At 45.6% G+C, this 70,270-nt stretch overlaps 3 protein-coding genes and 1 long non-coding RNA gene across 10 annotated transcripts in view; 2 read left to right on the top strand and 2 right to left on the bottom strand.

Moving 5' to 3' along the window:
* KLRG1 (killer cell lectin like receptor G1) overlaps positions 1–10,695 on the bottom strand; it is an 18,805-nt gene extending 8,110 nt beyond the window's left edge. Inside the window, exons 1-3 of the mRNA XM_023256758.2 lie at positions 10,417–10,695; positions 6,497–6,601; positions 3,905–4,065 (exon numbers count right to left, since the gene is read on the bottom strand). Of these exons, the coding sequence (XP_023112526.2) occupies positions 3,905–4,065; positions 6,497–6,601; positions 10,417–10,498 (348 nt within the window). The 5' untranslated portion in view covers positions 10,499–10,695. The remainder of the gene's footprint in view (positions 1–3,904; positions 4,066–6,496; positions 6,602–10,416) is intronic.
* Positions 10,696–28,721: 18,026 nt separating this feature from the next.
* Positions 28,722–39,370, top strand: M6PR (mannose-6-phosphate receptor, cation dependent). 4 transcript variants are annotated; one of them, XM_045061346.1, is made up of 8 exons: positions 28,722–28,934; positions 32,553–32,678; positions 33,258–33,437; positions 34,212–34,378; positions 36,211–36,320; positions 36,601–36,731; positions 37,275–37,401; positions 37,883–39,370. In XM_045061346.1, the coding sequence occupies exons 3-8, from the start codon at positions 33,259–33,261 to the stop codon at positions 38,003–38,005; spliced, it is 837 nt and encodes a 278-aa protein (XP_044917281.1). In that variant the 5' UTR covers positions 28,722–28,934; positions 32,553–32,678; position 33,258; the 3' UTR covers positions 38,006–39,370. The 4 variants fall into 4 exon arrangements, with proteins under 4 accessions (XP_044917281.1, XP_003988430.3, XP_006933557.2 ...); XM_003988381.6 differs by lacking the exon at positions 32,553–32,678 and having other exon boundaries at positions 28,724–28,934; positions 37,883–39,302; XM_006933495.5 differs by lacking the exon at positions 32,553–32,678 and having other exon boundaries at positions 28,725–28,880.
* Positions 39,371–39,559: 189 nt separating this feature from the next.
* PHC1 (polyhomeotic homolog 1) lies at positions 39,560–64,171 on the bottom strand. Of its 4 annotated transcripts, XM_045061343.1 has the most exons (16): positions 64,025–64,171; positions 60,664–60,821; positions 58,864–58,974; positions 57,997–58,074; positions 57,302–57,451; positions 56,546–56,701; positions 49,451–49,712; positions 49,217–49,369; positions 46,573–47,378; positions 45,397–45,544; positions 44,937–45,148; positions 44,244–44,358; positions 42,768–42,876; positions 42,385–42,535; positions 41,697–41,928; positions 39,560–40,577 (listed from the first exon to the last, which is right to left on the bottom strand). In XM_045061343.1, the coding sequence occupies exons 2-16, from the start codon at positions 60,775–60,777 to the stop codon at positions 40,423–40,425; spliced, it is 2,952 nt and encodes a 983-aa protein (XP_044917278.1). In that variant the 5' UTR covers positions 60,778–60,821; positions 64,025–64,171; the 3' UTR covers positions 39,560–40,422. The 4 variants fall into 4 exon arrangements, with proteins under 4 accessions (XP_044917278.1, XP_003988428.2, XP_044917277.1 ...); XM_003988379.5 differs by having other exon boundaries at positions 49,217–49,712; XM_045061342.1 differs by having other exon boundaries at positions 49,217–49,712; positions 56,546–56,677.
* LOC123386526 lies at positions 47,378–50,811 on the top strand. Its single transcript, XR_006600524.1, has 3 exons — positions 47,378–47,832; positions 48,505–49,203; positions 50,047–50,811. It is a non-coding gene; the product is annotated as an uncharacterized LOC123386526 (long non-coding RNA).
* Positions 64,172–70,270: the final 6,099 nt, after the last annotated feature.

Raw genomic sequence — 70,270 nt, 5'->3', positions numbered from 1 at the left:
TGTCTCCCTCTCTCTCTGCTCCTCCCCCACTCACACTCTGTCTCTCTCTCAAAAATAAATAAACATTAAAAAAAAATTTTTTTTTAACTTTCTGTTACCTGATTCTACTTTAAAATAGGAGGGAGAGTGCCCATGATATCATAGTGTTTGTACCGCAGTATCCAAAGAAGGAAATCTTGAGAGTATTTAGATGCAAACCCTAAACATAAGAAAAGCTAGTGTTAAAAGTTCGGGAGGAAGACAGACAATCTCAAAGTCACAAACCCTGAGAGGGCAGATGGTTAAAGCTGAATGAGAGGTTGTTAAAAGAATAGAGTCTGATGATATAATCCCAAGTGATGGTAATGAGGGAGAAAGGTATTACAGGGTGAGGGGCGTCAGGATAGATTCAAAGAAACCAAAGTATTCCCACCGGGTACTCTCTGGTCAAAATATATTTTAAAATAACACACCAACAACCATAAGAAACAAATGCTAACATCCTAAAAACGGAGCCTAATGAAAAAAATCAAGAATGTGGATGTATCTAAAGATCTAAAGAGCAATTCAAAGACCAAGAAAAAGAACAAAGAGGAAGTGTCATAATGTAAACGGAAAACCGAAATAACAGAGCGATGCCATCTCCATTTTGTTATTACTTTCTCAAAAACAAAATGTTTAAGTGCAAGATAGAAAAAAGAGATAATAAGTGAGCATCTCACTACTTTAAATATATTTAAGGGGCCCCTGGGTGGCTCAGTTGGTTAAGTGGCCGACTTCAGCTCAGGTCATGCATGATTCACGGTTCATGAGTTCAAGCCCTGCATTGGGCTCTCTGCTATCAGCCCAGGGCCTGCTTCAGATCCTCTGTCCGCCTCCCCCCCCACCTCTGCCCCTCCCCTGCTTATGCTGACTCTCTCTCTCTCTCTCTCAAAAATAAACATTAAAAATGTTTTAAATAAAAAAATAATAAAAATTTAAAAAATATATTTCAATCCTAAGAGTCATGTACTGTACGTTCCGGATTTCAAATTCAAATACTTTTCTGAATGTGAATAGAAAAGGCACAGAATGGGGCACCTGGGTGGCTCAGTCGGTTAAACATCTGACTTCAACTCAGATCACGATCGCACGGTTTGTGGGTTGGAGCCCCGCGTCCAGCTCTGTGCTGACAGCTCAGAGCCTGGAGCCTGTTTCAGATTCTGTGTCTCCCTCTCTCTCTCTGCCCCTCCCCTGCTCCTGCTCTCTCTCTCTCAAAACTAAATAAACATTTAAAAAAAAAAAAAGAAAAAGAAAAGGCACAGAAGACAATTAATAGGAAGAGTCATCTCATTCTTCACACACGGGATGGATCCGGAAGCCGTCCAATACAATAATCCCGTAAGTGACTTCAAAAGGTTGGCTGACGTGGAGTTTAAAATCCGACTCTGAAAAAAATGGTGTAGCTCTGCCAGATTTGTAGCCTTCTACTTGTTCACTAACTGTTATTCATCAAGTACACACTCATCAGTAAATGGAGATGTTGAACTTGACTATCTAGGATGGGCTATGAAGATTGAGAATAATATACACAAAATATCTGGCACTTGGCAAAGCCTCAGTATATGTTAGTTTCTTCTTCTTCTTCTTCTTCTTATTATTATTATTATTATTATTATTCACTTTGCTGTAACTGATCTAAGACAGAAGGGTAAGCCAGATTCTGGTTCTATAGAATCTGACAAAAGCTGGGGGCAAGATAAAGAGACCCGAGAATCAAGCAAGGTTCCACAGGAGTGTCAGAAGCGAAACTTCCCGGTGATTGCTACTAAATCTGCTAGGGGCCTTATACCCTCTCTAGCGCGGACCTGAAACAAGGGGCCTTAAGAGAAAATAAGCCAGTTTTGGAAAGGTAGCCCATCTAACTCTGCTCAGCTCACTCAACAGCAGAGGCAGGATTCAAGGAAAGTAAAGACAGACAAAAATCCCTCTCATACCCCCTCTATTCCTTCGGGGGAGCACGGAGAAATAGAAATATCCCGAAGCCCCAGATATTCCGTGCCTTCGCCCTTTTCCTCCTCAGCTCTCATTACGACAGTGCCTCGTTTATAATAGCTGCCATATGACACTTCTCGGTGGCAGGGTCTCGCGTTATAACTCGCTACTCTATTTACCAGTCTTTGCCCTGAGATGTTGCAAGCTCTCTGCTCACTTCTGCTATTGACTTTAGTCAGCTCGAGTCCTCCGCTGCAGCTATATCACGGTGAGAACAGCGGTTGCTGCAAAAGGCCCAGCAAGCGAGGCTATTGTTATCAGATGCCATAAAATCTCCTGTGTCTCACGAATAGACCCCGGTGCATTCTGCCACGTGGTTTGGCAAAGGCATGCAAGAAAGGGAAGTCACAGAGAGAGACTGATTTGGAGTTAGAGTCCACGCAGAATTTCAGAGGAATGACAGCATTCCTCACTTGACGGAAAACAAGGAATCTAGATGCTTCCGTCTTTTCTCAAAATAGGACAGTAGAAAAATGTAGGGACTATATGTTCTCTTCAACAGCGTCAGAATGATTACCTCCCTGAATTTCCCGAAAGAATGTTTTTGTTTTTGTTTTTGTTTTTTTTTTTTAATTTTTTTTTCAACGTTTATTTATTTTTGGGACAGAGAGAGACAGAGCACGAACGGGGGAGGGGCAGAGAGAGAGGGAGACACAGAATCGGAAACAGGCTCCAGGCTCCGAGCCATCAGCCCAGAGCCCGACGCGGGGCTCGAACTCACGGACCGCGAGATCGTGACCTGAGCTGAAGTCGGACGCTTAACCGACTGCGCCACCCAGGCGCCCCTGTTTTTGTTTTTTAACTTGAAGTATAGTTGACACCCGATGTGACATTAGCTTCAGATGTACAACATGGTGACCGGACAGCTCTACGTGGTACGCAATGCTACCAAAGTAGCTAGCGTGTGTCACCACACAACGTTATTTCCACAGGTATAGCTCAATTCTGAACAAACTGTTCTCTGGGACTTGATTCTACCCAAAAGGGAATACGTAAAACAATTATCACCACACAAAAATCAGGGGCGCTGGGGTGGCTCAGTCGGTTAAGCACCCGACTTCGGCCCAGGTCACGACCTCGTGGTACACGGCTTCGAGTCCTGCCTCAGGCTTTCAAGTTACCTCAGGATGTCAACTCCTTCTATTACCTGGAGCTGCTCTAGGATTAACAATGAGCTCTCCTCCCGGAGACTGCTGGGTGGACAGAAAGGATCTGAGAGTCCAGTAGGAAGTGGAGGTTAGCCCAGCTTAGCCCTGCAAGGAGGTTAAGATCCCCGCGCCTCCCCCCCCCCACCTTTCTTCTTTCTCAGCTTTCTGGAACTGCTTCCTCCCCATGCCCTCCCCATCACTCCCAACCGTCTCCTAGCCTGGAACTTACTGGATTCCAGTGAATGAAGGGAAATTCATGAAAAAGGCATGTAAGCCCCTGCCACTGTCTCTTTGTCCCCCATCATCTCTCTCCCCCACTCCCTTCGAAATTCCACCAGCTCCTGCATAGGACTCTGATGCCTCCTGGGTGCTGGACCCAACTGTTTCTGGATCTAACGCATTCTTTTCCTTCGACCTGTATTTCAGGCCTAATTCCTGTCTGTGATACTCACCATCCTTCCTCCTCCAACACACACACCTACGCACACACCTGAGTCTGCAAACATCTAGGCGTCCACACCTGAGGGTTGCTGGGTCAGGGAGAGAAAGGGTAAGGAATACGAAGGAAAAGGAGGGAGGCAGGGGGAGAGGAGGAGGAAGGAAGGAATAGAAAGAGGAGAGGGCAGGAGAGAGAAAGAGAAGAATGTTCCTTCTGTTCCTCAAAAGAGGAGACATGATACACTGGAGCAGCACTCATCAACAACAACAAAAAAACCCTACGTTTGCTAAGTGTTTTCATTTACCATTTCCTGGTTGCCTGTAAGCATAAGGAGATGGGAGTCTTCAGCTAAGCAGAAGTCCAGACTAGAATCCCAGTTGGTTTTCTCCACTGAGAAGTAGTAACAGTGGTCGCCGTACCTCACCCAGAAGTCTGGGCAACTAGGACAGCTGGCACGAGTGGAACCTGGAAAGGAAGAGGACCTGGTTCACATCTTTATAGACCACTTGGCCCCGGGGATGAAATGGGAGATAAATAGAATATGGCGGCCCCACTGTCTTCCCTGCCCCACCGTCTTTCCGACTAAGGTTTAGAGAAGCACACAACAGTGCATGGCCTCAAACTAAAAACCTCGCAATGCCCAACTCCATCACTACTCCTGTCCGTTCCACGACAGAGGCATGGGACTATGGCTAAAGAAGCAGGTAGGGAAACACATACAACCCGGCTGAGGACCGTGGACAGAGTACCTTACTTGCGCTAGAGGTCTTTATGCCCTCATGACACACACACCGTATAAAATAACGATGCATCCACATTATCTGTACCAGTGCCTGTCTACGTAGGTTCAGTACACACATGGTGTAGCTGCATGATATACATGGCTGAAATCAGGCAGAATCTTCCAGAATGCCCAACCTCAACCTGATACCCCAGGTTGAGTCAAAAGAAAAGGACAGAAGCTAGAAAAGGCAAGCTTACCTAGAGTGAAAGATAGAGGTTTTCTCTTTTAGCACCAACGCAAATATTTGGCACAAGTATCCAGTGATCTATCGTCACTGGATATCAGACAAAAGACTTCTACTTCAGCAAAATAATTTATCAAAAAAAATGTTTCCAATAGAGACGGATGTCAAGATGCGAAAGTGAAAAGTGAACTCAATTCTCTTCACAGGACTCTTAAAAATTATTTTGATTTTTTGGGGGCGCCTGGGTGGTGCAGTCGGTTAAGCGTCCGACTTCAGCCAGGTCACGATCTCACGGTCCGTGAGTTCGAGTCCCGCGTCAGGCTCTGGGCTGATGGCTCAGAGCCTGGATCCTGCTTCCGATTCTGTGTCTCTCTCTCTCTGCCCCTCCCCCGTTCATGCTCTGTCTCTCTCTGTCCCAAAAATAAATAAACGTTGAAAAAAAAATTTTTTTTAATTATTTTGATTTTTTTAATGTGTATTTATTCTTGAGAGAGAGCAGGGGAGGGACAGAGAGAGAGCGAGACACAGAAGCTGAAGCAGGCTCCGGGCTCTGTGTTCGAACCGTGAGATCACGACCTGAGCCGAAGTCAGATGCTTAACCAGACTGAGCGACCCAGGCGCCCCTCACAGGACTCTTTTTAAACACAGAACACTCTCACCCCTTTAAAATGGTTCGATTACAGGTCTGTGAAAATGAAAGGGAACTGAGCAAGCTTTCAAGGTAATTTCAGCCAAGATTCCATAATTCTATGGATTTTCTACTTCCACGTAAGGCATTTGTATAAACTCTGCAGAGGCCCAATTCCACAGTAGGCAAGTATGAGCCATTATGTCAAATGAGCACATGTGTGGATATATAATTGCATAATAGGTTACATATCTAGTGTAGATTTGGGGAGTTAAAAGTAGGGAAGGCAATACTTTTCAATGTCAACATTAGACAACTTTTCTGTGGCTTAGCATGGGACCCATATGGGGTTCTGGGGATCAAGCTATAAAGTTGACACCTTATAGATTTGTGCTTTTTCTGCACAACTGTGGCATTTCCCAGCCTGAATGAGAAAATTCCCAGCTTCCCTTGGAGTCTCTTTCTGTCAAAAGACTTGGGTCTGAGGTAGAGGTCCTAGGGATGAACCCTTAGAGTCCTAATGAATAAAGTCTGTATATAACAATCATCTGTCACTAACGACCATCTCGATAACATAACCTAAGTCAAAACTCTGCACTGTGAAACAGTAAACCCAGGGCTTTCTGGATCAGCACAGTTAATGACCTAGAAGAATTAAATCTAGAAAGTTTCATTTTAGAAAATGTGAAAGCACTCTAATTGGAAAAAAAAAAATCAGAATATATTTAATTAAATTTTGATGGATATATTATGTGAAAAGTCAAGCACAATTAATACAAAATTAATACCCAAATGCTATAATTATAACTTGATTATCATGATAAATATGGCAGTAGGTAGGAAAGTGTTTATGATATAATATAAAATTAAGAAAGCAATATACGAAATTACAAGCATATAATGATCAGAACTACACCCAGACCTACTTTAAAAAAAGAAAAAACGTGGGGAAGATTTTAGAGGACTTGACAGAAGTTCTATTAAAAGAATAAACATTTACATAAATGATTGTAGTCAAAGACTAGGGGACTGTACCCAGGAAATGTTGTTTATACAAGTGGTGATTTATTTTGTTGGCATCACTTTTCATTTTTCAAAATTTCCGTTATGTTATGTTGCTTTTATAACACAAAATAAGTCAAATAGGGGGACCTGGCTGGTTCAACTTGAAGAGCATGGAGACCCCTGACGTCAGGGTCGTTGAGTTCAAGCCCCGTGTCGAGTGTAGCGATAACTTAAATCAATAAACTTTTTAAGCAGTAGGTAAAATAAAAGATGTTCACTTAAAGTTAGTACTCACCTTGGCACAGAATCCACGGTACAAGCAGCAAACACATAAGAAGGGCGTTCAGAAGTCCCAAAGCTATCGCCACATGGCGTGAGAGAGGGGACCCGGGAGAAGACACTGCAAGCACAGAACCCAAAACAAAATCCTGAGTTACAATAAAGGTTGAAGGAAAAGAAAAGGCCAAGGAAGGATATCTGAAGTCTTGAACAAATCTGGCCTAGTTTCTTTGCTGGATATCAGGGACTTGCTCTAAAGTCTAGAGTAACAACCCACATCTTTATCAAACAACATACTATATTTGTTAAGTTAAGAATACTTTCTTCTTGGGGCGCCTGGGTGGCTCAGTCGGTTAAGCATCCAACTTCGGCCAAGGTCATGATCTTACAGTCTGAGTTCAAGCCCCGCATCAGGCTCTGTGCTGACAGCTCAGAGCCTGGAGCCTGCTTAGGATTCTGTCTCCCTCTCTCTCCATCCCTCCCCTGTTCGTGCTCTCTGTCTCTGTCTCTTTCTGTCTCTCTCTCTCTCAAAATGAATAAACATTAAAAAAAAAAAAAAGAATACTTTCTTCTTGGGCACCTGGGTGGCTCAGTTGGTTGAGCGTCCAACTCTTGATTTCAGCTCAGGTCACGATCTCACCGTTCTTGGGTTCAAGCCCCCAGTTGGGCTCTGTGCTGACAGCAAAGAGCCTACATAGGATTCTCTCTCTCTCCCTCTCTCTCTCTCTCTGCCCCTCCCCTCTCTTCTCTCTCAGAATAAATAACTAAACTTAAAAAAACAGAATATTTTTTTCTTTCGAAATTGTGGCTTATACAGTCTCATGCTTTAGCAGTGAAAATATTAATTGGTACAACCACTTTGAAGGGCAATTTGGCAATGTCTACAAAAATTGCAAAGGCATTTATCCTTTGGTCCAGCAAATTCTCTCTCGGAGGATATTTTCCCACAGATCCTCACCCATGTGCAAAATGTCGTATTTATAAGGCAGTTCATGGCAATAGTATTTGCAGAAGAAAACAACTAAATTCAATCTAAAGGGCTACCAAAAAAAAGACCGGTCAAACACATTTCCTTTTTTAAAATACATGTTGATATATCCATAAAACGAATATTCTAAAAAAGGAATAAAGACATGCTTTTTTTTACAGGTACAGAGTGATCTTCAAGATATATAGATAAGGGAAAGAAATATTTTACAGAACAACGTATGCTCGTATTTCTGAAAGTACACACAAGAATCGGATGATGTTGTTTGTCTCTAGGGAGGGGAATTAGGTCGCTGAGGATAGAAATAGGAGGGAGGCGTTTTTACCTTGTTTTCTTTTGCACCTTCTGAACTTGGAAGCATGTGGGGTATTACCCAGTCAAAATTTAAGTAGCTACAATTTAAATGAAAATAAAATAAAGTACATCTCAGAAGTGCTTTGTAAACTGTCGTTTCTGAGAGAACAATGGGTTGTGCTCGCTTCAGCAGCACGTATACTGAAAGAACAATGAGTTTAGGTTGATATGTTTAAGAATAGCGCACCACTCCATATTAACTAGGTGACATATAACCTATGTCTAAGAATGGTACTTTCCTCCCTTTGGAAAATGCACATTTTTCTTAACCCAAACTTTTATCTCAAAATCGCAGCGGTTTCCTAGTCTGACAGTGTATGGGTGAGTGTAAAGAACAAAAATGTCTCCAGTGAGGAATTTAAGTGCTACGTTTGATCCCTTTATTTGGTCGTCTTTCACTTGGAAATTTGGAAATTAACTCTACTTGGGGTCTCACTTTACCGCTTAAATTTTAGACAAATTATCCTGTAGACGTGTGTATATCCATGAAGCATTCCGAACTTCTTAAAAGTAAGAAATTCATGGTGAGAGATATCTTTAAAATGAGAGGGTTGGGGCGCCTGGGTGGCGCAGTCGGTTAAGCGTCCGACTTCAGCCAGGTCACGATCTCGCGGTCCGTGAGTTCGAGCCCCGCGTCGGGCTCTGGGCTGATGGCTCGGAGCCTGGAGCCTGTTTCCGATTCTGTGTCTCCCTCTCTCTCTGCCCCTCCCCCGTTCATGCTCTGTCTCTCTCTGTCCCAAAAATAAATTAAAAAATGTTGAAAAAAAAATTTTTAAATGAGAGGGTTCAGGGGTACCTGGGTGGCTCGGTCGGTTAAGCACCCGACTCTCGATTTTGGCTCAGGTCACGATCTCACAGTTTGTGAGTTTGAGCCCCGCATCAGGTTCTGCGCTGACAGTGTGGAGCCTGCTTAGGATTCTCTCTTTCTCCCTCTCTCTCTCCACCCCTTTTCTGCTCTCTCTCGCTCTCAAAATAAATAAATAAATACCAAAAAAAAAAAAAAAAGAAAGAAATTTAAATAAATAAAAATGAAACGAGAGAGTTCTGCACGATAAATATTTGGACGGACACACCCAAAAACACGAAAAAATACACTTGCACTCTAGTAAAATACTTAATAAAATAAATGTTGATTTTAGATGTTATGCAAAATGAAAAATGGTATCAAAACACGGTTGTATTTGTGTAACCACAACCCAGTTCAAGAAATTAAGCGGAATTTAAAATGTGTTTTAATTTACTTTAAAAACAGACCTATTAAAAGCCTCTTAGTAGAGGACATAGAGTAGGCTCAGTATAGACAGGCAAAAATAGATCAAAATAGTCATCGTAACTGTCGCCATGATGTGAAATTATTAGTGATGATTTTTATTTTCTTGTATCTGCTTTCATTTTTCCCCTATTTTCTATAATAAACATGTAATAATTTTGTACAGAGATTTTTAACGTCATTTGAAAGCTCCTAATCTATTATCCTATGCCCAAGGAGAGCACCCTGGAAAGCTAGGGTGGTAAGGAACACAGTGGCAGTAAATAAGAATGTGCAATATGTACTGTATATGAATAAAAAACCACTTGCCTAGAAATCAAGATAATTATATTCAGGTTTCAGCTTACCACTGTGTGACCTTGCACTCACACATTAGTAGATAGATTCCTTTGCCTTAACATTTCTATTCCTTAGAAATCGGTACACATATAATCCAGAAGACAGAATTATATATATAAATGTAAAGGTTCGATGCCATATAATTTATAGTATGAGAAATAAACCTAAATGTCCAAGTATACTAGAATCGTTTAGCAAATTACAGCAATGCTTTCAAAGAACCACACTAAAAATTGTAATAATAAGAGAGAAAGTTTACTAAGCTCTATTAAAAAACCTACTTTGTGGGAATTTATTGCCTAAGATATAAAGTCAAATACTAATTTTGGCTCTTACACTATTATCTGCCTGTCTCAGAAAGTGTTTGCGCAGGGCTCCACGTAAAAATGTCTTTTTCATCCTCAAATCCCCAAAGAGTCACTGAATATTTATCGGTAGTATTCCTGATACCTTTTTCCTACCTCTGTCACCACTCGGGTGCAATACTGGGGAGGATGGGTATCTAGACATGTGAGTCAGTTTCTTTCCTAACAAACTCTTACTACTATCCATTAGCAACATTATCGGTGTCTTTCTCCTGATTTCGTAGTCAGGAAACAAAACAGAGATGCTTAGAATTTAAACAGCTGGTCCAAGGTTACTCCAAACATTACTAAAGAGATAAACTTCTCCCAAAGAAGTCCTTGCTTTAGTTCAGGAGCAATAAAGAGTAACAGAATTGCCTTAGCTTGGGTTTCACAGATGTTTCACAAAAGTGAACAGTTGGGGAAAAAAAAAAAATGTACCTGAGACCTAGCTAAGATCAGATCCTTGACCATAGAGCAGATTTTCATATCTCAAGTCTGCACTTCCAACTGAACCAAAAGTACCCTTCAAATTGCCCTCGATTTTTCTGCATCCTCAACTCTAAACCTACTCTGCATCCCATTCATTCCTTAGTCTAAGGTCACTTCCATGGTTTTGCACACTAACTTGATTAACTCACCTTTTTCCTGTGGTCTGTAGTCATTCTGGGCTGGAGGCTCAGTAGACAACTGTAACACAGAATAAATATCATTGTCAATCATCTTTATCTAATGTCATTCACGTTCAGCTGAGAAAGTAAAATTATACACTTGATCTTGGTCAAAAGGCTGAGAAGCGATCGAGAGAGTACAATTATAGAGGTACGAAGAGGTACATGTCAATAAGGAAACAGCCCAATGTCTTAACTGCTAGCAGGAAATTTGGAGGTTTTCAAGTTGTTGTTGTTTTTTTTTTTTCAAGAAAAAAAAATGGTCCAGCATGACATAAGCAGAAGTAATTTTTCAGGAAATGATTCAAAATCTGGAGCTGCCTACGAAATTAATATTCTAAACTCGGTTGTTCTTTTTTTTTTTTTTTTTTTTTTTTTTTTTTTTTTTTTGCCTTACCCTACGCTCTAAACACTCATTAAATACATATTAGATTGATTCCCATCTCACATAATTCTACAACAAGGAAAAGTTGCTCTGAAGTCCAGCAATTTCAGCGATGGAAACAAATGAAAACAAGAGTGGTTCTTAGGTGCAGATGTTGTATTTGCTTTATTTCCTTTTGAGAAAATGGATGCATGCCAAATGGGACCAATTTCATTGTTTCTTGGACTCTTTGGTTAGTGACATATGACAAGAGAAATGGACTGCTGGGTGTATGTGCCTGGCATCATGGGGAAAGTGAACTACTTCCCAGATACACGTTTTGTGAAAATGCTGTACCCACCCCCCACGTGCCCCCAAACATCTTCCCACTTGTGCTTCGGTCTTTAGGCGTCACAGGGCCAGAAAGTCCATTAAATTTTCTCTCCTTGTTCTCGTGTTTTTATATTCAAAAACAACTACAAAGGGGGAATGAATTACATAAATGTATACTAAAGTGTGAATAACGTATTTCTAATGGGTGAAACGTTGATAAAAAGTCAAAGTAGGGAAAACAGAAATGGAATTGAAACTCTACGTAAGAGTATGCCAAAACATAACGTATACAGAGAGAAGAGAGGAAAGAGAGCAAAGAGAAGAGAGAGAGAAGAGAAGAGAAGAAGGAGAGGATATTAATAAAAACTAGTATAGCTGTGGGGCACCTGGCTAGCTCGGCTGGTAGAGCATGCGACTCATGATCTCGGGGTCATGAGTTTGAGCCCCACGTTGAGCGCAGAGATTACTTAAAAAAAGAAAAACGGGGGCCTGGGTGGCTCAGTCGGTTAAGCGTCCGACTTCAGCTCAGGTCACGATCTCGCGGTCCGGGAGTTCGAGCCCCGCGTCGGGCTCTGGGCTGACCGCTCAGAGCCTGGAGCCTGTTTTGGATTCTGTGTCTCCCTCTCTCTCTGACCCTCTCCCATTCATGCTCTGTCTCTCTCTGTCTCAAAAATAAATAAACGTTAAAAAAAAAATGAAAAAAAAAACTTTAAAAATCTAAAAAAAAAAAAAAACCTAACATAGCTCTGCTTCCCACAAGGGTAAGACTGGACTTGCTCTTCAGCCAAAAAACTATATATAACAAACTACACGAGGCAACTGTTTTCAGGCACAGGAGTACCGGCAGCACCGCGATCCCGGAGAGAACGGAATATACAAAGGCGAGCACTGGGGCCACCGGCATTCTACCCAGGGCCACCTTCTGGCACGAAGCAGGACAACGAATTCTAAACAGAGCAGCAGTTTAAGTGGAGGAGGCAGAGAGGCACAGTTTTGAGCTGTGTGTGTGGCTGGGGCGTGCAGGGCAGGGTAACTGGCAAGAGAGGGCTACAGAGAGAGGTGCCCCAAAAACCACATGGGAATTCACCATGGTCAAGGTGGGCCGCACAAACAGAGGAGGAGACCCTGCAAGCCGCTGCTGAGGGGCGGTGTGGTGCTGACCAGAATCAAAAAGATCTAGCAGTAATTTAGCTGCCTGTGAGAACAAATTTGGACGCCCTGACGTAGGGGGTCTATACATAAAATGGGATATAATTCAATCATAAAAAGGAAGCAGACCCTATCACACTCTACAGCATGGATGGACCTCGAAGACATTATGATGCGTGAAATATGCCCATCACACACACACACACACACACACACACACAAAGACAAATACTCTATGATTTTACTTATATGAGGTCTCTACAGTAGTCAATTCATCGAAACAGAAAATAGAATGGTGATGGCTGGAGCGACTGGGGGAGGGAGAAGTGGGGGACCGTTTAATGGTTCTAGAGTTTCAGTGCTGCAAGATGAAAAACGTCTGGAGATCTGTCGTACAACAGTGTGAACAGGCTTGTGTTAGTCTGCCTAGGCTCTCATAACAAAAGACCCCAGACGGCATAGCTTAAACGACAGAAATTTATTTGCTCACAGTTCCGGACACAGGAAGTCCAAGATTATGGTGCTTGCAGAGTTGGTGAGAACTCCCCCGGGGGGGGGGGGGGGGGGGCAGCAGTGTCCTTCTTACCCTGGTCTCACATGGCCTTTCCTCAGTGCACGTGTGCAAGAGAGCTAGCAGGGAAGCTTTCTGGTGGCTCTTCTCATAAGGATGCCAATTCTCTCGGATCAGGGCCCCACCATGATGACCACATTTCACTTTAATTACTTCCTTAAAGACCCCATCACGAAAGAAAGAATAAAGCCACGCTGGAGATTAAGGTTTCAGCATAGGACTCTGGGGGGTGGAAGGGGACACAAATACTAAGTCCCTCACATTGAACATTTTGACATTCCTGAACCGCACCCTTAAAAATGGTTAAGATGCTTGGGGCGCCTGGGTGGCTCAGTCGGTTAAGCGCCCGACTTCGGCTCAGGTCATGATCTCACAGTCCGTGGGTTCGAGCCCCGCGTCGGGCTCTGTGCTGACAGCTCAGAGCCTGGAGCCTGTTTCAGATTCTGTGTCTCCCTCTTTCTCTGACCCTCCCTGTTCATGCTCTCTCTCTCTGTGTCTCACAAATAAATAAATGTTAAAAAAAAAATTTTTTTTTTTAAATGGTTAAGACGGTTGAAGACGAAGAAGAAAGAGGAGGAGAAGGTGGCCGTGGCAGCAACATAAGAACAGGGCTTCTTGAGGGAAATGACTCACTCTAGGGTCAGGGCACAGAAAATCCAAGATAAGCCTGGGGCATCTTTCAGAGCTAGAAAAGGAGGAGGTACTCAAAAACTAAAACCAAAAAAAAAAAAAAAAAAAAAAAAGGCAAGATGAGGTCATGTCAGAAGGACACGGGAACCAACCTGACAATGCTCCCGATGGCCAAAAATGAAACAATTAGGGCAAGAAAACGAATAAACCGTATGGGATTATAACTCAGAGAAAGAAAACACAGCTATGAATTCATACTCACGGATTTTTAATCTGCGTGTATCTTTAATTAAAATAGTATATTCTTAAAGCATATATATGTGGAACTTTTGATACAAACATTGTGAAATGATTGCCGCAAACGAATTTACACATCCAACACTTCCAATAGTTACCATTTGTGTGGGAGGGCGGGGGGTGGTGAGAACACTTGAAATCTACTCTCTCAGCAAATTGCAAGTACACATTTTTTTATTTCATTTCATTTTATTACTCTTTGTGAGTAGGCTCCACACTGTACATGGGGCTTGAACTCACGGCCCCCAGATCAAGAGTCACATGCTCTGCTGACTGAGCCAGCCAGGCATCCCCCGAGGATATGTTTTTATTTTTATTCATTTATTTTTTTAATACTTTTTTTCATGTTTATTTTTTTATTTTGAGAGAGAGACACACAGCAAGAGCAGGGGAGGGGCAAACAGGGAGGGAGAGAGAATTCCAAGCAGGCTCCCTACTGCCAGCACAGAGCCCAATGCGGGGCTAGAACCCACGAACTGTGAGATCATGTCCTGAGCCGAAATTAGGAGCCAGACGCTTACCTGACTGAGCCACCCAGGCACCCCTACGTTATTTTCTTAATAGCTTATATTTTTTTAATTTTTTAAATTTTTTAATGTTTATTTATTTTTGAGAGACAGAGAAACAGAGGGGGAGGGGCAGAGAGAGAGGGAGACACAGAATCTGATCCAGGCTCCAGGTTCCGAGCAGTTAGCAGAGAGCCTGACTCGGGGCTCGAACTCACAGACCATAAGATCGTGACCTGAGCCGAAGTTGGACACTTAACCGACTGAGCCACCCAGGTGTCCCTGTTTTTTTAATTTTTTTAATGTTCATTTACTTATTTTGAGAAGGAGAGGGAGAGAAGGAGGGGCAGAGAAAGAAGGAAAAAGAATCCAAAGCAGGCTCCACACCGTCAGCTCGAAGCCTGATGAAGGGCTCCATCTCACGGTTCGTGAGATCGTGGCCTGAGCGGAAATTAAGAGTCAGAGGCTTAACCAACTGAACCGCCCAGGTGTCCCTTTAATAGCTTTATTGATGTATAAATAACATACATGCATGCACCAGTGAAAACATCACCACCATCTAGGAAATAAACATATTCATCACCCCCAAAAGTTTACTTGTGCACTCTGTACTACTCCTCTGCCCCTCCCATTCACCTTTCTCTAGGCGTCCACTGATCTGCCTTTTTTATAAAAACAAAAGTTTTTTTATTTATTTTGAGAAAGAGAGAGAGAGAGAAAGAGATTCCCAAGCAGGCTCTACACCATCAGCACAAAGCCCAATACAGGGCTCGAACTCACAAATTGTAAGATCATGACCTGAACTGAAATCCGGAGTCGGGTGTTTAACTGACTGCACCACCCAGGCACCTCCTAATCTGCCTTTTACCACTGTAGATTAGTTTGCATCTTTCCCAAGTTGTGAATGAAAGGAGACTCTTCCCTGTTGTAGTATATATCAATAATTCATTGCTTTTTATTGCTGAATATATTCCACTATACAGACAGACCAGTTTGTTTATCCATTCTTTTAATACATTAGTGTTAACCATAGTCACCGAGCTATATGTGCAATAGGTCTCCAGAACTTAATCATCTTATGACTGAAAATTCATACCCTTTGATCAATAATGTCTCCCCTTCGCCTGGGTGGCGCAGTCGGTTAAGCGTCCGACTTCAGCCAGGTCACGATCTCGCGGTCCGGGAGTTCGAGCCCCGCGTCAGGCTCTGGGCTGATGGCTCGGAGCCTGGAGCCTGTTTCCGATTCTGTGTCTCCCTCTCTCTCTGCCCCTCCCCCGTTCATGCTCTGTCTCTCTGTCCCAAAAATAAATAAACGTTGAAAAAAATAATAATAATGTCTCCCCTTTTCCCGCATTCACTAGCCTCTGCTAATGACCATTCTACTCTGTTACGATGAACTCGACATTTTTTTTTTTAGATTCCACAATAATGATATCATGAGAAATTTCTTTCTGGTCTGGCTTATTTCACATAGATAATGTCCTCTAGTTTCATCTGTGTTGTTGCAAATGGCAGGATTTCTTTTTTTAAGGCTGAATAATTTTGTATATCATACACACACACACACACACACACACACACACACACGTTTGTAAAACTTTGGTTTGTGAGGATAATTTGTTCCAGAAATATGCTTGTAATCCAAAGCACTTGTATATCAAAGAGAATTTCCCCATAAGAAATCATGGAAACTCAGATGATTCCATTCCACAACCCAAAAAATATTCATATAAAAATGATTACAATCCCGTAATAGAATACAAAATAATAAAGAACATACAAAATATAAAGAAAAATAAACAAATTAACCTGAACTTACCTTTGAAAACCTTCATGGCTGGTGAGAAGGAGACAAGAGAGTGGAGGGTTATTGTGTAGGACAACTTTAACTACCACTAATGGAATCACTGCTATCTATTGGCTCAATGGAATCTTTCTTTTTGTGCCTCTTTAACACGGAATCTATCCAATGACACTTGCTTTTGCCTCCTTTTGAGGATTTCGGGGAAATGTGATGCTGCATTGTCCTTAAACAGACACATCGCTCGCACTGCTCCAGCTTTATTTGGGTGGTGCTTTTCCACAAAATTTTGCACTGTTTCCCACATTTGACACATCTCCCTAATGTCATTTGAAGTGAGGGATTCCTTCCGCCTTTTCCTCCTCCTCCTCTGCTGACAAGATGCAGACATAGACTTCTTTACAAAATCTTCCAATTTTGGCCACTCACGTACCTCGTTCATACTTCCCGATAATTCCCTTAACTTCCACCGTAATCATCTCCTTTTTCTTACCGCCTTTATTTCCAACCTTTTTCTGCATGGGGGCCACTGTATATGCTTGCATGGGTGTTGACTACAGGGCAGTATTAATAAACTCTTGCCATATACTGTATTTAATGTAACTGACAATAAGGCAGCAGAGGAAAGGGTCTATATGCGCAGGCAGCCTGACCTAGAAAAAGCAAAGCATTCCTAAACTTACTCTTGGTATGGAAAAGTAAAGGACTGTCCATAGGTGCTTTGAAGTGACAAAAAATACACTAGTGTTCAGGTATGGGCACCTTCCACGTGCTGAAAAATCACTGAAAAACACCTCGGCCTGAAACTGAGCATCTGAGCACGGGACACCGTCACCCATGATCCCACAGCAAGAGAGAGAGAGAAGAACCATTGGCTCAGTTGTAATCATATGACATTGCTCGTTCATCAAGTTAAAATTTATTAGAAATGTTTGCTCATCTTGCAGAACACTTGCAGAATAAGTGACTCACAATCCAAGGTTATACTGTATATCATATTTTCTCTACCCACAGATACTAAGGTGGTTCCGTATTATGATTGCTATGACAGTGCACTGTGACGGTGCAGATACCTCTTTAAAACAGTGATTTGGGGCGCCTGGGTGGCGCAGTCGGTTAAGCGTCCGACTTCAGCCAGGTCACGATCTCGCGGTCTGGGAGTTCGAGCCCCGCGTCGGGCTCTGGGCTGATGGCTCAGAGCCTGGAGCCTGTTTCCGATTCTGTGTCTCCCTCTCTCTCTGCCCCTCCCCCGTTCATGCTATGTCTCTCTCTGTCCCAAAAATAAATAAACGTTGAAAAAAAAAATTTTTTTTTAATAAATAAATAAATAAATAAATAAAACAGTGATTTTACTTCCTTTGGATATATACTCGGAAGTGGGATTGCTGGATCATTTGGCAGTTCCATTTTTAATGTTTTGAGGGGTCTCCATACTGTTTTTGGTAGTGGCTGTACCAATTTATATCCTCATTCATTTTGTTGATTGTTTCCTCTGCTGGGCAAAAACGACCTAATCTGATCTAGCCTCCCTTGTTTATTTTTGCTTTTGTTGCCTGTGCTTTTAGTGCACATTGCAAAAAAACATTGTCGAGGCCAACGTCAAGGACCTTTTCCCTGACGTTTTCTACCAGGAGTTTTAGTTTCAGGTCTCCCTTTCAATTTTTGTTTTAATATTTATTTTTGAGAGAGAGACAGAACCAGAGAGCGAGTGGGGTAGGGGCAGAGAGAGAGGGAGACACAGAATCCGAAGCAGGCTCCAGGCTCCGAGCTGTCAGCACGGAGCCCGACGCGGGGCTCGAATTCACGAACCGTGCGATCATGACCTGAGCTGAAGTCTGAAGCTTCACTGACTGAGCCACTCAGGCACCCCTTTCAGGTCTTACTTTTTAAGTCTTCGATTTATTTCAGTTGCTTTTATATATGGTATTAAAAAAGGGTACAATGTCATTCTTTGGCATGTGGATATAGTTTTCCCAACCTCACTTATTTAAGAGCCCATCCTTTCCCGGTTGTTTATTCTTGATGCCTTTGTCAGAAATTAGTTGACTGTATATATGTGGGTGATGGAACTGTTCTTCCTACCTTCTTTGTGTGGTTATTCTCAAGTGTTTTTGCCCCACTGTGTTGCTGATGCTTTCCTAAGTGGCCTCCTAGAAACTTTCAGAGATATTTTCATTAGTGATAACTGTCTAATTGTTCTTCTTTGGAGGGGGGAGGGAGGGGATAGAGACTGGGGTCTGTCTCCTAGTCTGCCATCATGGTGATATCACTCCTCTGAATCCACAAGAATTAAAATACATGATTGAATAAATAAATAAATACATGAGGAAGAAGTTATAAATCTTTCATACAGAGATTACACATAATATATGCAGGCATTCCCCATCATGATATTCAACTTAATTCTCTTCCTCTTAAGCGTTGGAAAGACTTAGTGACTCACTTCCAAAGAATAACATATGGGTAGTGGAATACAGTAACTTTCCATTGGAGAAACCTGGCAAACACAACCTTTATCATATAAACAGGGTTAATCATGTAAACCACCAGTAATAAGTCTTGTTGCTATCATCTACCCCCAATATGATGCAACGAAAAAGCTACTTTAATTACTGTGGTACATTGTACCAAAACCCATAGTTACAGTCTAAAGATTAAAAAAAAAAAAAATCAGGTAACTTCAAATGAGACGTACTAAGTATTTGAGTAGTACCCTTTAAATATATCAACATTACGAAAAAGAAATACTGAGAAACTGCCACAGACCAAAGAAAACTAAGGAAATATAAAACCTAAATGCATGGGCACCTGGGTGGCTCAGTCAGCTAAGTGACCGACTCTTGATTTCAGCTCAGGTCATGATCTCACGGGTGGCGAGATCAAGCCTCACGTTAGGCTCCCCATCGGGCACGGAGCCTACTTACAATTCTCTCTTTCCCTTTCCCTCTGCCCCTACCCCACTGCACGTACATGCACATGAGCTCTCTCTCTCTTAAAAAAAAAAAAAAAACAGAAACACCTAGGGGCGCCTAGGTGGCTCCGTCGGTTAAGCTTCCGACTTCGGCTCAGGTCACGATCTCGCGGTTGATGAGTTTGAGCCCCGTGTCGGGCTCTGTGCTGACAGCTCGGAGCCTGGAGCCTGCTTGGGATTCTGTGTGTGTGTGTGTGTGTGTGTGTGTGTGTGTGTGTGTGTGTCTCTCTGCCCCTCCCCCGCTCATGCTCTGTCTCTCTCTGTCTCAAAAATAAAATAAACATTAAAGAAAAAAAAAACCCACCTAAATGCCACGGGGTATCCTGGATTAGATCCTGAAACAGAAAAAGGGCATTAATAAAAAAAACTGGTGACATGAAAAAAATGCTACGTACCATCTTTGAAACTTTTCTATAAATACGACTTTATTTCCAAATAAAAATTTCACTTAAAGGAGACAACATAACTCAGACTCCCTATAACACAATATATTTAATTTCCAGCATGCAGTAGAAGAGTATTACAGTGCAAAGAAATAAGGAAATGTGGGTCACGGCCCAGCGAAAAGTAAAAAACTAGAAAAGAAATTTAAGATGACACGGGTGTTGGAATTAGCAAAGACTTTAATAGCCATATAAATATGCTCAAAGGCAAGAGGAAAATATAGTCCCAGTGAATAAATAAATATAGTCCCTTAGTGGGGAAATAGAAACTATAAAAAAGAGCCAAGTAAAATTCTAAGTCAGAAAAGAATAATATCCATAATTTTAAAAAACTAAAATGAAAAAACCCAACTGAATGGGATTAACAGCACACTGAAAGAGGACAGAAGAAAAGGTCAGTGGAATGTGAAGACAGATGGCTAGAAATTACCCCAATATAAAGAAAACAATATATAAATAAACAGAGCCTCCGTGGCCTGTGGGACAACACCAATGCCTGTACGTGAAGCCCCAGAAATACAGGAGAAAACAGTGGAGCAGAAAAAGAACTTGAAGAATTAATGATCGAATATTTCCCAAACTTAGTGCGAAATGGACAGATAGGAGAAATGCAACGAACCCCAGTCAGGATAAATATAAGGAAAATCACGCCTAAGGACATCATAACAAAACTGCTGAAAGCCAGATAAAAAGCAAATACTGCAATCAGAGAGAGAAAAACAACGTATTAACAAAGAGGAACAATGACATGAATGGAAGCTGAATTCTCATCAGAAACCAAGAAGGAGAAAGACAACGGAATGCCATTTTTAAATTATTCTATTCTATTCTATTCTATTCTATTCCATTCCATTCCATTCCATTCCATTCCATTCCATTCCATTCCATTCCATTCTATTCCATTCCATTCTATTCTATTCTATTTAGAGAGAGCACACACAAGAAGATCAGGGGCAGAGAGAGAGAGAGAGAGAGGGTAGAAGGTCGAAAGAGGGCTCTGCGCTGACAGCAGCGAGCCCGATATGAGACCATGACCTGAGCCAAAGTCAGACACTCAACCTACTAAGCCACCCAGGACCCCTGCCATTTTTTCAAAGGTAAGATAATAATACCGTGGGTACAGCCACAATGGAAAACAATACGGACGTTGCTCAGAAAATTAAAACTAGAACTACCATTTGATCCAGCAATTCCACTTCCGGGTGTGTAGCTTAAGGAAATTCAATCACAATGTCAAAGAGGTATCTACACCCCCTTGTTCACTGCAGCATTATTCCCAATAGTCCAGACATGGAAACAGCCTAGGTCCCTTCAATGGATGAATGCACAAAGAAAATGTGGTATATAGATATAGTGGAATATTATTAAGCCATATAAATGAAGGAAACCCTGCCATTTATGACAATACGGACAGACCTTGAGGGCATTATGCCAAGGGAAATGTCAGAGAAAAACAAATGCTGTATGATCTCATTTATATGTAGTTTTTTAATGTTTACTTCTTTTTGAGAGACAGAGGGGCGAGCAGGGGAGGGGCAGAAAGAGAAGGAGACACAGAATCCAAAGCAGGCTCCAGGCTCTGAGCTGTCAGCACAGGACCCGAAGTGGGGCTCGAACCCACGAACCGCGAGATCACGACCTGAGCCGAAGTCGGATGCTTACCCGACTGAGCCACCCGGGCGCCCCGATCTCATTTATATGTAGAATCAAAAAAAAAAAAAAAAAACAACCCCAAGTTCAGAGAAACAGAGTAGAGTGGTGGCTTCCAGGGGCTGAGGGGTGGGAGAAATAAGGAGACGTTGGTCACAAGGTATAAACGTCCAGTTATGAGATGAGTAAGTTCTGGAGATGTAATGTACCACACAGTGATTACAGTTAAGAATGCTGGACTGTATACTTGAAATATGCTAAGAGTAAATGTTCAATGTTCTTAACACCAAAAAAAAAAAAAAAGAATAAAATAAAAGTAATTAAGTGAGGTGTTGGATATAGTAACTAAACTTATTGTGGTAATCATTTCACAGTATACATACATGTCAAACCATCACATTTTATACCTTAAATTTGTACAGTTGTATGTCAATTACATCTCAATCAATCTGGGGTGTGAGGTGAATACTGCTACCAGTCCAGAATTCTATATCCAGCAAATACATCCATCAAGAATAAAGAAGAAAAAAACACTTTTTTAAAAATTTAATTTATTTATTAAGATCTTTTTTAATGTTAATTTATTTCTGACAGAGAGAGAGAAAGACAGAGCATGAGCGAGGGAGGGACAGAGAGAGAGGAGACACAGAATCCGACGCAGGCCCCAGGCTCTGAGCTGTCAGCACAGAGCCCGACGCGGGGCTCGAACTCACAGACTGCGAGATCATGACCTGAGCCAAAGTCAGTCGCTCAACCGAATGAGCCACCCAGGCACCTCATTAATTTCTTTATTTTTAAGTTTATTTATTTTGAGAGAGTGCACACACTAGCAGGGGAGGGGCAGAGAGAAAGGGAGAGAGAGAATCTCAAGCAGGCCGATTTGGGACTCAGTCCCAGGAACTGCAAGATCATGACCTGAGTAGAAATTAAGAGCTGGACACTTAACCAACTGAGCCACTCAGGCAACCCCAAAAAACACTTTTATATAAAGAAAATGGAACTGTTTAGCAGTCCAGCGCGACAAGAAATACTCGAAGAAGCTCTTCATACTTAAAAGCAACATCACGAGATGAAAACTTAGACCTACAAGACTGAAGAACAGAAATGGTAAATATATAGGTGCATATAAAAGAGGGTGTTCTTTTTTCCCCTGAATTTCTTTAAAGGAAAGAAGAAACAAAGAGAAATAAAACATGTAAGACATACTGTAAACAAATAGCAAAATGATAGACCGAAAGCCAACCACATCAATAAGTGAATTCATCATAAATGGACTAAACACATCAAATCAATGGCAGAGGTTGTAACACAAGGAGAAAAAAAAAGCAAAAAGCAAACAAAAAAACTACAACTATATGCTGTGTATGACACACGCACTTTAAATTTTTTTTTTTCAACGTTTATTTATTTTTGGGACAGAGAGAGACAGAGCATGAACGGGGGAGGGGCAGAGAGAGAGGGAGACACAGAATCGGAAACAGGCTCCAGGCTCTGAGCCATCAGCCCAGAGCCCGACGCGGGGCTCGAACTCCCGGACCACGAGATGGTGACCTGGCTGAAGTCGGACGCTTAACCGACTGCGCCACCCAGGCGCCCCACACATGCACTTTGTATATGATGACAAAAACAGGTCGAAGGAAAGTACAGAAAAAGATACATGCAAACAGTAAACAAAAGAAACCTGAAGTGGTAACCACCGTGTAATCAAGATTTAGATTTTCGGCGCCCAGGAACATTTCCTTGTGTCCCTTTCCAGTCCTGTCTAGGATTTTCAGTACAGTGTTGAATAGAAAAGGTAAAATTAGACATCATCACCTTGCTCCTGGGTGGTTTATAAACCACTTCTGAATTTTATTTGCCGACAGTTTTTTTAGTGAATTATATAGTTAAGAGTTGTGTATTTTATTATTTATAAAGCTTACCTCAACAACAAAAAAAATGAAACTTTAAACAAACATTGAACTCTAATTAGTAGGCTTGCTTTATACAACAGTATGGTTTATCGGTTATGAAACTACTTTCTGCAGGGTGCCTGGGTGGCTCGGTCTGTTAGGCATCTGACCTTGGCTCAGGTCATGATCTCACAGTTCGTGGGTTCAAACCTCATGTTGGGTTCTGCTGGAGCCTGGTCTCCCCCTCTCTCTCTCTCTCTCTCTGCCCCTCCCCTGCTCATGCGCGCGCCCGTGTGTGTGTGTGTGTGTGTGTGTGTGTGTGTGCGCGCGCGCGCGCGTTCTCTCTCAAAAATAAACAAACATTAAAAAAATTTTTAAACTACTTTCTGTGTTTCCTTATGCGTGAACAAAGGTGAAATATATTGAGTACGATGGGAGCCTGGTTGCTCCCTCTTGGAAAGATACATTGATTTCCTAACTGTATCTGCTAAGGGGCATTAAAGCAGTCACCCACAAGTAGCAAGAAACACATCTTGCTTTCTCAATACCATTCTCCACTAAATGGAACAAGTCTGCCTTGAAGACAAGATTGATTCTAAGGTAATCAAAACACAAGATAAACATGGAATATCTGTGTACCCAAAAGCAAAGAATTGGCTCAAACAATGATGGGACCTGTCAAAATGACAAAGGAGCCACCATAAAGAGGCTCCCACTACCAGTTCAAAATCAACCCACACCCTCCAGCAATTTATCTGTTACCTTATCAGTGGGCTGCCCATTCTGCGGCAGGAACCACACCCTCTCTTCAGAGGTCTGAATCTCTACCTTGTGGTTGGGGAAGGGAGCACTTCCTTTAAGTTTCTAAGGTACTTCCTTAACTCTTCTTCAGCCCAGAAGTAGTAGCTGCATCCTGTAGTTGCTACTTCTGTGTAATTTCTGTAACGTCGAGTCCTTGTTTGCCTCCTCTTAGTAACGATTTACTAGAAAACCAGTCTACATTAACCGTTTCCTTAAAATCACTGGTGTGGTATCTGTCTTTCAATTGGATCCCAACTGATACAAGAACACATCACTTGTCTCTTAGCCCTACTGAAAAAATTCATTCCTAAATATAATCATCAGGAAACATCAGACATACCCAAAATGAGAGACACTCTACAATTTAAGTAACATGTACGTTTCAAAATTTCACGGGCAAATAAGGTAAAAATGACAACTAACCTCACTGTGTGACCCCTGCTTGGCTTCTGTGGTTGGGGAATGGGAAATAATTATAAAGCATGTTTCCTGGGACAATGGATGAAATGTGAATATGGACCATGGATTAGGTAATAATATTGTATCAATGGTACAGTGTCTAATTTTGACAATTACACAGTGATAAGGTAAAAGAATGTCTATTCGTAGGAAATACACACTGATGTGCGTAACGGTAATAGGGAACTTCCAAATTGTTCAAAATAAACTAGCGTGGGGTGGGAGGAGACTAATAAAGCAAATGGGGCAACTTGTAAAGGACTGGCAAATCCGGGTAAAGTGCATACAAGAGTTCTAAAACAAGGGGCACCTGGCTGGCTTAGCTGGTTAAGCTTCTGACTCTTGACTTCGGCTCAGGTCATAATCCCCCGGTTCAAGTTTATGGGTTTGAGCCCCGAATAGGGCTCTGTACTGACAGTGCAGCAGAGCCTGCTTGCGATTCTCTCCCTCTCCGCCCCTCTCTCTCCCAAAAATAAATAAACACTTTAAAAAAAAAAAAAAGAATGCAAATTACCAAAACCAAAAAAATACACTGAGTCCTTGAAATATGTTAAACATTTTAAAAAGAAGTCATCAATAAAAATTCAAAACTGAAATCTAGTTCAAGATGGCAAGTCAAATACATGCATATCAGGACTGAGAAACTACCAAACAAATTTCAAAGATCCCTGAGCAAGTGCACCTGGGTAGCTCAGTCAGTTAAGCGTCCAACTCTTGGTTTCAACTCAGGTCATGATCTCATAGTTCGTGGGTTTGAGGCCCGTGTTAGGCTCTGCGCTGACAGCATGGAACCTGCTTGGGAGCCCTCTCTCTGTGCCCTTTCCCAGCTCTCTCTCAAAATAAATAAACTTAAAAAAAAAAAATCCCTGAGTAGATCAGAAATTGTGAGCAGGTAGGATTTATTTGATAGTGAAACCAGAGCAACACGTGTAACGCAAAACTCATAACTGAAGGAAGCTGTTGAGAGATTTTAAAAAGCCATTCCCAACCAAGCTTCCAGCTCAGAGTTAACAAAAAAGCACACCCGGGAGAATTCTCAAAGCAACAAATTGAAGGAAGAATTCAGAATACAGTGGTCTCCCCTAACCCATGGTTTCGCTTTCTATGGCTTCAGTTACTCAAGGTCAACCACATCCTGGAAGCAAATGATCCTCTTTTGACTTATAAGCAAAAGGTCAATAGTAATCTATCATCAAATCACAATATATATATGTCATTGACCTCACTTCATCTCATCATGTAGGCATGTTATCTCACACCATCACAAGAGGAAGGGTGAGTACAGTCGGGTAAGATATTTTGACAGGGACCACATTCACATGTTGTTATAACTGCTCTAATTTATTATTAGTTATTGTTGTTAGTCTCGTACTGTTGTTATGCCCAGAATTTGTGATCCCCAAAGACCACCAGGGAGCCGAGTCCGATGCAAAAGCAAAGTGCCTTTATTCCAGCTAGCTCAAGCTCAATCTCCTACCTGCACCGACAAAGCGGTGAGATACCAGAGAGAGAGAGAGAGAGCGAGTTTCAAAAGCACAAAGGTTTTATAGGGGTCTAGGGGCAGTTGGTGAGGTAATGGCTGTGGCCTCACCCGACTGGCTGGGGAAGGGTCGGAGTCCTGTTACGCAGGTCGCGTGTTTTGATCGGGAAGTTTGAACGGGTGAGCGGGAGGTTACTCAAGGGGAGGAGGCGTGGTTCTGCGATTCGCCTGGAAAGGGGGCATGTCAGGGACATAGTCACTCAAGGTGTTGGACACAGAACAAGATGGAGTCGCCCGGCGTAGGTCCGCTCTTTCACTGTGCCTCGCTTATAAATTAAAAGTTATCATAGGTATGTATGTATAAGAAAAAACACAGGCTTCAGTACTATTTGCAGTTTCTAGGGGTGTTGGAATATATCCCCCGTGGTTGAGGGGTACTAGATCTTTCAAGTACCTTTCCTTCTTCTGCTTATACTGAACAGGAGGTATTTTTGCGCATTTGATTTTAGCACAAAACTGCTAAAGAACTGCTTTCTAAACAAAGTGAGCAATTTACCTCATATGTGGGAGGGGGGTGTGGGTGTGGGTATTACGTGCAGGGGGGTGTCCTTGTTAATGATGCGGCTACAGACAGGCAGAGCAGAAAGGCAAAAAAGAACTGCTAATTTCAGTTTTTGTCCCTGGCACAGATAGTTTCCACAATGGGCACTGAAGCATGAGAAGCAGGAAGTAACCCAAGTTAGTAGTGAGTGGACGGAAAGAGAAGTCTCTCCCTCCTTCTCACTCCTACAGAAGACAAGTTATTCACCCTACTCAACTGCATTGCTGGACCTTTTGTGACTTCCAACATGCACCCTTCCCTGCCTCCAGTCCAATGTGGCCCTAGGCAATGACCAAGAGGCAAGATTTCTGAATTCACCAACAAATGAACATCAGTTCCAGAATGAAAGCTTATTGTAAAAGGGATTTTTGTCTCCCCCCCCCCCCGTGCACCCCCCAAATCTGTAACAGTATATTGCTCAGTAAATATTTGTTGAATGAACTGATAAAAGCAGTTCAATAGAAATAAATACCTAATTCTAATGGACTTGCTCAAGCGGCAAGCCATACACCTAAGTATTACGCAACCATTAAAAAGTTTATTTATAAAGTTAGTGATATGGAGAAACATTTGAGGATATTAAATCTTTTTTAAAAAGGAAATGGAGAACATGTTCTCTGTATTTTCTGATTACAAATTACTTTTATTGTTAAAAATTTTTTTAATTTTTTTTTTTAATTTTTTTTTAACGTTTATTTATTTTTGAGACAGAGAGAGAGCATGAACAGGGGAGGGTCAGAGAGAGAGGGAGACACAGAATCTGAAACAGGCTCCAGGCTCTGAGCAGTCAGCACAGAGCCCGACGCGGGGCTCGAACTCACGGACCGCGAGATCATGACCTGAGCCGAAGTCCGACGCTTAACCGACTGAGCCACCCAGGCGCCCCAATTTTATTTTTTTTGAGAACACACCTGAACCCAACCCACCTTGCCTGAACTGAATGCACCAATTAATAAACAAACAGTAACCTACACAGTCAATGTACTGCTTGAGAGCGTGGACTCTGAAGACTATATGCATATCTAATTAACGCCTAAATTATGGGAACTGAATACTGACACCGTAACTTAAATAGCTGCGGGACCCAGAGCAGGTTACTTAGCCTCTAGAAGCTTTAAAATTCAAGGTTACTTGTGAAGACTAAGCGAATCAGTATCCACTTCAAGCACGGACAACAGTGCCGGCACTGCAGAACTATACACGTATTAGCTTCTATTACTGTTGGATTCAAAACATTGTGCTAACTCTGGCGAGGAGAATGACGAATCAAAATCCAGTCTCTATCCGCAAAGATGGGAGGGGGAGGGACACACACAAAAGCCACGTAGGAGCCACAGCGGCATGAAAACGCGCTAAAACCGGGGATGGGCAACAAGTGTGCATTTAGAAGGAGTTATTTATTCCGAAGAGAGTCGAGCCGGGACACCACCGGAGCAAACAGCATTTGAACCACGTTCTAGGAACGCGCAGGACCTCCCCGAGCGACGAATAAGACAGACACGAGGGAAACCACAGAGGATCTTGGCAAAGGCACAAAGACTAACATTGACCTGCTCTTTCCCCAGGACACCAGAAACGCGGGACAGGCTGGAGAACAGAACTGGTTACAGAATGCTCATCACGCAAAGGACCACGAGACCGCAAAATGCCAAGAGATCTCTGGCGAACAGAACTGGTTGCAGTGTTCCACGCAAAACGCCACGACACCGGGATGACACGGTTAACGAAAACAGTATCGGTAACAACAGACCCCAAGGTACTAAGCTGTAGAAAGGAAATAAAGAACAAAGGTGTCGTGAAGAATGCCAGGACTACCACGACCCAGTCGCTGTCCACTGTCTTCTAGGCGCCGGGCTTGGAGACAACGCGACTCGGGGCCGGCAGACGGCGAAACAGCGCCTCCCGCAGGCGGCAAGCGAGCTGGGGAAGCGCGGAGAGGAAGAAACCTGCGGTGAGAACTACAGCTCCCACTGAGGCCTGGCCGACAGCCCCCTCCCCATATTTCCGCTTCCGCCGCCCGCTCTTACGCACGGTCCGCTTGGGGACCTACCGGGGAGCGGGCCTGGCGCGTGACCGCGCGTGACCCCGCGTGACCGCGCGTGACTCCGCGAGCCGAGAGGCCGGGAGGCGGGATTCTGGGGCCCCATTGGTAGAAAGGCGACCCGATAAGGTGGAACCCAACTTGAAAATCTCTATGGGGATTGGAGTTGATAAGACAAGGGCGGAGCTAAATGCCCGGATCCTGGCCAATCAGAGTCTGGGATCCGCCGGGAGACCGGGAAGGGGAAAGGGGCGAAATGGTTCTCTGGTCACATGCCGCGGGGTCTAGTGGGAGGAGCAGTTGCCCAGAGGACGCCTGGTGCTTCCTGTTTCCGGTTCCCGGAGTGGTGCACAGCGAGGCGTCTTGGGGAACGCTGGCCTTTGACACGAGTTGTGGGTCGGGGGCCTGCGGCTGGCCCCTCGCTGGCCCTGTCTCCCAGCCCCAGGCAGGTATTCAGCCGGGGATTCTGCGCCTTGGCTACTCCTTTTGCCCGTGACACGTGAGTATGAGGGGCGTGGAGGAGGAGAGGAGCTGGAGAGCGCTCACACCTCGGCGTCCGTGACAGGGGCTGGGATCCCGAAGTCAGCTTTGGCCAAGGTTCTAGCCCAAAATGCAGCTAAGGAGCCCTAGGGCAGCGTGGAGGCGCAGGCGCAGGCGTGAGGGCAGGGAGTTACGAGTCCCGAAGGGAGCGAGGGAGAAAAGACCTACCCAGACCCGAGAGGGAATTGACGGGTATTGGAAAGCAGAGAAAGGAAGGACCCTAGGTATGGAGTCGTTTGAGGGATTACTGGCTACCTGTAGAAGGAATTTTTGGCCTGCATCGAGAAGGAAGCCTGGCATCATTTGGAGAGGATACGGCCCTAAGCGGTTGGAAAGTCGGGAGACGAAGACGAAACGAGAATTTCTAGAACCCTGGAAGAAGTTTGAAGGGGATGCGTGTGTGATACGGAGAAGCTCACGGAGGGCTTATCTAGGGTTTCGCTTTGTAGGGAGCTTCCGCTCTTGGGACACAGAGCTACTTCTCTAAGGCTTTGCAGCGTTGGGCCTTTTAGCTAATTAGGTTCGCTCTTCCAACGGTGTAGGCTGCTGGAGACAGGCGATAAGGGCTGCTACCTCGGGAGTGAGCCAGAGAGCAGAAAGTAGAAATTCCACTGAAAAATGGAAGATGCTCGTGGCTAGTCTTGAGGGGTGGGAAAGAGTGGGACAGAGCCCCAGCGATGTGAACTGCTTCCCGATTCATCCCATTAAAGAGAATTTTTTTTTTTTTTTTTTTTTTTTTTTTTTTGCATTACCGAAATAGATCTGTCCCAGAACAGGACAATTGAAGGGGATTTTTCAAAATCTTAAAAGTCCTACTCTTTATTTCCAAAGTATCTAGACAAACTATGGCGCCTCAAGAATCGAATTGTAGCACATTCAAAGGGAACTACGCAGCCCTTGGGTTTTATACTCTTCCTAACAAATTTTTGCCCCTCTGTGCTTTCCAGAAAATTGCCAGCAAGTAGCTTTGTGCCATGAATCCTCCAGATTGTCCCACTAATTTCATACATGTTTAATACTTGCACAGCCTAGGGCAAATCATTTAACCTCTGTAAGCATCAGTTTCCTCATCTGTAAAAATGAGAGAAATCATACCTGCTCTTCTGGGTTGTGAAGATTGCCGAAACATAATCTAGATTAAAAACACTTAGAGCATTTGCCACTGAATCCAAAGAAGCAGTTCAAACACACAGACAAACCTTACACAGAAAAGAGAATAATATAAGTTTGGCATCCTAACTTCTTAAACCAATAAGCAAATGAAAGAGAGTTCAACTCAACTATTGCAGACCTCAGGGTGTTTAACCCTTCATCCTATTCTTTGTTCTAATTTGGGAAAAGAAATCATTAACTGTTAACAAATAAGGAACTGATTCTGAGGCCAAAGGACACCGCCTTCTGTGTGAGCATCCCTCCAGAAAACTGGTCCTGGGGGGAAGAAAAAAAAATCTCGAAAGTCCAGAATGTTGAAATTTTAAGTTAGATCCTGAGACCATATAAGGAAAATGGCATGTTCAATCAGTCCCATGAAAAGAGTCTCTTATTAATAGTTTTTTTTTTTTTTTTAAGAACTCAGCTGGTCGTGTAGTGTGCTGAGCAATGAATTTAGGGAAGGCAGGAGTCTGAGGTTTGAGTTCTTTATTCCAACCTCTGAACTGTGTGAGGAGTCACTTCCCCCTGCTTTGTCAGAAAGAAAGCAGAGCTTTGGCTGCCGACTCAGATCCCCAGAAAACTAATGTGAAAGGAGGTAACATGAATATGTGGTCCAGTGTAGACCATGAGCTCTGGAGTCAGACTTTTCTGGTCCATCCACTAGCTGTGCCTCAGCTTTTTCATCTGTAAGATAAAGACAACAATTGTATTCACTGCGTAGAGTTTTTGTAAGGATTAATTAGTTAATGCATGATAAGTGCCTTTAACAGTAGAAGGCAAGCACTCTATTAAGTTTCCTATTGGTGCTTTAAATGTGTATGGGGCCTCAGACTTTATGGCTGGTGATAATTATTCTATGGAAACATTTTATTAATATTACTACAGTGAATTGATGTTGGAAATAGTACAGAGTCAGAGAGACAAGACACCTTCCCCAGCATTTGTTGCCTTAGTGGAACGTGGAGAACAGAAGGCCAGATGTAAGTTGGTTTAGGGGAGTGGAGAAAATTCAGGGCTCAGAGCTTCCATTTTCCTGTTTTTAAACTTCTTGGTACCCATTAAATCCTGCCTAGCGTATTAACCAAAGTTCAGACTTGTGGTATGGAAGCATGCTGTTATACGTGAGGAAAGTTTGGAAGAATTCAATCTTTGTACCATAACAGTGAGAGTTATGAAATTAACAAGTAGCAGTGGCCTGAACGATCATCAGCTAAGAATGGATACCAGAGTGAAGTCTTGTGCAAGGGTAAATCAGAATGTCCTTGGGTGTGGGGATGGATTAGAGAATAGGCGTCTGGGAAACGGAGCCATGTGTTTCCATTCCTAGAACAGTACAAGGAACAGGTGAATTGGAAAGTGACTTAGTGATTCCCAAGAATTGCCAGCAATTTGGAGGATACAAAGACAACTGTCCTGGACATTTAGAAACTCTTGGGATTTGTGGCATGTAGAGCCTGAGGTGGGTTTTGGAAGACTTCTTCAAACCGCTCTCTCTCTGACCTCGTGAATTTTCTTCTTCCTATAGTTTGACCAAATATGTTTTCAGACCTGAGACATCAGAGTAGATAAATGTCAAGGTTTAGGTGCTGTGGCTGTGTTTATCTCCATCATTCTTAAGGCGAATATGAACAAAGACTGGTGGATGCTCCTGACTACTGATAGGAGAAGTTAGGGCCCAAAGTGTTCGAGTCTCTTTCTTTGTTTTACATCTTTCTCAATAACTTTCAACTGGACTTTATCAAGTGTTAAGTGAAAATGTGAGTGTTCTCTTAGGGTGGGTCACAGGTTGAGGCAGGTTTGGTTTTTGTTTTTGTTTTTGTTTTTAATTTTTGTTTATTTTGAGAGAGCAAAAATCCCAAGCGGGCTCCATATTCAATGCAGAGCCCGATGCGGGGGTTCCATCTCATGACCGCAAGATCATGACCTGAGCCGATAGCAAGAGTTGAGCTCAGCTGAGCCACCCAGATGCCCCGAAGCAGCTTTTATGAACTGTATTAAAGCATTAAACTTTAAATAGGCGATACCGCAATCTAACTTCTCACAAAAGCGTAAAGAAGCAAGGATGTCTCCACCCAAGTTGTCATAATTAAGTAATTCCTTTTTGTTCTTTCCTTTCCAACTCTTCGCACCCCCAGAGTTTGTTGTGAAGGACTCACCTGTGAATGACACAGAAAGCTACATGTCTGTATGAGTTTCCTATTACAGGTGCTCTTGGCACAAAGATATTAAGATGTACTATTTGTCGCATGTGCCAGAGAATCTTGGACATTCTGAAGAATCCCACTACCATTCCTTGGTGTCAGCTAGGTATTTCCTAGGCCATTGGTTGGTCCTTCTGACAGTTTCTAGGATGGAAAATACGCCTTTCTCCGTAGAGCTGAGGAGTTGGTAAATCGCCTCGGAAATTGAGACATTCCTGTTGTAGGGCACACCTATGCCGAAATCATCAGCAACAATCCGTAGACACTGACTCTTCACCAAGGCCAGTGCCGTCCTCTTTGCTGAACACACAGTGTGCCCCTTTCCTGAAGGCACCCAGGCAGGACGGGAGGTGAGCAACAGTGTCAGGCAAGAGAGTCCGCTAGGAAAAGACTTGCAAAATAAGTTTTATTTATTTTTTTTAATTTTTTTAACGTTTTTATTTATTTTTGAGACAGAGACAGAGCATGAACGGGGGAGGGTCAGAGAGAGGGAGACACAGAATCTGAAACAGGCTCCAGGCTCTGAGCTGTCAGCACAGAGCCCGACGCGGGGCTCGAACTCACGGACCGCGAGATCGTGACCTGAGCCGAAGTCGGCCGCTTAACCGACTGAGCCACCCAGGCGCCCCACAAAATAAGTTTTAAAAAGAAAAAAAAAAACCTAGAGATTAAGAATCCAATTCTGAACATTAAAGGATGGGAAAAAATAATGGGTGAAAGCCAAAAGCTTGAAACAGACACAAGAAAATGAACCCCAACTTCCTGATAAGGAGGAAGACTGACTAGCGTAAAATAAGTGACGGACGGGAGATAAAACGGTAAAAACAAAAACACATTCACTTATTGCACGTTGCTGTGTTTTATCTCTCTCTCCCTTCTTTCCTGATCCTACCCCGCTTCCTCAACACACACACACCGTCTCCCAAAAGGATGTTCCCCTTCTGCAGCTGCTGGAGGACTGGGCTGCTCCTGCCACTGCTCCTGGCTGTGGCAGTAAGAGAATCCTGGCAGACAGAAGAAAAAACCTGCGACCTGGTGGGAGACAAGGGTAGAGAGTCAGAGACAGAGTTGGCTCTACTGAAGAGGCTGCAGCCACTGTATAACAAAAGGTAAAGAGTCTTTTCCTCCACTTACTGACGTTATTCTCATATTACTACTCTGTACGGAGGGAATACGTGTATAAGAACCTCCTCTGGGAGACGGTTCTAACTTGAACTTCAGTAGTATTGGTCTTATTTGGCCATGGTAGCTTGCCTTTTTTTTTTTTTTTTTTTATGATATAGAGCAAATTCTCAGCCCAGTTTTTACTAGCAATGTGCAGTTCTCTTATGCAGAAGGGTAGCTATTTCCGAGACTGGATCCAAGAGACCAACTTGTAGGAATTAAAAAGCATTATTTGATACCTCCATTTAGTGGGACTTGAGAAGAATCAGATGAACATTGAGGCCCACACACATCATCTTAACTGTTAGGAATCTTCAGGTATATAAATCTGGAAATGATCTTCAAGGGACAAGGGATACTTCCTGTGAACCCAGATCCTTATTCGCGGGGAAATAGCAACTAACACTTTAGCACAATCTAGAACAGGTGTTCTAGAATATCTAGGCGTCTTGAGTGTTGTGTCTTAATCAGTCATCATCAACAATGAGGATTGTCTCATGGTTCAGTAAATATGATTCACTCTTACGTGGATATCTCATGATTCATGGATGTCGCGTGATGCGACGAATGGTATTCACTATTACGTGTAGTTGTGACATCAAATAAATAAACGGCTCACGCTTTCGGGGGACGGGTGTTAAAGGAAGAGAGGCCGCTTGTCCTAAGGCTGATAGCCAGTAACTCTCCTCTTCCTTCTTTCTCCACGCTTCTCCCTGCAGCTTTGAGAGCACTGTGGGCCAGGGCCCAGATACATATATCTACATGTTCAGGGTGTGCCGAGAAGCTGGCAACCGTACCTCTGGGGCAGGCCTGGTGCAGATCAACAAAAGTAACGGCAAGGAGACAGTGGTAGGGAGACTCAACGAGACCCACATCTTCAATGGAAGTAAGAGTCTCCCTGTTGATTGATTGATTGATCCCAAGTCAATCCCTCTGACAGTCCTGTATCCGTCAGCCTTTCTCAGTGTCTTTGGAGCATCCTACGGCATGTGGGCTTCAGCTCACCTGAGACTGTAGACCACAGGATACCTAGCTCCCCAGCTCCTCTGGAGCCATGGCTCGGGACCTCTGTGTGCTTGTTTTAAAGTTAATGAAAAGCTTCGGCAAAAAGAAGAATCTAGCTGGGATTCTGTAGCTTAATGCGTTTTTCGTGCTAGTCACGAAAATACCAACCGTGACCATTTCGCATTGAGATAGTCCAACTCTGCCAGTTAAATTTTAAGAGATTAAGTTAAGCTTTTTTGCAAACCAGTCTACAGAAACTTCCCCACCAACTTGTGGTGTGGTGGTTATGTTTCTCAAAAGTCCTAAAATTATTATTGCCGAAAGGACTCTTTGAGCACCTGTGGTCTGATTCCCTCCTTTAAGTGGATGACTGTATTTTCTAGTGCAGGCATTTGCTCCGATCAGTAATATAATAAAACGACATCGAGAGTTTAGGGCTCGGGGTTGGAAGACTGGGTTTTCGACCCAGCTTACGTTTACTTGTCCTGTGACTTGGAAGAATCATTTCATCTTACTGTGTTTTTTGTATGCAAAATCAGAAGCGGAATCTTTTGCCTTGTTCACCCAGTAAACCAAAGGATATTTTGCAAAAGAAATTTGAATGTGGTAAACATTAAAGAAGAAATGGCAGCGTGTCCAGATGGCTCCGTCAGTTCAGTGTCCGACTCTTGATTTCGGCTCAGGTCATGATCTCACAGTTCATGAATTCGAGCCCGGCATAGGGGTCTGCTCTAACAGTGCCAACCCTGCTTGGGATTCTCTCTGTCTGCCCCTCTGTGCCTTGCGCTCTCTTTCTCTCTCAAAATAAATAAATAAGCTTTAAAAAATAAAAACGGGGGGACCTGGGTGGCTCCGCAGGTTAATCATCCGACTTCAGCTCAGGTCATGATCTCACGGTCTGTGGGTGTGAGCCCCGCGTCGGGGTCTGCGTTGGTAACTCAGAGCCTGGAGCCTGCTTTAAGTGTCTGTGTCTCCCTTTCTCTCTGTCCCTCCCCTGCTTGTGGGCGTGCACGCTCTCTCAAAAATGAGTAAACATTGAAAAAAAAAATAAAAATAAAGAATAAATGGCTCCCAACCTTAAAAATCATCCACTTTGAGGGGTGCCTGGGTGACTCAGTCGGTTAAGTGTCCAACTTCTGCTCAGGTCATGGTCTCGCCATTTAGGAATTGCGACCCCCACATCGGGCTCTGTACTGACAGCTCGGGGCCTGGAGCCTACTTCAGAGTCTGTGTCTCCCTCTCTCTATGCCCTTCCCCTGCTCACGCTCTCTCTCAAAAATAAATAAACATTAAAATCTTTTTCAGTCATCCACTTTGAATTTATCTGTGGCTAATTTTAAATCGTAGGCATTCCCCTGCCAGCTAATAATTTTATGGAACCTCTTCTTTCGATGTTAGCAGGTGTTCCGAAAATGTGAATCATTGTCACAGTGTGGGTCATAATTGTTTTTTCACTATCAATTGCCTGCCTTTTATTGTGGAAAATTAAGATTATCATACGAATATTTGGATCTCAGTTGTCTTAAGGGAACACAAAGCTGTTACAAAGAAGCCAGTTTTAGCTTGGTATTTGGTATATAGAGCCCATACTGATTAGGATTATTTGAATTAAAACCAGTTTCATTGAACTTCTCAGTTCCTTTCTACCATAGTACCTAGGCCTGCCTCTGCTTTCCCCCCACCCCAAAGCTCCATTTTCCTTGTCTCTCTCAGGTAATTGGATCATGCTGACCTATAAAGGGGGTGATGAATACGACAGGCACTGCGGCATGGAGCAGCGTCGTGCAGTGGTGATGATCTCCTGCAATCGACACACCCTAGCGGTGAGGCGTCCTGGGGCACACGGGCCTAGAGAGCACGTGCAAGGACTGACCCGAGGTGGGAGAGTCTCCAGAGGGGACGAGATAACACTGGGATGGATCAGAAGTCTGGTGTCGCCCTGCATCACAGACACCTTGTCTTCCATCATATGTGGAAAATAAGTTATTGAACCAAGAGAAAGCAACTGTTTTTTTTGGCTTGTGGGGTTTTTTCTTTTTTTAATAAGAGCCCAAAGGAAACCATTCACCACATAACTGTTGCGTTCTGGCCTTTCGTCATCAGGACAATTTTAACCCTGTGTCTGAGGAGCGAGGCAAAGTCCAAGATTGTTTCTACCTCTTCGAGATGGACAGCAGCCTGGCCTGTGCCCCGGAGATCTCCCGCCTCAGTGTGGGTTCTATCTTACTAGTCACGTGAGTGCTTTTTCCTCTATCAGTCCAAGCAGTCCTTTTTTTTCTCCTTTCAACTCAATTCCTTGGTGCTATTTAGATACAAATTGTGTTGGTGGGGGGGGGTGGGGGGGGCGGGGAGCTTCGCATGAAAATCCTCTTTAAACTCTGACTATGCAAGTTTTTTTCAAAACGAGATGTGATGTTTCACACCTAATAAGTATTTGCATTTGGAGGTGCTTTTTATCCCCCTACAGGAGGACCGGACTCTTCTTAAATCTATCCCATTAGACTGTTAGAACTTTGGGAGAAATGGAACTGTAGATCTGTAACTATTCTTGGCTTTAGGTGAGAGTCATACACTAGGGTCTTGTTTTTTCTGAGCCTTTTGCTTTTAGACAATGTTAATTGGCTTTTTAAAGAAGCTAACCCTCCCCCCCCCCCCTTTTTTCCCCATTTTTACAGAATACAGCCTAGGAAACAGCTAGTGAATACAAAGATCGTCTATATTATTGAAGTTTTACTCTTCCTTGGTCTTTAAGCAGAGAGGTCTTTATTCCTCAACAGGTTTGCATCACTGGTCGCAGTCTACGTCATCGGGGGGTTCCTATACCAGCGACTGGTGGTGGGAGCCAAGGGAATGGAGCAGTTTCCTCACCTCGCCTTCTGGCAAGATCTTGGCAACCTGGTAGCAGTAAGTAACAGGACTGCAGGCTGAGTCTGTAGCCTGCATACAAGATTGAGTCACCAACCATCTCCGTTTACCCAGACTGAGGGATCTCTCGAGACCCAGGACTTTGGGTGCTAAAACGACAAAAGCCCCAGCAAACCCAGTACAAGGTACCTGCTGGCCCTAGCACAAAGCAGTAAGTAGCGTAGCATCTTAGTGCCTGGCCTTTGCCAAAGACGTGGCTGGGAGAACAACACCGTTGCTCAGATTTAGGAATCTGAGAAAGCTTTGCAGGGGCCTAGATGGTGAGATGAGACGCGATTAGAATTTTTCTCCGGTTAGCCCCAAATTCAATTCAGGCTGATGCTTAGAGCATCTAGGTTTTCTCATCATCCCTGAAGAAACCTAGTTCTTGCCACATTCTTAGCCCATGGGTACATTTTGCCTCACCCTAAAGTTGGTTATTCCAAATTATCATTTCCTTCCTTTGCTTCTCTCTCTACAGGATGGTTGTGACTTTGTGTGCCGTTCTAAACCCCGAAATGTGCCTGCTGCGTATCGTGGTGTGGGGGATGATCAGCTGGGGGAAGAGTCAGAAGAAAGGGATGATCATTTATTACCAATGTGATTGCACTTTAAATGCCCAGCTGCTTCTTCAGTCCCCCAAACCAAAGCATACTCAGCCAGATCTCTTAAGCAGCGTCCACTCCAGTCTCTCATCCCCCCCTTAATATTGCTCTTGCTTTCCAGTTTGCTTGATTTGCATTCTCTTCTCACTAGCAGAAATGCCTTTCCTTTTTCCCCGATTCTGTTTTTCCTCTAGAGAGGTGCAGTTACAGGACAGAGAGAAAATGATAGGGCCTGTGCAAAAGAGGCTATTACACTATCTCTTGGTGTCAGAAGGTACAAATAGGATAGTTCTAGTGAGCAAAAAAGCGTGGCAGGCTCCCTGACCTTTTTAAACACATTTTCACAAGTTTTTGAGACACTGGATTTGTTTAATTAAAAAAAAAAAAAAAAAAGGCAAGAAACATTATTTATACAAGGTTTGATTGCTTTCATGCCGTTACTCTGCACCCTACAGTGGTCTCCATGAGAATCTGGATGTGATCTCTTGCTGCTTGGAACTACTCTACAGTGATCCTTTGGTTGCAATCCAAGTATTGCCATTTGGTCTGAGCCCGGAGATGTTGCAGACTTCTCCCACCTCTGGGATTGGGATGGGGAAGATGATTCATTTCCCACTTAGAGGATTGTAAAATACCATCCCATCAGGTGTTGGCATTGGAGTGACCTTCTAGCTGGAACTGGGCCCTGGATTGTGGGTTCATGGTCATTAGTCCCCATGTGGCTGGAAGTCTGGTCTGTTGAAGAGGGAAAGTGAATCGGACCCCGTGTGCTCCAGGGGTTCCAGAAAAGGAAGTCTGTTTACCTGTAGTGGGACGTCCTCAGTGGCTTTCTTCTCCCACTTGCAGTAAAAGCTGGTAGAGCTTTTCTTCTAAGATGTTTCCCTCTACTGGTATTTCTAAGTACGTTGCACTTTCTTCGCAGGCATGTCGACCTTCCCCCACCCGACCCTACCTACCCCCCAAAATCTTCTGGAAAGGGAATGAAAGCAGAGGTGGGACATCTAGGGCTCTGCCATCCTGCGCTCTGGGTGTGGAATGCTGCCGCGCTTGTCCCTTCTGGCTCAGGGAAGGACCTTCTTGCCCACAGCAGTTCTGTGGGGGGAGGTTTGGAATCCTCTGATGCTACCACTTTCTTGTTTAGGCCATGTGCCCACGAGCCTGGCCCGATCTTTCTGTGATAGTGAACTTGGGCCAGTGAAGAGTAACATGGCTCCACTGGACACAAGAGGACGGGGTCAACAGGCAGGGGCCTTTTATAGCCTTTAGGGAAGAAAATGAAATTATTTCATCTTTGGACTTTTGGATACTTTTGGAATGATTTTTTTTCTTCTTTCTAAAACAGGGAAAATAATGTTATAAAAACATCTTTTTTGTCATTTGTTTGCATCCCTCTCCCACACCTGGTGTTTTAAAAATGCAAAAAAAAAAAAGGAAACTACATTCTTTTGTACAAAAACACTTAAAAGATTAAAAAAACAAACAAACAACTTGCCCTAGTCTTTTGTATGAAAGAAGACGGTAGAGACACTGGAATGGAGTAAGAGACAACTGAGACCAATTTTTATCCTTTTACTGAGGAGGAAAAAAATATTTAATATTTTTGTTGTATAAGGAATAGCGCCTAAGGCAGGTACTTACACTCCTGACCTCAGCCCCACACACTCCTGTTTGAATAAAGCTATAGGACAGAGCAGAGTTGGAACTGAAAAGAAAAGGAGGGTAGAAGACACACAGATAGACAGACTGAAGGGAGCACGGGGATGCGGAACGAATGACGGCCACACGCGTGCCCAACACTTTTTAGCCCCTGCAGCGGATCAGAATGACGCCGACCGAGTCTCTGCGCGGGCTGGTGACCCTGCCAGGAACGCAGGAGAAAACGTTCAGTACCGAGGGAGCGACGACAAAGACCCCGGGCCACGGCCAGGAGGTCCAGAGGGAAGAGAGGGGCCGCCAGATTTTGCCGCCCGTGTCACGCCCGCTAGAAAAACCCCACCTCGCTCTCCCGCTGCGGAGGCGGACCCGCGTTCCACCCACTTCCTTACGGTTCCACACGGTCTGTTCCTCCTCCCGGAGAGCTGAGGCCCCGGCTATGTACTCCACTCCAGGATAAGGCGGAGCAGTCCTACTTCTCTAGACTGCCTCTTTTTATAAAGATTGGATCAGGGGAAGTGAGAAAAGCGAGAACCGTAACTTTTAAAAATGAAGGTAGAACCCGGAGAAAATGTCACAGCTGCCGCCATGTAGCACCAGCAACCAATTCTTGCACTTTTCTTCCCTGTCTCGGTAATCCCCTCTCCAGAAGATTTACGTAATTGGAACAGCTCTTTCTTCCCTGTAAAGTCTGCTGCTACCAGGTTATAACCTGGACAGTGGAGAGTGTCCGCCTTCGGCTCCTGTGTGCGAGAGGGCCGCCTTAGGTCTCCTTGAGGACGTTTATCTTGGCGCAGATCTTGAGGGCAGGGCCCAACTTGATGTTCATGGCACTCATGAGATGTTCCTCTTTAAGTAATAAAAGGGCCTGTCCATCAATCTCCTGGGAACGGAACTCCTCTGCAATCTCTTGGCAGCCTAGAAGGAAATGGGGGGAATACACATGAGAAACCACATAGGGGCACCCGAGGATACGAGGGAGAAACTAAAGATGAAAACGGGCGCCTGGGTGGCTCAGTCGGGAAAGCATCCGACTTGGGCTCAGGTCATGATCTCACGGTCCGTGGGTTCAAGCCCTGCTTCAGGTCCCGTGTCTCCCTCTCCCTCTGCCCCTCCCCTGCCCGTGCTCTGTCTCTCTCCAAAATAAATAAACATTAAAAATTTTTTAAGTAAAAATTAAAAAAATAAATATGAAAACAAAAAGCCTCGGGGCCCCTGGCTGGCTGTCGGTTGAGCATCAGACTCGCGATTTCAGCTCAGGTCATGATCTCGCAGTTCGTGAGTTCAAGCCCCCCCGTCTGACTCTGCATACACAGCATGGAAACCGCTTAGGATCCTCTCTCTCCTCGCTACCTGTCCACCATCTGCACGCTCTCTTTCTCTTTCTCTCCCTAAAATGAACATTTAAAAAAGCCGAGATAAAAGAAGAATGACAAAGTTGTCCAATCATAGAAATAATAGCCTGAGCAAGGAGGAAAAGGAAGGAGCAAGATCGACCTGTTTTCCTTCATAATAGCAAAAAACAAAGTTCGGAGCCTTTGTGGCAGTTTTGCTTAAGGACCCATAATCCACACAGATGGCAAAGCGGGTACAGTGATTTTGTTTTCTGGAGAAAACCATCCTTTTTCCAGAGTAGCTTATAAACAATCCTGCCTTGAAGAGCGTGGAGTTAACAACGGCCCCTCATTTCTTAGTCCCTTTAGTGGGAAAAAGTCTTATATCCGTGACAGGTATCACAGTCACACACACAAAAATATACTTTATCCAAAAATTATCGGTAAGAAACACGAAGGTGAAAATCAAACACTGCAAGACTGCTGACACAGTTGAGGACAATCAACCCAGAAGGAAATTAAGAAACCAGGCTGTGGACAAGTAACTTGGGCAACGATCAAGAGTAGAGCCTTCATCATACCGTACTTCAGTCCCTACTGCTTAAGAGTCCGTCACGTTCCCTGTCACGAAGGCCCACACGGGGTGACCTAAGGAAACTCAACCTGTATGGGATCCGGGTTCTGCCGGATAGAACCTCAGTACCTTGTAGAGAAGCGATGAACTCATACACCTCTTCTACGCTCCAGCGGCTCGGATTGCTGGACAGGAACACAGGGTTGATGCCATGTAATTCCGGCGTCGGTGGTACCGTATTGGGGGTCCCCAGGTCACGTTCTCCATGCCCAGTTCTCACAGATAAAGGCCCAGGAGATGTCGGAGAGAGTGCTTCGTCGTAACTGGAATTATCCGAACCCCTGCTAGAGTCCTCTTGACCCTAAGGAGAGAATCCCAAAGCAGTGAGATCATGAATACGGGGCGTGAGGTGTCCCCCTGCCCTCCCCAGCCATTGGGGTTTGAGCCAATAATTGGGCAGAGAGGAAAACCTAGCATCACCGTGAGGGAAAAACCCGCGCTTGGTTTGCAAATGCCTAGTCACTAGCCCACTCTCAAGTCGCTTTCAAGTATATGTTATCACTTCCTCGATTCTCCCGTCTTCCAACAATTTGGGTTTTCCCAAATGTAATGTCGAGATTAACGGATACGTGAACCAGTCATCAGGTGAAAGGAGACAAGAGATCAGGATCTCTTGGAATTTCAAGTGATACAATCAATACAAAAATGAGTTCTGGTCTCCTGCTGTCTTTCAGCTGGGCAAAGGAATCGCCCGGTAGGGGAGGACCAAGGGAAAAGGACCACTTGAAAGGGAGCTGGCTCTGCACCGGCAGCTCACCCGGTGGCGCTTGCCCTGGATCTTGGCGCGGGCGATGTCGGAGGAGCTACGGCGGGGTCCACGCCGACGAACACGAGCATAGTTGGCTTCTTGGAACTCTTTCATTTTTTTCCTCTTCAGCCGGAACTGGTGACTACAGCTCACGTTATACCTACAGGTCAGGGCACGCGCCGGACGTCAAAGGTGCTACAAAGACTACCCTGCTACCTTTCGCTAAACGTGAATCGGTGTCTTAGGAACCGACTCGGGGACGAACGGGCCAGCAGACAGGCAAGGAGGCTCATTGAACGATCAGCTGTGAGATGATCCCAGGGAAGGAAGGGGGGGCGCCCTGCTGGACGGAGGAACGGGTGCAGAAGGTGAGGAAGGGGTGCCCGTGGTACCTCTTAGCGCAAGTCATGGAGCAGAACCTCTTGGAGCCGCGGAACTGCTCTGCGGGAGCATACTTCCCGCAGTACTCACACTTCAGGAGATTCGCCTTCTTATCCAGCTCTGGAAAACAAGGCCTCGCTGCAGAGCGGTCACCGGTTCCGCTGCCGCTCAGGCCGTCGTGCGGCCCACAGTTGACTAATCACTCTCAGGGTTTGCCCCCCACGGAGCTACACGACCTAAGTCAGAATCCCTACAACCTGAAGTTCAGAATCCAAAACCATAAAGGTGTGGCCCTCAGGAACGTCCCCGGGCTTCGGACTTCAGGCCGACTGTTTCCGTTTTCGATGACTAGCTTTGGCCTTTTTTTCCTTGTAATGTTTTTTTTAACGTTTCTTTATTTATTTTGAGAAAGAGAGTGCGCTTAAGAGTGGGGGAGAAGCAGAGAGAGAGGAGAGGGAGAATCCCACGCGAGCTCCACGCCACCGGCGCAGAGCCCGATTCGGGGCTCGAACTCAGGAACCGTGTGATCAAGACCTGAGCCTAAGCCAAGAGTCGGACGCTTAATCAACTGAGCCACCCAGGTGCCCCGAAGACGAACTTTATCCTAATTCATACTCTCAGATTTCAGATAAGACTGCATTAGCGAGCAGGACAGAGGAACTAATTACTAACTACAAAGATACAAGATCCCTCTCCCAACAACAGTTTACAAAAGCCGTGGGGGAAATGTAAACAGAGTCCTAAATGTACTTCATGTATAAAATCTAGACTAAGGAGAACTAGGGGTGCCTGGGTGACTCAGTCGGTTAAGCGTCCAACTTCAGCTCAGGTCACGACCTCACAGTTCCGGAGTTCGAGCCCCACATCGGGCTCCCTGCTATCAGTGCAGAGCCTGCTTCAGATCCTCTCTCTCCCTCTCTCTCTCTCTCTCTGCCCTTCCCCCACTCCACGCTCACGCTATGTCTCTCAAAAGTAAACGTAAAAATTTTTTTTACAAAAAGAAGTATCCTATTTTGTTTTTTTTTTAATGTTTTTATTATTTATTTCTGAGAGACAGAGAGAGAGAGAGAGAGAGAGAGAGAGAGAGAGAGAGAGAGAGAGTACAAGCCGGGATGGGGCAGAGAGAGAGGGAGACACAGAATCTGAAGCAGCTCCAGGCTCTGAGCCGTCGGCACAGAGCCCCACACGGGGCTTGAGCTCACAAACCATGAGCTCATGACCTGAGCCAAAGTTGGAGAAGTCTCCTCTTTGAGATCTTTTGAAAACTGTATCCTTACAGTAAATAATTCAAGAGGTTAGCTGGAAAAAACTACCCTAATCCTCTGGAACTCCTCTTGTGTGATTCTACACATTCTGGTATTTAATATAGTTGCCGTGTGTGAATGGACTTCACATAATTCCCACCTTAAATAATTACTATTTTACACTGAGTCAAACACATCTCCGCGAGCCTCCTTCCCCAGATGGGTCTCTAAATTAATACTCACCAGCCGATGGGCTGTCCCCTCCCAAGGGGCCACCTGACTGATTCTCATTCAGCCCCGTCGGGAGGCCGGTCTGCAGCGGCTTCTCAGACTCTTTCAGTAACTGAGAACAACCCACCTGTGCCAGACAAAGTTTACAGGGAAGTCAGCCCGACTCCCTTCTGCTTCTCGATAGCTTTCCCCAGCGTTCCTCGGCCGTCTCTGCCTGGTTCTCTGAGTTAACCCAACCCTGGTGCAGAGAAACCTGTTCAAGAGGACAATCAGGAGTGCCTAACTGGCTCTTCTCCCATAAGCCCCTGGGAGACAGGTTTCTACCTCGGCTGTCCTCTGCCTTCCAAAGTCGCAGAACACCGGCATTCTGGTCCTGGTTCTGCAAGGGCTGGCAACCTAGAAAAAGTCCCTTAACTTCTCCACCACACGTCTCTTCGTTCTCATACAACCCAGTGTGTGGAGCTAAACACGAACAGCTTTTTCCTTTTCTTCTCCTCTCCCAACATTGCCATTTTTTCTGGTCTACACATAATCTTCCCACTTCCCTTCCTTCTTTTCCTTCACAACTCACTATGCGCACAACAGAACTGGACCATTCTCTGCCAACTAAACAGTTCTGAGACCGTTGATTTTAGCGGACTTTGGAAAGACAGTAATCAGACCACGTCTCCACTTGAAAGTCCCACCTTATGGCCCTGCCCTCACCGGGAAAGGCTCTGCTCCTTCCTGGATAACGAAGCCTTCAATGATGTGGGTGAGAATCTGGGGCTTCACGATGGCCTGTGGGGGTTTTGAGTCACCCATCTGTCTGGACACCATGGCTAGTGTAGGAGGGGGTGCTGACGGGGCAGGAGCCAAGGCTACTAGTTCACTGCTTGGAGTATTAGCATTCACACCGGTCACTGGTTCAGCTTTCTCTGGAAAACAAACACAGACTAAGGAGCAGACCGGGGATGACATAACTGGTCCATCTGTTCGCCAAGCCAGTGTGATCTGCCACAATGATACACGTTCACCTCTGAGCATTCGCCCTGGTGTCCGTTTTTGGATCCACTCATTCATCCAAGTTCAGGCCCGTATTCCCGTATTCTCCTGAACCAGATTTATCTTTCGGCCCGCTCCGAACATTTCTCTCATCTCTGCACTGCACAAGTCAGTTACTCACCTCCAAGACTGCTCTTCTCCTCCAGGGCCTTTGGGCTCTCTGCTGCTGGAGATGCCTTGGCAGGAAGCATTGAACCCAATGTGGAGACATCGTCTCTCTCCTCCTCAGATTCTGCCTTCCGTTTGACAGCCAGCGTCTGGGGTTTGCTCTATCAAGTGAAGAACAGGAAAGAAATCAAGATATATGAGTGAAGGAGCATAAAGAACCTCCATTACTCCCATAATACCAGCGAAAATTTTCTCATTTCCAGATTCCCCAATTGGTATACTCCCCACGGTACACTAAGATTCCCGGTCATTCCCAAGAAGTGTATCTTCTACATCAGGACAAAAGAAAACGTCACATGTAGCCCTGACCTAGACCTCAGAACCCTGGCTCCATTCTGGCCCAACCGAGAACTACTGTTTTTCCAAAGATCCATTTAAGTGATCAAGGCTATCTTGATCTAACTTAGTAGAGATCCAAAAACCCAGAATGAATTCAATAGCAAACTCAGGAGTATGAAGTACAATTACATACATTAATGTCTCTCTTACAAAAGGAACGAATAAGTACCAGTACCTTAACCTTCTATTAATGTCTCCCTTACAAAAGAAGCAAACACTATTATCTTTTTCAGTTCTAGGGTTTGTAACAAATAATGGTCACCGATGAAACAAGACGATGATTAACAGAGCAACTGATGCAGTAACTTATTCACACACGCGCGCTCACTCACTCACACGTATGAATTATGGATTTGTTATGGACTGAATGTTTGTGGTCTCCTCCTTCCCAATTCATAAGTCCTAACCCCAGTGTGGCTGTATTGGGAGATGGGGCTTCCAATGAAGAAGTTAAGGTTAAATGATAAATATCAGTATTTTAACTTCTCCAATTTTTTTTTTTTGAGAGAGAGAGAGAGAGAGCGCGAGCGCGAGCAGGGTCGGGGGGCAGAGCGAGGGAGGGAGAGGGTCCCAAGCAGGCTCCATGCTCAGTGCAGAGCCCGTCACGGGGCTCAATCCCACAACCCGAGGATTGTGACCCCAGCCGAAACAAGAGTCGGATGCTCAACCCACTGAGCCACCCAGGCTCCCTTCTTCTCTTCATTCCCCTCCTAAGTTAAGCTCTGTTTCCACTGAGCCCCAGGCCCACTGGAAGGTGACCGTGCCCTCAAAACCATCAGATGGCACTCACCGGCAGGTGCACGGACTGCATGTAGAAGGCAGCAGGTACCTGGGCTACGACAGGTGAGGAGGTGGTAGCCCCGCCCTTTACCACGTGCGCCGTCCCCTGCACAGGAGCAAGGGTCATCCCGGAGGCCAAGGCGGGAGGGCACTCTTGCGGCGCGCCAGGAGCCTGGGACGAAGGTGGCGAGGAGGCCAAGTGGGCCTGACCAGGCTGCGCTGTGCTGGGCATCCCCCGGGAAGTAGGTACGGCGGCCGCCAGCTGTGCCAACCCCAGGGCCTGCGCCTGGGCTGTCCCCGGCTGCCGGGTGCCCACGACTTGCACGGGGATATGGGGTGGTGGTTGCTGGGTGGCCGCCATCTTCGCAGCCCCTAACTGAGGAGGCTTGATAGGTGCTCCCGGCGGCTTGGACTGGATGGGGATGGGCGGCTTGGGGGTCGGGTCGGGCGGGAGGGACAAGGGTGAAGACTGAAGCATGGGCTGAACCACCAGGGTCTGGGCTTGCTGCTGGGACTGGGAAGGCGGGACCTGCTGAGTAGGCGGGACCTGCGGCGGCTGAGGGGCAGTGAGAGTCGTGGCCGGCGGCGGGGGCGGCGGCGGCGGCGGCGGTGGGGGCGGCGGCGGCTGCTGCTGTTGCTGCTGCTGCTGGGCCAACTGGAGGTGGGTGGCGGTGTGAAGGAGCTGGGACTGGCGGTGCTGGAACTGCTGCTGGTGGTGGATGGCGATCTGCTGCTGGATCACCACCTGTTTCTGCTGGAGGTGGATCTGCTGCTGCTGCTGGATCAGGGAGTGGGGCTGGATCTGCGTGTAGGTGGCTGCAGGAACCGCCCGAACGGGACGGAGGGGAGGAGCAGAAAATCACCCTCGTTACCGACGAAGAGTAAAACCACCCTTCCAAAGCGCGCTTGCTCTTGGTATCGCGCGGCGACTGCAAATCTAACCTGCGGCGGACCCGAGAGCGCGCTTGGGTCACGCTCTTTCGTCTGAGTCAGACATTACCACCTCTGTCTAGAATGGAGGACCTCAAGGAAAGAACTCGAGAGCCCTCGGTAAGTTCTTGTATCCATCTTTTATTCCCTTTGCTATGCTAAATCCTGCTAGTGGGACCCAGCAAAGGAGAACGGCTGGCCCACCTTCTGTGCGACTGGACCGGACTCCTCAAGGGTTGAGTCCCCGCTTTCTTCACTTTTTTACGTCCCTAGAGCCCAGCCCAGTGCCCAGCACATGAGAAAGACGTAATAGTGGCTGAAAGAACGAAGGTCCTCAGAGGTAAAGATACCAACATTTTCCGGTGAATGCCTCGGTTTTCCAGACTCATCAGTTTAGGTCACCACCTGTGGGGGTCTTTAAGAGTCGCAGCTATAATCTCTGACTTTACCCAGGTTCCTCCCCTGCAAGTGGAGCTGACAATCCCCCCCCACCCCCCCCCTTATTCTCCCAGATTGTCCAGAGAGCGTATGTGAGACAAAAGCCCTTTAGAAATAGAAGCGCTATGGTACGTAAATACCTAGGTATTAGTAATACAGCCGATAATTAACTCCTAACTTTTTGTAAGTAAATCATCCCAACACAGCAACGACCAAAGTGCTAGAAACAAGGCAGGCAAACATAAACCTTACCAAGTAAGGTGCACACATCTAACTCTATCTAACCACAGTCTAAAAGCAAGTACAGGGGCACCCGGGTGGCTCAGTTAAAGCGTCCGACCCTTGATACCGGCTCAGATCGTGCTCTCACTGTCATGAGATCGAACCCCACGTCGGGCAGAGCCTGCTTGGGAGTCTCTCTCTGCCCCTCCCCCACTCGCATGCCCCTGCTGGCGCGCTATCTCAAATATCTTTTAAAAAGTGAAAAAAAAAAAAAAACTTAAAAAATAAAAGAAGTATAAACCATTTGGGGTTAATATTATTTATTCTTTTTTTACCCTTATCATTGATACAGATGATCACAAGGTGACTATATTAAACTGTGCTCTGCTTGCTAGTCCGAAGTGCTCCGCTCTACCCTGGCTGGTCCAACTAATCATCATTAAACAGTGAGAGGAGAAGTCATCCCTTAAGCTAAATCCTAAGCTCCACGAGGACAAGGCCTCTGTTTTTCAAAGATGCATCCCTGAAGCACCTGGGTGGCTCAGTCGGTTAAGCGTCCAAAACTCTTGATTTCGGTTTCAGGTCGTGATCTCACGGTTCGCAAACGAGCCTTAAGTCGGGCTCTGCGCTGCCAGCGCGGAGCCTGCTTGGGATCCTCTTTCTCCCCCTCTCTCTGCCCCTCCCCTGCTAGCGCTCTCGCTCTCTCTCTCAAAATAAATAAACTTAAAAAAAAAGACACAGCCCTAACACCTCCTACAACACAGGAGGCAATTCAGTAAGAACGGGGGAAATGAATGGGCAGGGTGGGTAAACTCAGCGCCTAAGAAGGGAACGAAGCAATTGTTTGTAAACCGATTGCTGCCTGGTGGAAAACAGGGCGCGATCTAGCTCTGTTACCAGTCCCCCTCTCTCCCTGGACGAATATGATCGAGGCTGATGCGATTTTTCTTCCCTTTCACTACTCCAGGACCAAGAGAAGCAGGAAAAAAGGCAAAGAAACGTACTCTGAAGATTTCAAACAAGTTCTGAGAGAATGATGCCGTTACGAGAGGTGACAAGCTTACCTGAGCTAATAAGGGTCTGGCTGGGAGCAGGTGTAGCTGTCCGTGTCAGGTTCATGCCCACGTTCTGCTGACCAGCCCCATCTGCTTCTGCCTTCTTGGCCGCTGCACTTTCTGCTTCCGTCTGGCTTCCCTGACTCACAGTCACTGTCTGGGCTGCAGGCAAGGGCTGCACCACTCCTGTGCCCTTCCTGGGACAGCTCCCACCACCACCCATTCCTGAGGAAGGCAACTGACCCAAGCCCCCAGGTGCCTGGCCACCTCCACCTGGACCCATGGACCCTGGGATGCTACTTCCGCTGCCTCCACCAGCTTGACTGAGGTTCAGGGACTGGCCTGAAGCCCCAGAGGATGCCTGAGCCACAGCTAGGGCCTGGCTAGAGGCCTGGGAGAGGCTAGACACAGGGGAGGCTCCAGGAGGAACGGCCTTCTGAGCAGAGCCTTGCATTTGGGGTCCTTGGGCTGAGGCCTGTTGGTTCCTCACTGCCAAATTCTGCACCTGAAAGATAAGAAGAAAGAGATATACTGAAAAGGGGGGAACAGGAGGGACTAAGGTCAAGATTTCTATGATGATTCAGTAGCAGTGAGGATAGCCACCGATATTCCCCAGCCCCCCCCCTCAAAACTCATACCCCCCACCTTGTCAATTACATACACGAAAGTCCTTCCAGTCACTCAGGGAGGGACTCGAATCACATTTGATTTTCGGTTTCCTTCATCCACTATCAAACCCATCAGCAAGTTCACTCATTTATTCCTTCCAAATGTCTCAGATTTTCCCTTTGCTCTCCATTCATTCCTTCAACATCTACCAAATACCTACTATGCTTCAGGTACTACGTTGGATACTGGAAACGCAGGGACGAAAGACACACGATCCCTCCTCTTAATGAGTACTTTCCACCAGAAAAGACCAGAAAATCACCAGTAGCCATAGGATACTATGCAGAGATATGCACAAACTGCCATGGGAACACAGAGGAGGAAGACTGAGTCAGACCAGGGAGATCAGAGAAGACTTCCTAAAACAGTCTTTTGTTTGACCTGAGACTCGACAGGTAAGAGTGAAGGCAGAGGTTTGAAGATATAGGTAACAACATCTGGAAAACCATCAAGCCAAGAAAGAGCACAGCATTTCTGGAAATTATAAATATTTCGTTATGTGCGGGGGGAGTTAGAGGGAGTGACAAGAAACGAAGCTAGGAAGGTAGGCTCAGGCTGGCGAGGTAGAAAGGTATCAGATCATGAAGGGCTTGGTATATTAAAATTAGGAGAGTCTGAACTTCGGTTCGCAAACAAAGTTGATGTCTCCTCCACTGTTCCATTTCTAGCACCTAGCACAGTGCCTGACATAGTAAGTACTCCAAAATATGAAGAGACGAACGATGAGCGCCTAACAGATTACAGGAAGCCATTGAAGAGTATTAAGCAGAACACACAGACACAAATCTACAGTTGAAACTATTCTTTTAAATGGTGCCGACATGGGGCACCTGGGTGGCTCATTCGGTTGAGCGTCCGACTTCGGCTCAGGTCACGATCTCGCGGTTCGTGGGGTCGAGCCCCGCGTCGGGCTCTGGGCGGACAGCTCAGAGCCTGGAGCCTGCTTCGGATTCTGCGTCTCCCTCTCTCTCTGCCCCTCCCCCGCGTGTGTTCTGTCTCTCTGTCTCTCAAAAATGAATAAACGTAAAAACAAAATTTGAAAATAAAAAAATAAAATAAATGGTGCTGATAGAAGCGTCAGTCAGTACAAACACCTTGGAAAACAGTTTGGCATCATATCCTGTAGTTGAACATTCTTCAACTCCTGAAACCAGTATTACACTATATGTTAAAAGTAACCAGAATTTAAGTAAAAATTGGGAAGGAAATAAATAAATAATCAAGTTGACCATTCACACAGCCCCCAATCCAGGAATTCCGCAGGAGAAACTCTTGCTGATGTCTAAGAATGTTCACAGCAGCACTCTTCACAGGTAACAAAAGCCTGGACACAACCCAAATGACCGTTATCAGAAGAGAAGATGAATGAACTGTCGTACATTCACACAATGGAATGCTACATAGAAATCAATATTAATAAAACACAACAGCATGCAACAGTATGGACTGATCTGGACAAGTATTCCCCCAAAATTATATACAACACAAAGACTTTCTAAATTTAATTACAAAGTAAATATATATATATACATATGTATGATATATATATATATCTCAAATATATATGTATATTATATATCTGATATATATAAATATATATTATATATAATATATTATATATATATAAATATATATATTATATATATAAAAATATATATATTATATATATATCAAATATGGTATCTGGAATTTGCTTCTAAATAATCCACAGGTGGAGGGAAGGGGCCTGGCTACAATGGCCATGTGTTGACAAATGTTGCAGCTGGTTGGTAGGTACATAGGGCTCCATGTTTTTTACTGTTTTTTTCCAGAAGTGTGAAATTTTCCATAATAACAAGTACTTCTGAGAAATGTAAGCACAATAAAACTATTAAGAAAAGGGACACAGGGAAGGATGGACCTAGGAATCAGAATGATTGTGACCATGGGTAGGGGCAGGCGGTGGGTGGAACTGGCAATTGCTTATTACATCATGAAAACATACTGAGTAAATACATAAAAGTGGACCATGAATGGACCGTTGCTGACAGGATATCATGAACCAAGGATTGTGATTTATCAAATCTGATACACCAGGAGTACAATTTAAAATAATGCGGGGCGCCTGAGTGGCTCAGTCGGTTAAGCGTCCGACTTCACCCAGGTCATGATCTCGCGGTCCGTGAGTTCGAGCTCCGCGTCAGGCTCTGGGCTGATGGCTCAGAGCCTGGAGCCTGCTTCCGATTCTGTGTCTCCCTCTTTCCCTGCCTTTCCACCATTCATGCTCTGTCTCTCTCTGTCTCAAAAATAAATAAACGTTAAAAAAAATTTTTTTTAAATAAAATAAAATAATGTTAGTAACAACACATATTTTCTTATTTAAGAAACTTATTCTGGGGCACCTGGGTGGCTCAGTAGGTTAAACGACTGACTCTTGATCTCAGCTCAGGTCATGATCTCACAGTTCATGAGTTCAAGCCCCGCACTGGGCTCTGTGCTGATGGCACGGAGCCTGCTTGGGATTCTGTCTCTCCTTCTATCTGCCCCTCACCTGTTTGTGCAAAATAAATAAATCTCAAAATAAATAAACTTAAAAAAACAAACAAACTCATTCTGGGGGCACCTGGGTGGTTCAGTCGGTTAAGCATCCTACTCTTGATTTCAGCTCAGGTCACGATCTCAGCGTCATGAGATAGAGTCCCGAGTCAAGCTCCATGCTGTGCAAGGAGCCTGCTTAAGATTCTCTCTCCCTCTCTCCCTCTGCCCCCCCCCCACGCACATGCATGCGCTCTCTCTCTCAAAAAAAACCTTATTCTGATAGTAATACGGAAGATGCTTAGAGGTAGATAAGGCTGAAGTCAAGAGACCAATTCGAAAATTAGTATAGTAATTCAGGTAAAAAATAGTAAGAACCTGAGTTCAGGCAAGCAGTAAAGAAGTGATAGATTTTAAGAGATTTAGAAGAATCATCAGGATTGGGTGCTGGGGCACTTAATACGATTTGGCAATTCTACAGTTTTTTGCTAATCAGCTTTCCATAACGGTTGTTCAAAACTGTCCTAGTCTGGGGTGCCTGGGTGGCGCAGTTGGTTAAGTGGCTGACTTCAGCTCAGGTCATGATCTCACGGTCCGGGAGTTCGAACCCCACGTCGGGCTCTGTGCTGACAGCTCGGAGCCTGGAGCCTGCTTCAGATTCTGTGTCTCCCTCTCTCTCTCTCTCTGCTCCTCCCCTGCTTGTGCTCTGTCTCTGTGTCTCTCAAAAATAAATAAATGTTAGAAAAAAAATTCAAAAATAAATAAATAATAAATAAATAAAACTGTCCTAGGCTCCCTATACACCTCAGAACCACTTGCTCGTCCCCCTCTTCCTCATCACCCCTGCAGAGACAATAAAACCATTTCGAGCACCCTCCATGAGCCCCATCACCACACCTATACATCCCCCTCATAAACACCCACCACTTTCTTTTTCCCTGCTCTCCCTTCCTCCCTCCTATCAAATCCCACAGTCGGGGCCCCACCCCTCATCCTTCTCAAGGAGATTAGTCTATCAATTCCTTCCAGTGTCTTCAACCTTTCCACTAACGGTTGCCTCCCGTCACAACCGAACCCCACGGTCCCAACCCCGGCTTCATCTTCCTTTCCTGTTACTGCCAACCCGGCAGTAACTGTTCACATGCGCTGGGCCTGTTCTCACTATCCAGCCATCCCTCAAGTCCTACTACTTTGACCTCCACCCCCCACCAACTCCACTGACACGGTTCTCGATCCCTATTAGTGATTCTATCTTTCTTGCCCTCTCTACTGCATTTGACGGAGGACTTCTCACCACTTCCTCCAACATTGTGCTCCCGTCTTAATGACACCGCACAATCCAAATTTTCTTATTTCTCTGCCACTCTCTCCTACTCCCCTTTGCCAGTCCATCACCCTCTACTCGACCGTGACCCGCTCCATTTTCTAAGGCACTGTCCTAACCCTCAGGGCTCCATCTTTGAACGCTTTTCTCTTGTCAACCCATACCTTTCCCCAAGCAATCCCAAATGTTCTATGTGCCTACTACTCCTGAACGTTTATCTCCAACTCACAGACCTCCCCTCCAAGCTCCAGCACCAGATATATAAAACTGCTGACCTCCTCGCGACCCAGTGACTCACAAACACATCCGAAGGCGGCATATCCAAAAGGGTGAACTTCACCCTCAATCCCCTTCTCCAACATTCTTCATCCCCTAAGTAGCACGAGCAGCCACCTCACTGCAGTGTCAGACCCCATCTCTGGGATTCCCTCGACTCCCCCATCCACGGGATCAGTTTTCCGTTTTCAAAGATCTTCCAAGTTTTTCTCCAATCTATTCGTGTCTGTCCCTCTCCCTTGTTACTGCCCAATCCAAGCACCACCTTTCCCCCCCGACTGTTCTAACGCTGTCGTTCTCCTTATATTCGCACCGACACCACTTCCGTCTATTCTCCAGCGAGGAGCCAACGTAATCTCGAAACACACAAATGAACAAACCTCGAACCGCTCCGCGTCACTTCCAAATTTCAAATCCGTCCACAGCGTCCTCTCGCCCTTCGCAGAAAGCCCCAAACCCCAAACACTGTCCCCACCATCTTTTTTAATTCCTCCCACGTATAAAGCTCCTTCCCTCCTCTTTGGATTCAAAGGGTCTTGGGACATGAGGTGTCCCATGTCTTCACCACTCTCCTTCCAGGCAGACACCTCCCTCAAGGGTGGCTTTCTTGTTTTCCACCCCAATCCCAAGGCTAAATTAGGTCTCTTCCTGTGTTTGCGGAGCACTCCGTACTTTTCTCATGAAGCAATTATTTATTAGACCATCCAGGTGATTTTTTGTTGATAATGTCTGGTGCTTCAGTGATCTGCAATCCCTAACAGTCCAGTGTTCATGATCTTCTTGGGCATACAAGGCAGGGGAGATCTGATACACAGTAATGACGGCCAACAGTCTCAACACTCACCGCGTCCAGGCACGGCTCGAGCACTTACACCCACAACTCATTTAAACCCTCAACACAACCTGAGGTAGGTATTTAACAACAGCTATTTTATGGAAGAAGAAACTGACAAAAACGTATTAGGTCATTTGCCTGGGTCACACAGTAAGTCATGGACTTGCATTCTGACCCAAATATCAGATTCACGTCTTCAGAGTAGACACGTCTACTCTGTCCCCCCACATACTGACACTCAAATATCTGATGAATAAATAGACGGATAAATGAAAGAACTGGATACGAAGTCACAACCTCGGCCTCGGACCCCCCTGCTGTTACCATAGTCTAAAACAAAGGTCTTACCCTAGTGACTAAATGACTCCCAAGAATCTCTTCCTAGGTTCCTTTTTTTTTTAATTTTTTTTTTTTAATGTTTACTTATTTTTGAGACAGAGAGAGACAGACCATGAACAGGGGAGGGTCAGAGAGAGAGGGAGACACAGAATCCAAAGCAGGCTCCACGCTGTCAGCACAGAGCCCGACGTGGGGCTCGAACTCACGGACCGTAAGATCCTGACCTGAGCCGAAGTCGGACGCCTAACCGACTGAGCCACCCAGGCGCCCCTCTTCCTAGGTTCCTTAATTTCTCTTTCTTCTCCAGGTACATGTTCCTAGAAAATTCTTTCCAAAATACTGTCCTTACCCTATTAATCTGCTGTTCAACAGCCAGCCATGACCCCTGCTACCTATGAAGGTACTTTTCAGACTTCTCCCTGCCATTGACCTTTTCTGCCATCAGGTCTGTTGTCTCCACTTTATCCACTCATCCCCAACTCAGGCACATACAGGAGTTATGCCTTTACACATCCTGTTCTCTCTCAGTTTTCTTCTTGCTCTGAATCAAATCCTATCCACCCTTTAAGAATCTACTCAGGTATCCCCAGAGTCCCCGAGAAGGGATGCGGCCAACTCTTCTCTAAACTCATGTGTCCCTCCAAGTTAGTACCATCTACTTCGCACTTCTTTGTTCTCTAAGATCTTTGAAGACTTGACTTGCATTGCTTTCCAATCTTCCAAAGTCTCTCGTATATTTCTGAGCACATCAGTAGAAAGAGCTCAGGCTCACTATTTACTTGCTGACAAACTAAGAGAAAGAAAAAAGTGATTGTGAGATCCCAGTGGGTATTCCACCCATAAGAAGCAAAAGCTTCATGCTCGAAATAAATATACGTATTTTGGGGATAAGGCACGGGGAGCAAGGGTGAGGAAGACTGTACTGGGCACACAGCGAGTAGAAACACACTGCCGAAAGTGGGCAGCTACCGTAACTCATGAAGAGAAGGAATCAAACGTTCTTTCAGCAACTCAGCCAGGCTGGCTTCCCATCTAGCTAACTGCAGGATTCCCTTATCCTGAAGAGAATACTGCAAAGAAAGAGAATTAAGGCTTCCTGAATAAAACTGAGCCACAGAGGGCTCAAAGAATGTAAGGAAATCTACCCTGGGATGACGACAGGCTTCCCAGATCCACAGGGCTGTTTTCAGTCAAATCTACTTCCCTTCCTAACTCGAATAACTCATCGCCTATAAGGGATTCAAGTTCTATAGAAACTAAGAAACGGGGAGGAAAAAAGAATCCTGAGAAGTAGTAATGGGGTAGCAGGGCAGGCCCTGGTCTGCGGTCGTCCCTTCATCCTCCCCAGTGCCCATCCCCAGGTCAAGTGGTTGCCACTGACCTGATCTGCATCTGCATGGACTCCCGGAGACTGAGCCGATGGCACCTCCTGCTGGACTGCAGCCACCGCCCCGTTAGGCATCAGGATGAGCTGGGAGGCTAGAGGCACATTCCGGCCCAGGGTCCGGTTTACCTGCAATAGGTTTCCCAGCTGTGGCTGGCAAGGAGAGGAGGAAGAGGAAGAGCAAAGGAAAGAGAACAAGAGGGAAAGAAGAAAGACAGAAGAAACGGAAGGGAAGGACCACAAGACAAAATAAACAGAAGATACGAAACTGCTAAGCCCTGCCCCTTGCCACACCAACCCAGGAGACCCTTATTCTCCATATGCGAGGAGCCATCCAGAAGGAAACCTAGAATGTACATAAAACTACAGATTGATATCAAAGAGTCAAACATCAAAGACGTTGAGACAATGAGGACTTCAGAACAAGTATGTATGTATATAGTAGGTAGACAGGCTAAGAGATAACACTTGGTTTGTGTACTTGAGCCACAGGTTTAACGACTGGACTATACGTGACGCTCCTTGAGTCAAATGTTAAGGCGAACATCTAACTTAGGATCTCGATGTAATCTGCAGGCTACCCGTGGATACTGAGCATCAATTCTACACATAAGTAAGGCCTAGGAGGCAGATCAGTGTGTCTTAACATATCGGGGTAACCGTAGTTAAGTCAAATAGCTTTCACTCAAGTCTGTTTGCCAGGGCCACTCACAGTTATGCCCCGGAATGATGGTGGTCGTGTTGGTGGCTTACCCGTAGATACATCTGGGCCTGAGACTGGTTGAGAGGTGGGGAGGTGGTGTTCCCCAGTAGCACAGATTGGGTCAAAGTGGTAGCACTGGGAGAGCTCACACTCTGCGATCGGCTGATGAGCTGGGCGGCCGACGTGGTGGCCAGATTGATCTGCGTGATACAGAGAGGAACCAGGCTAAGGCTTTGGGCGGGGGTCAAAGGAAACATACACCACGGACAAATTCAGAGTGACACAGTCAAGAGCAGAATATCTCATTTTCAGAACCGGGGTGGCGGGGGGCGGGGGGGGAATGAATAACACCTTCCCATCCATAACCGTCATCCCAGCTACTGTAGGGGTATTACCGAAGTAAAGAAACCAGTCCCTACCCACTGGCATTAACGGCTGGGAGGGGAAAGGAACAAGAATGGAGCAGACTTCACATCTCAGGAAAGGGTCCAGAGATCGGTCCCTTCCCTTTGTTATCTCCTCTTCTCCCCCCGGGGATTTTCTTCCTCCTCTCTCAGACCTCCTCCTTAAGGGTCCTATATAGATTCAAGTCAGTTATTTCCCTTTCACTGACATTCTCTACGTCAGAGCGGTGAATACTATTGACGGCTCAATAAGCACTCTCCGACTGGCTGCCCAAAGCTGTTTACCCCAGAGACAAAGACCCAGGACAGGGTGCCACTTGGTGGGAGGAGGCAGTACTCACTGAGGCCTGGGTGGTGGTAGTCTGCTGCTGTGTGGTGCTGTTTGGGGAGCTGGCCTGCCGACTGGCAGCGATCGTGGCCTGTTAGAGGGGAAAGGAAACAAGAAAGAGCAGAGACAACGAAGGAGAAGACTCGGAATCTTCTAAGCGCCAGCACAAAAGGAATCGAGACTTCGGGTAAGAACCCAGAGACTACCACGGAGCAAGGAAGAGTATATTCGCTATCCCAATAACGCTGGCATTACCACATCCGCTAGCCTAGTAACTCCCCCGTAACTCCCCCTGGGGCGGGGGGTGGGGGGGGAGATCCAGTAATCTGTCCTCCTCCTCCTCCTCCTCCCACTTTCTCTTAGGCGGAAGAACCTGTGATCAGATCATATCGAGTCACTCGCAGGTCTGGTCCGCGGCCGTCCCACACAAATATAAGGCGAGCCACATATATAACTTTCTAGGACGCACGCTTTTGAAAAGCGAAAAGAAACAAAATAAGCTTTGATTTTACTTAAGCCGGTATCTCTCATTTCAACGTATAAGCAAGAGAAACAAACCACTCAGACAGTTTACTTTTTTTTTCTACGCGAAGACCTTACGATCCATGTTACCATTTGGACTAGTCCTGTTGTCAAGAGCTCACTAGCTACACACGGCTGGTGGCCGCCATATGGGACAGCGCAGTTCGAGAACACAGCCATTCTATCTCCCAGCTCCTACTGCAACCCCAGAGACTGAGATCCCTTCGTCCTCCTCCAGGAGGGCAGGAGGCAGAAAGACACTGTTGCCAGCCGGACTTAGTGGAGGAGGCGGTACGCCCCTACCCACCTGGAGCGCCTACCCCCTCCCTCTTGGGCCAGCCGGCTGCTGACCTCTCACCTGCTGGACGGCGGCCAGGCTATGCAGCTGGGCATTGCTGAGCTGCTGCTGGAGCATGAACTGGTGGAAATACTGAGCCGCGTTGGGCTGACGCTGCAGTGCCTGCAGAGCCTAAGAGGAAAAAGAGAGGATCAACCCAACCCACTCAGAAAAGAATCGCTTGCAACTCCTATTCTATGCAAATGACTGCGATCCTCGGAAAGGGGAGGTTTAAGGAGGAGAGAAACAAAAGAAGAGGGGGGAGTGTGGCGAAATCAACAACCATCGGAGTTGCCCCTTTTTACAGGAGAACTAGGAAGTTCACACAGTCTTCAAAAAACAGAGAAGCAATTAATTCTGTCCTGCTCTAGTCTTGTAGGTAAAGACAAGCAAAGCAGTGTAACTCACATGAACTCTTAATTCCCAGAATGGAATGTGGAGAAGCATGCGATGTAGTAAGGAAAAGAGCGAGGGCTGGACTAGTTGAAAACAATTAATGAAAAGAAAAGAAGAGGCATCAGGCTGGCTCAGTAGGTATAGAGCATGGAACTCTTGGTCTCAGGGTTGCGAGTTCAAGCCCCAGCTTGGGCGTGGAGCTTATTGAAAAAAATAAATAAACAAAGGGGCACCTGGGTGGCTCAGTGGGCTGAACATCTGACTCTTGGTTTCGGCTCAGGTCACGATCTCACGGTTCGTGAGACGCAGCCCCGCGTCGGGCTCTGCACGGGCAGCGCAGAGCCTGCTTGGGATTCCCTCCCTCCCTCCCTCTCTCTCTCTCTCTCTCTCTCTGCCCCTCCCCAGTTCTCTCCCACCCTCTCTCTCTCAAAATAAATAAATAAACTTAAATAAATAAATAAATAAATAGGGGCGCCTGGGTGGCGCAGTCGGTTAAGCGTCCGACTTCAGCCAGGTCACGATCTCGCGGTCCGTGAGTTCGAGCCCCGCGTCAGGCTCTGGGCTGATGGCTCGGAGCCTGGAGCCTGTTTCCGATTCTGTGTCTCCCTCTCTCTCTGCCCCTCCCCCGTTCATGGTCTGTTTCTCTCTGTCCAAAAAAATAAATAAACGTTGAAAAAAATATTTAAAATAAATAAATAAATAAATAAATAAATAAATAAATAAATAAATAAAACAAAAATAAGAAGAAAAACTAAAGAGAACAAAAAAATAAAAGACCATACGCTAGGGATACAATAACGGTGAGAGAGCCCCAAGCAGTTGAAAATGATGAAAAAGAGAGCAAACAGGGGCTTGTGAAAGATTCTGTTAGTACAATTTTCCAACAGCTGGCATTATAAGGATGATACTGGTAATGCAGTTTTAGTATTGACTTTAGGATATTACCGTCTTCTTATTCTTTAATAATTAGAACTATTCTTACGATGTGCATAGTTATTCTAGCAACCAAGCTATTTTAAGTAAAATGCCCCGTTCCCAAGCAGATTTTTTTTTTAAACGTGGAATTTCACTATTTATCAAAAAATAAAACTCTGAGTCTCAAACTTCCATTACTCAGGGTGATTGACAAGAAAGACCAAATATTAAAAACCTGACAATCCACGAAGAGAAGTGGGTAGTCAGAATCTAGCTACATGAACTGAATGATAGACAAATCCATGGTTTAAAGACTGAATTTCATTCTCTGGTTGCTTGGTCACACTGTTATAAACCCCTAAGATTCTCAGGGCTGGAAGGGGCGTTAGTCGTCACCTAATCCAACTGCCCCGGTTTGCTGAAAAGGAGCTAAGAGCAATTCTCCCCCAGCACCCGTGCCGACCCCAAGCCCAGACTCACAGATCACAGCCCCTCCGAGTTGAGCCTCACCTGCACTGCTTGCCGTTCATACAGCGACATCTGAGCTATCTGGGGCCGAGAGCTGCCCCCAGAGCTGGAGCTCCCATTGGTGGAGTTAGAGTTCTGCTCACTCTCCGTCTCCATGATACTGGTCCAGGGTCCCCAAAGCCGGCGCTCTAACTCAAGACCTAGAGGAAAGTAGCGAAGGATTAAAATTTACACCGGATCTCACACTACTACTTCTTGTTATTATTCAAGCTATCTAAGACTCTTCCTCTTCTTTCCGGTAGCCATGATTCCTTGGGTTTTTGAGAATTACCAAATCTACAACACACACAACCATATGTTCCCCCTACCATCGTTTGAAGGTACGCAGTGTCTCAAAAGAAACCTTCACATAGTCCCTTGGGACTGTCACTAACTAGCAAATGGCTAGAATTCAAGACTCCTAAGGCTAAGGCTACCTTACATTCCCGCAAGCCACTTAACAGTTATCTCCTTTTTGTCTGGATCCGCCACGTCATTATCAGCATCATCTTAACAATGGTCACCAGGCACTGAGAAGCCGCCAGGTGCCTCCTCTCACTGACTAGCTCTTCATCTCCATTATTTTTCACAGAGCTTTGAGGTAAACAGGATTATCCCCATATTATCACTGCAGAAAGGAGGTTTTCTGAGGTTAAAGTTGGGCTAGGAAGTATCAGGTCTTTTACGTGAACACATGCTACCTCCTCAAACAAACAAACAAAAATCTGTGCTTAAGGCAGTGTCATTGGGTTTGAGTATTCATTGTCCTCATTTTATGGAGGAGGGGCTTGAGATACAGGTATGTTAAATGCATCATGGAAGGTCAGAAAACTTGGAAGGCAGAGGGGCCCCTGGCTGGCTCACTCAGAAGACCATGCAGACTCTTGAGTCCTGAGTCAAGCCATGAGTTCGGAGCTTAAGGATGGGTGCAGAGATTACTTAAATAAATAAAACTCAAAACAAACAAACAAACCAGCAGGTAGAACTGGGCTACAGCCCAAACAGCTTCCTGGTTCCGGCTCAGGCTACTATTTTTTTTAAAAAAAATTTTTTTTTTCAACGTTTATTTATTTTTGGGACAGAGAGAGACAGAGCATGAACGGGGGAGGGGCAGAGAGAGAGGGAGACACAGAATCGGAAACAGGCTCCAGGCTCCGAGCCATCAGCCCAGAGCCTGACGCGGGGCTCGAACTCACGGACCGCGAGATCGTGACCTGGCTGAAGTCGGACGCTTAACCGACTGCGCCACCCAGGCGCCCCTGGCTCAGGCTACTATTAATCACACACTGGGCATGTCACTTTCCCTGCTTATACCTCAGTTTCCCCATTTGTAGACAAATCTTCACAGTTGAATGTACTGTATCATTTTCACAAATGGACTCCCACATATTAAACAGATGAAACACACAGCAATGAAAATCTTCAAGAAAGTAAGATTCAACTTTTTGGTGCACTTAAGCAGACAGAATTTACGCCACGGAGGGGGGGGGAGGTCTACGATAAAATTTGCAAACAGACATGAAAACAGTGCTAAGAACCAAGCAACGAGACAGGAGATAAGAAATAAGAAATAGGCCTCCAAACAGCACTAAATGACCGTAAGGCTTTTTTTGGTTCATTCTTATTTTTTTTTTTTTTCTCTCTCTCTTTTGTTAAGCCTGGACACTATATTCTCTACCTCTGTGGCACGGGGCCACTAGAAATGTTAGGTCAGCAAAGCACTATTTGGTTTAGGAATGTAAACATCAAACCAGAATTTCTGCTAAGGCCTGTCAACAGGTTTATTAAAATGGACTGATCATAATGATTACATCCAAAACACAACAAGGTAGACAAAATCTAACCGTTTGGCCCCGGAAACAGAGTTAGGGAGATTTCTCAGTATTCCATTCGGGGCATCATCTGATCGCATCATCATCCCCCAAGTACTCTACCCATCTCTGTAGGTGTGGCAAATGTCACTGCAAACATGGATATAACCCAAGAAGCACCCAGGGGAAACCCTATCAGCCTCAACTCCGGTTACCTTCTCCCACACCTTTCGCCAAAATATCAAAGCACTCAACAGATACAGACCCGTGAATCCTCATTATCAGCATGTGAAGGGAAAAAAAAGTGGGTAAGGATTAGAGGCAGCATGGCAGAGTTGTATATAGAGATCAATGGACTTAGTTCACTGGACTCAGAGACAGGAGTCCCCTTTACTAGCTGCAGGATACATTAATTCCTACATTCATTGGGAGAAGTGCTAATAAACCGCAGGATCCTAAAATGGAAGTCGGAGTAATATTTTTTTTCAGAGTGTGAGAGGAACACAGAGATGGAAAGGGACCAGCTTAGGGAATAACACCAGGAGAAACTGACATCAAGAGTGGGATTCCTGGATCTCAGCCACGTAAATCTGTTCATCTGTGATCAATGTTGGGACTGCAAAATTAAGTAGAGAAAATGAAAACAACAAAAAGTTTGGGAGGCACCGTGAATTTACATTTTCGGAATCATGCCAGAAGAGAAAAGAGCAAGAAGGTGATCCACGGAGGTCCCCACAGTAGCTCAACTGTGGTCACCCTGAACCGTAGTAGTTGGGTGTGTATGGACTGGATTGGGTTGGGTTGGTTTAGGACGGACCTCTGGCGGGGAGCTAGAAAAGGATAGTGAAGTGGACCGGATACTGGGCCCATTGAGCCAAGAGCTGGAGGGAATAAATTTCCCTAAACACAAAACTCCGTCTTGTAGAAAGTACCGGGCATAGGAAGGGCGGCAGGAGAAGGGGGTGGTTGGGAGAAGACTGTGCCAAAGAAATGGAAGTGATCTGAAGAACAGGGATAAGTAAGCGCCCACGGGTCCTCGCTGTACACAGAACCCTGATGAAAATGAGGTTCCAAAGAGGAATCAAAGACACCGAGGGAAGGGGGCAGATAGAGCGGTGCCAGGCGTGAACTGACCCAAGTGAGCTGGGAGACGTGCCTACTGATAGCAGGGAGCCAAGCAGGAGAGGGGCAGACAGAAGTCAAGGAACTGGGAGCCCGAGGCACCAAGCGGACCATCCAAAGCAGGGAGATTACTAGACAGCAGGCTTGGATGGGAGAACCAAAGTCAGAGAAGGAAAAATGAATGAGAAAATGAGCAGTCAGAAGCAACTAGGGTGACGGACAGACGGCGTGAAGCGCAGCGCAATGAATAGCAAGAAGACTTGGACCGACAGAGCCGAAGGACCGCAGAGCTCAGCGCTAGAGGTAGGCAGGGAAAGAAACTGGGGGAGGTACCTGGGGCGTTACACAGACGGAGGTGGCTGAAGAAACATCCCCGCGCAGCCAAGCCCCCAGAGGTCCTGCCCCTCCCCAGCCCGCGGCCGCCCGGTTACCTTCGCGCCCGGCTCCGCACCGAAGTGCTCCCGGGGGGCGTCCACCTCATGTGCCGGGGTCCCCAGTCGCCGGGCCGGGCGGGGGGCTCGCTCGGCCTCCGCGGCGGGCTCCCCTCGCCTCCTCCCCTTCCTGGAGGGGCGGGGGCGCCGAGGGCGGGGTGGGAGGTGCCCGGCGCGGCCGCGGCTCCCCGCCCCTCCCGCCGCTCCGGGTGCGGGCCCGGCCGCGGCTCTGCCAGGCCTCCGGGGCTCGCTCCGGGCCTGTCACTTCCTGCCGGGCCGAGAGGGTGGGGGCTGCAGGCCGGGGGCTGCGGGCCGGGCTGGAGGAGGGGGCTGGCGGGGAGGTGCTTCCGGGGCAGCCGGACCCCTCCCCCGTCCCTCCCCTCCCCTCGGCGCCCTCCTCCCACCCCTCCTCCCTCCCGCGCGTCCCTCGTTTCCTGCCGGCGCCCGTTGCCATGACGACGCCGCTCCCGGGCCTCTGCGCTCTAGGCCCCGGGGTTGTTGTTTCCCCCCCACACCCCCCCCCCCCCCGCTCTCTCTTTCTCCTCTTTTTTTCCCTTCTTTCTCTCCGAGTTCTGCGCGCCGGTTGGAGGGACGAAACTGAGAAAGTGCTGGCCTCTAGTGGGGAACTCACTCTCACCGACAAGGAGAAGGAGATGGGAGAAGGGAGGGAAGTGACGTGCAAAGGGGGGAAAAAAGGAGGTATTTTCTGGAGCTTCTGGGAATAAGGGATAGAAAGAAAGGATCAAAGGGGCGAACAGGCAAAGAGGGAGAAAGCGAGGCAACCACCCGAGAGAAACGACAGACTGGGGAAGGAAATAGAGCCGAGGAGAGGAGAGAGCAGGAAAGAAAAAGATTGAGGCACTGGAGAGAGAATGCTGATTGTTAAATCCTCACCTCAACTCCGAGAAGGCGGGAAAGAATGCTGCCCAGAAACTGAACCCATTAGGACTTGACATTCATTTAAAAGCGGCAACCCAATAAGCCTTGCCTTGAACAACACATTTAAGTCTGGCATTTCGGGGATTTTGCGCGCGCGTGTGTTCTTGGGTGCAAGTGTGTATGCAAAAGAACGACAAAAATCAGGGATGAGGCATAAAGAGAGGGTATAAAGAGAGTAGAACAATGGGGCTGGATTTGGGGATGCTAGACATTTGATGAGGCAGTGGCCTTTGCCATTTTATTTATGAGAGCAGTTGGTCGGCTTTTAATCCTCTTAGCCTTGGGAACATTCGGCAAATATTAATCGAGCACCTACTATGTGCCAGCTCCCGTTTTGGAAACTTGGGTTACTTCAGGGCGCAGAACAAAGATAACTGCCCTCGTTTACCTTTGCAGCAGGCTGGGGGACCCCTGGTGGATAGATAACGAAGGCTGCTGCCTGCTCTGGGGTTACCTTCATCCAGGAACAATTTTTACCTCCTAGTTTTTCCCCAGCCTCTGGTCTAGTCTGTCCTTCTCTCTGTCCACCCGCTCTTAATTCTCGCCTTTGAAAGCCAGTGCATGATTTGTTTTTCGAGAAAAAAAAAAAAATAGAGGTGTTCTCTTTGTTTATCAATGAGATCCATTTAGATCTGCGCTCAGGGAGGGTTTGGACTCCGGCTCTTAATCCGTGGTAGCCAGATTTATGTCAGAGACGAATCTCTGCCAGGCTTCTAGGAACCAGCCAGACAAGTATGTGAGGGAAGGAACCGGAGGGCAGCCAAAGGACTGGAAAAGCAAAGACGTGAGGTGTGGGGAGGTGAAAGGGTGTGTTGCCAGGATGGTTGACAGGCTTTGGCTGAGGATGAATTGAAAAGATGCTGGCAGAGCACTAGTGGTAGAAACTAGGTAAAGCATTAGTCATTTAATTCAAACTTAGATTGTTGGCATGTCAAAGAAGTTTAAAGCTTTCTTGCGGAGGCTTAACAGTGGATATATTGAGCCTGAACGGAGTCTCCTGGCACCAATGAAAAAGAGGTATCCGTAGACAATTTTCAGCCGATACGACGTTCGGGTCAAGAAACGTTACTCACGTGCTCCCGTGGGTTCCGTGGGAGAACCGGTGCCGTTAACTGTCTAAAGAAGGCCTGTGATATATCCCAAGTATTTTCACCGCTGGAGGTGAAACAGAATCACCCCTACTGCTTATCCATGCATTCCGCCTCTAAAGAGGTTTTGTATTCCTGGTCACCAGCCCCTACGTCTCCTAAAAGTTACGCATTTCGAAGATCTTAGGGAATAAGGTAGTGATGATGTGTAATTTGGGGGAATGCTATAAATCTAGCCTGGGAATACTCTAGCGCAGCCCATGTGTTATTGATTATGAGCCAGAAGTTTCATCTTCTGATGTGAAGGCTTGTACCCCATATTTCACAACAATTGTTTTCAACTTCATTTCCCTCTAAGACGGACCAGTCTTCCCGAGGCGCGGGTCTAAGCAATGTTCCAAAGGAAATTTCAGGGTTAAAAAAAAAAAAGTATTAATGATAAAGTGAAGTATTAAGGAAAACCTCCATCCATATGAAAACCATTCGCACGGACTAAATCCACTTGGGAACCGGTACTGAAGAATTTGTCTCCACCTAAAGGGAGCAAAACAATCTGTTAATCCCTAGAAAATCCTTAACGGGCTCTTCTTTTTTTTTTTTTTTTTTTTTATTATTTTGCTAAGCTTTCTCATTTTCATTTAATGATTCTGCTGGAATTAGTGTTTTCTTCTTCGAACCAAACAGTTCTCCTGAATAGAGGCTGAATAATTTCTTTACTCTGCATAACACTGCAAGTCATTAGCCTAAACAGGTGAAAAGGAAATGCGTTCTATCTGCCGTGTCGAAGCAGACGCCCTCCCCCCCAGAAAACTCACCTAAATAAGGAAGATCAGGTTGTGAAAGGCACTCACTCACCTCTTTGGCAACAACTCCAAGCCAACAGAATAGTAGGCAGGCCGATTTAATTTTGCATATCAACTGAACATAGACTAAGCATCCTCCAGCCCTTCTAAACCCAGCTTTGCACCATGAATTGTGGAGGAAGAGAAGGCCCTTAACTCTGGAGGTGTTAGCCTCATTGGAATGTATCTATTTACAAGCCACCAGGCAAGGAAGCCCGTGCGCTCAGCTTCTATGCAAACGTGGACTGGAGGAAGTAGGGGGAAAAGGGAATCGTAACTTTTACTCTAAACACCACCACTTGCAGATGTGAACCACCATATACACATCACACCCACCCCCCCCCCCGCCCGCCACCATTCTATATGCCACTTTAAGGTCTACTTGGGAGGTGAGGGTTGATGGGAGGAAAAGGGGGGGATGGGCTAGACGGGTGCTGCCTATGAAGGAGGGCACTGGTGTTGAGCACTGGGTGTTCTACGTAAGTGATGAATCACTAAATTCTACTCCAGAAACCAGTATTACATTACAGGTTAACTGAGTAGAATTTAAGTGAAAATTTGAAAAGGGAAAAAAAAAAGATCATAAGGCAGAGAGGAAGGCTGTTACCATGTCACATGTGACTTTTTAACCTGCAGGAAGTGTTTCTAAGTGAAAAAATAAATGGTCCTTGGTGACCTACAGCCAAAAAAATAACAATAAGTACAGTCGAATGGGGAGAAGATGAAATGAAGGTTAAAAGAATTTATGGACTCTTAGACTTATAAAACAAAAAAGAACTTTAAAATTATCCAAGCGGGGCGCCTGGGTGGCTCAGTCGGTTAAGCGTCCGACTTCGGCTCAGGTCACGATCTCACTGTTCGTGAGTTCGAGCCCCACGTCGGGCTCTGTGCTGACAGCTCAGAGCCTGGAGCCTGCTTCCGATTCTGTGTCACCCTTTCTCTCTGCCCCTCCCCTGCTTATGCCCTGTCTCTCTCGTCTCTGTCTCAAAAATAAATAAAACATGGGGCGCCTGGGTGGCTTGGTCGGTTAAGCGTCCGACTTCGGCTCAGGTCATGATCTCACGGTCCGTGAGTTCGAGCCCCGCGTCGGACTCTGGGCTGACAGCTCAGAGCCTGGAGCCTGTTTCAGATTCTGTATCTCCCTCTCTCTCTGCCCCTCCCCTGCTCATGCTCTGTCTCTCTCTGTCTCAAAAATAAATAAATGTTAAAAAAATAAAAAATAAATAAATAAATAAATAAAACATTAAAAAAATTTAAAAAAAAATTTCTCCCAAGTTATAACAATTACCTCACACTCCTTATGCTATTCCTCTACAACTGTTCACTCTTGATCAAATCTAGCATAAAGACACTGTTCTATTTCCTTGGATCTTCATTTTCTGATGAAGGCTCCCGTGTCACATCGAAATTATATTAAAGAAAGAAATTTTGTTGAAAGAAATCCCTAGGCAAGATGGAGTCTCTTCTGCCCGGGATGTTGGGTCAGCAGATTGAAATTTAGGTAAATTTCATGTCCCTGTAAATGCTTCACTAGGCCAAAAACTCAGGATATCCAATCAGCCAATCCCCAAACACCAAACCAACTCTGGGCTCTATACTTACTTCCTTGTTCTTTTATTCTTTATCCTCTAAAATCTTGCTGCCTTCTGCCACCATTTTGCAGTTCTCTGTCCACTTCACAAAGTGTTAAATAAAGTCTGTTTGTGTCACCTAAATTGTCTTTTTTAATCTTTTTTTTTTTTTAATTTTTTAAATGTTTATTTTGGGGAGACAGAAAGACAGAGTGCAAGTTGGGGAGGGGCAGAGAGAGAAGAAGACACAGAACCCGAAGCAGCCTCCTCCAGGCTGTCAGCCCAAAGCCCGACACGGAGCTCGAACCCATGAACTGCGAGATCATGACCTGAGCCGAAGTCAGACATTTAACCGACTGAGCCACCACCCACCACCCAGGAGCCCCCTCTGATCATTTTTAAACAACTTGTATGCTCTTCTCCTGTTAATCTGTCTTTGTCGGTTTAATTTTTAGGCTCAGCCAAGGGCCCCTAAAAGGGTTAAAGAAAACTTTTTCCTCTAGTACCCCCACCCTACTTCCTTTCTTTAGAGTACAAATTTAAAATTACCATATTGATTGGTTCTGCTCAGTATTCCGTCCAGCATTTCCATCAGAAGAAATGGATACACCCCCACCCACATCCTTGAGTAGCATAGAGTGGGCAATAACATAAAAGTCACCAGTTTAGATGATTAGCGTGCAGTTGAGCTCAAATATTGTACCTTCTCTCGGCCTTGACTTTCTTTTTATAAAACGGGGATAGCAGTCAGTAGTTGTTGGAAATGAATGCAACATTTATAAATTATTTCTTTTTTTTTTTAATTTTTTTTTTCAACGTTTTTTTTTTATTTATTTTTGGGACAGAGAGAGACAGAGCATGAACAGGGGAGGGGCAGAGAGAGAGGGAGACACAGAATCAGAAACAGGCTCCAGGCTCCGAGCCATCAGCCCAGAGCCCAACGCGGGGCTCGAACTCACAGACCGCGAGATGGTGACCTGGCTGAAGTCGGACGCTTAACCGACTGCGCCACCCAGGCGCCCCAGTAAATTATTTCATATGATGTCAGACACAGAGTATGATCTATTATTATTAGTCTCCAGCATATTTTTGCCATCATCAGATGCATCTAAATCACTACTTTTTTTATTCAGCATACATCACATTTTATTAACTCACAATTGAGTTATTGAGTTTATATGCTAATGACTTTAATGAATTTACTGTTGAGGAGGAAAAATGTTTACTCTCTTAATGGGGGTCCATGAATTAAACCAACAAAAGATAAACAGGAGGAAAGGCACAAAGTTTTATTAATATTTATTTGTATGAGAGTTCACAGAAAAGAAGTAAAACTCAAAGGAGCTGTTAGACTCAGGAGCTTCTATACCCTTCTTAAATGAAAGAGGGGTGCCTGGGTGGCTCAGTCGGTTAAGAACCTACCTGACTTCAGCTCAGATCATGATCTCCCGGTTGGTTCATGGGTTTGAGCCCCGCATCGGGCTCTCTGCTGTTAGCACAGAGCACGCTTTGCATCCTCTGTCTCCCTCTCTCTCTGCCCCTCCCCGGCTCACGCTCTGTCTCTCCCTCTCTCAAAAATAAATAAACATTGGGGCGCCTGGGTGGCGCAGTCGGTTAAGCGTCCGACTTCAGCCAGGTCACTATCTCGCGGTCCGTGAGTTTGAGCCCCGCGTCGGGCTCTGGGCTGATGGCTCGGAGCCTGGAGCCTGTTTCCGATTCTGTGTCTCCCTCTCTCTCTGCCCCTCCCCCGTTCATGCTCTGTCTCTCTCCGTCCCAAAAATAAATAAGCGTTGGAAAAAAAAAATT

The sequence above is a fragment of the Felis catus genome, chromosome B4 (genome assembly GCF_018350175.1).
Source record: "Felis catus isolate Fca126 chromosome B4, F.catus_Fca126_mat1.0, whole genome shotgun sequence".
Taxonomy (NCBI): domain Eukaryota; kingdom Metazoa; phylum Chordata; class Mammalia; order Carnivora; family Felidae; genus Felis; species Felis catus.
The sequence above is the reverse complement of the archived record's forward strand: the minus strand, read 5'-3'. Positions and strand labels throughout refer to the sequence as shown.

What these genes read in the sequence shown, in the direction of transcription:
- M6PR (XM_045061346.1), top strand. Translation starts at nt 33,259, where the DNA reads ATGTTCCCCTTCTGCAGCTGCTGGAGGACTGGGCTGCTCCTGCCACTG. An exon ending in GACCCACATCTTCAATGGAA is followed by an intron (nt 34,379 to 36,210) that starts GTAAGAGTCTCC and finishes TGTCTCTCTCAG; the next exon opens with GTAATTGGATCATGCTGACC. An exon ending in GGTTCTATCTTACTAGTCAC is followed by an intron (nt 36,732 to 37,274) that starts GTGAGTGCTTTT and finishes ATTCCTCAACAG; the next exon opens with GTTTGCATCACTGGTCGCAG.
- PHC1 (XM_003988379.5), bottom strand. Translation starts at nt 60,777, where the DNA reads ATGGAGACGGAGAGTGAGCAGAACTCTAACTCCACCAATGGGAGCTCC. An exon ending in AAGGAGCAGAGCCTTTCCCG is followed by an intron (nt 44,359 to 44,936) that starts GTGAGGGCAGGG and finishes TGTCTGGCACAG; the next exon opens with GTGGGTTGTTCTCAGTTACT. An exon ending in TCCAGGGCAAGCGCCACCGG is followed by an intron (nt 41,929 to 42,384) that starts GTGAGCTGCCGG and finishes TTCTCTCCTTAG; the next exon opens with GGTCAAGAGGACTCTAGCAG.